Genomic DNA, 72,089 nt, shown 5'->3' with positions numbered 1-72,089 from the left:
GTGCCTGGACAGCCCATGCATTTTCGCATCTACAAATTATTCCTCACATCCGTGAGCTCGCACCTGCGGCCGTTTTTCGCGCAGGTGCAATCACACCAGCAGCCCAGCTACTTCAGCTCCTTCTCCAAATTCAAATTCGATCCGTTAAACATCCGAAACTCATCCGAGGCCCTCGGGACCCCATCTGAACATACCAACAAGTTCCATAACATAACACGGACCTACTCGAGGTCTCAAATCATATCAAACAATATCAAAACGATAAATTGCACCTCAAATCAAAATCTATGAACATTGAACTTTCAAATTCTATATCTTGTGCCGAAACATATCAAATCAATCCGGAATGACTTCAAATTTTGCACACAAGTCATAAATGACATAACGAAGCTATTCAAATTTTCAGAATAAGATTTCTACCCCGATAGCAAAAAGTCAATCCCCCGGTCAAACTTCCCAAAATTTAATTTTTTCGCCATTTCAAGCTTACTTCCACTACGGACCTCCAAATAATTTTCCAGACACACTCCTAAGTCCAAAATCACCATACGGAGCTATTGACATTATCAAAATTCCATTCTGGAGTCATTTACTCAAAAGTCAACTCTCCAGTCAACTCTTTCCATTTAACCTTCTAAATAAGGATTGTTCTTTTAATTTAATTCCGAATCTTTAGTAAATCAAACTCGACCACACCCACGGGTCATAATACATATTGCAAAGCTGCTCGAGACCTTAAGTCACTGAACGGGGCGTAGATTCTTAAAACGACAAGTCGGGTCGTTACAAATACAATTTATCCAAACATTGTATACATCAAAACGATACAATACTATACGATACATTATGAAACTATACATAACAGCCATCTAAACAAGCTGTTATGTTTGTTAGTTATGAAATATCGCCTTTTTAATCAATCTTTTTTTCTCTACTTGTAATTCTTTTAAATTTCTTTTCTCCTAACTAAGGTGTATTTGCAATATTTTCTAAAGCTTCTAAACCTAAAAATGTGGTTTTTATGTATTACGTATGGTTTTTATGTATCACGTGTTATTACTTTTTTTTGTTGCAAATATGGTATACTATATAATTAAAATAAGAAAAAACTTCAATATAGAAAACTTAGTTGATATAGAAGTCCTAAATATTTGGAAATTATTAAAGTCCTAAATATTAGGAAAATTATTAATTGACTATATCATAAATATTAGAAAAATAATCAAATGACTATTTTGTCTAGTACGAAATCTATTTTAAAAGGGTAAAAAAGACGAACGACCTTTTGCTAAGGGCCTTCATGCTTTTAATATAGTATAGATATAGATTTCTAACTATGGGACAGTAAGACTAGTATAGTATAGATAGATAGATAGATATAGATAGATATAAGATACACAATTATACTTTAACTAGTATCTGAACGTGCGTTGCACGTTAATAATGACATGTGATGGTTTAAATATTTATTTATATAAACGAACAACAAAATTTAATTAATGAGAGAAAATTGATGTATAATAATATAATAATTATCTAAATACCGAAAAATATTAACATAATACGTGAATTCAAAATGAGAGAACATCATCAGAACTTACACAAATGATTATTTTAGTCATGTTAGTAAGATAATTATGTATTACAGTTTAAAAGTATTTAATGTGATGGTATCTTACCGAACAATTCTTTGTAGACGATGTTTTTTTGTGTGTATGTATCCTTCTGATGCTTTGGTTGATTTTCCATAACCAAAACTCTTGTTGTCGATATTGATATCCCTCTTGAAAGTGCAACATATAGTTGTTCGTGCAAAAAAAACTTATTGCGGTAAATATAGTTGTAACGACCCGGCCGGTCGTTTCGAGAGTTGTAGTCCCGTTCCCCTTTTATACTCATTTGTGTGCTTCACTGTTATTTTATGACTTATCGGGTTGGTTGGTTCGGGGGCCCGAAGAGATTTCAGAGTGAATTGAGACACTTAGTCTCATAATTGAAATCTTAAGCTGGAAAAGTCGACCGGATGTCGACTTATGTGTAAACGACCTCGGATTGGAATTTTGATAGATCCGTTGGGTGATTTTGGACTTGGGAGCATGTCTGGATTGTGATTTGGAGGTCGGGAGTAGAATTAGGCTTGAAATGGCGAAAGTCGAATTTTTGGGAAGTTTGATCGGGGGGTTGACTTTTTGATATCGGGGTCGGATTCTGATTCCGGAAGTTGCAGTAGGTTTGTGGGGTCATTTGTGACTTGTGTGCAAAATTTGAGGTCAATCGGACGTGATTTGATAGGTTTCGGTGTCGTTTGTAGAATTTGGAAATTTCGAAGTTCATTAGGTTTGAATCCGTGTGTAATTCGTGTTTTTGATATTGTTTGAGGTGAATTGAGGATTCGACTAAGTTCGTATCGTGATTTAGGACTTGTTGGTATGTTTGATTGAGGTCCCGAGGGCCTCGGATTGATTTCGGGTGGTCAATGGACTTGGTTTCGAGTTGGTGAAGCAGCTGAAGTATTGCCGCTACTGATGTAACCGCACCTGTGGAGTGGGCACCGCAGGTGCGAGCCCGTAGAAGCGGGAAGAGAGACGCAGAGGCGGGCTAGGTAGAGAAGGCAGTGGTCACAGGGGCGATGTTCCTTCCGCACCTGCGAGGACGCAGATGCGGCGAGAAGGGCGCAGGTGCGAAGTTTGAAGGTTTGGTTGTTTCCGCATAAGCGGACAAAGGGCCGCAAAAGCACCTCCGCAGGTGCGAAACCTGGATCATAGGTGCAATCCTAGTGACTTACGTGGTTTCCGCAGAAGCGGAGTAATAACCGCAGAAGCAGTCCCACAGGTGCGGATAAGTGGCCGCAGGTGCGAAAAGCCTGGGCAGAATGTTTAAAAACAAGGGTTCGCGACTTTAGTTTCATTTCAACATTTTGAACTCGGACATCAGCGATTTTGGAGAGGATTTTTGAGGGGATTTTTTTAGGTAAGCTTCTTGTACTCATTTTTGATCAATAATCTTGTTCCCCATTGTTGTTCCCACTTAGATTGTGTGGTGTTGAGGTGAAATTTGGGGGTTTGAGGCTAGGGATTTGGAGAGTTAATTTTGGGGAATTGAATGGCCATTTGGTGTCGGATTTTGATAAATTTGGTATGGTTAGACTCGTGAGTGAATGGGCTTTTGGGTTTTGTGACTTTTGCCGAATTTCGAGATGTGGGCTTAGGGACGGACTTTGGCCAATTTTGGATTTTGGCTTATAATTTCGTATTTTTCTTGTGGAGTTGATTCCTTTAGTCCGTATTGATTGTATTGTACTGCTTGTGGCTAGATTCGAGACGTTTGGAGGCTGATTCGCGAGGCAAAGGCATATTGGAATAGAGCTTTGCTCGGATTGAGGAAAGTAACAATTTTAAATCTGGTCCTAAGGGTATGAAATCCCGGATTTTAATGTTATATGATTGTTTTGGAGGTGACGCACATGCTAGGTGACGGGCGTGTGGGCGCACACCATAGGAATTGTAACTTGGTCCATTCCATGAAACTGAGAAGTTGAATAAACTTGTTGTTAACTATATGCTCTTCATTTGTTATAGAAATTTGACTGTAAATCATGTTAGAGACCATAATTAGGCTATGTGTTGGTACTGTTGGGACCCACAGAGGCTGTGTTACATGCTGAATTACCTTCTAAATGCTATTTGTACTCAGTCTCAGTTTTATTCGCATATCATATCTCAGTCTCTATTGTTCTTGTTGATACATCATATTATTGCTTTTGCGCTGATTTTCCTGATTTCTGAGAGCACGAGAAACTGGAGATATTGCTAACTGAGTGAGGTCGAGGGCCTAATTGTGAGGATTTTTATGGGATCGGGCTGCACGCCGCAGCATGTTTTCATTGATTTATACCATGATTTGGCTTGATATAGTGCTTGGGCAGAAGGAGCCCCTCCGGAGTCTGTACACACCCCCCAGTGAGCGTAGGTACCTACTGAGTGCGAGTGCCGAGTGCTGAGTGACTATGAGGAATGAGTGATTGAGAGGTTGGAGTGAATGAGAGGACTGAGTGATTGTTGCTCTGAGAGGTTGTATATGATTTCATTGTTGTTGCACATAGTTGCCATATATCACTGATTTTGGAAAACTTCTAAAGGATACTTTTATCTGGTTTTTACTTGAATTTGGCACGAATAAACTGATTTGACTTAATTTGCTGGATTTGAAAGCATGTCTACTTTTCTTGTTGAGACTACTGAAAATGAATTATAACTGTGTAGCTCCTCACTATCTTTCAGTTCTTTATTTATTATTGTTATTTACTGAGTTGGTTGTACTCACGCTATACCATGCACTTCGTGTGCAGATCCAGGAGTTTTTGGACGCGGTGAGTGTTGATATTTCGCGTAGCTGACCGTTGAAGATATCGAGGTAGCTGCCTGGCACTCGCAATCCTTGTTTCTCCTTCCTTATCCTTTCTATCGTTATATTTGGATCCAAACTGTTACAGTCGTTTCATTTCTAGACTAATTATGTATAGATGCTCATGGCTTAGTGACACCCCGATATTGGGAGCTATTTCCTCACTTGTGATTTGGGTTTTACCCCCTTGTTTATGAAAATTTTACCTATTTCAAATGTCTTGAATTGTTTTTCTGTTAAATATTTGGAGTATTTGGAAATGACGGCTTGCCTAGTAGTATCAATAGGCGCCATCACGACAAGTTAGGATTTGGGTTGTGACAAGTTGGTATTAGAGCCTATGTTACATAGGTCTCACGAGTCATGAGCAGGTTTAGTAGAGTATTACGGATCGGTACGGAGATGTCTGTACTTATCTTCGAGAGGCTGCCGAACCCTTAGGAAACTTCACCATTCTTGAATTCTTGTCGTGCGAATCTTTTGATTCTTGTAACTAAATTTCTATTGTTCTAATTCTCTCACAGATGGTGAGGACGCATACTACGGGGCAGGATTGGCAGCCACCAGTACCACCAGTCGGGGCCGCGAGAGACCGAAGTCGCGGTAGGGGCAGAGGTGCAGCTCGCACATCAGCTAGGGCAACACCTGCAGTTACACCAGTTGCCCCAGTTCAGGAGCATGCTCCAGTTGTGGATGAGCCTGTGGGACCAGCTCAGGCACCACCCGTGCCCATTGTGATTCCAGGCCTTCAGGAGGCCTTAGCTCAGATTCTGACCGCGTGCACCAGTCTTGCTCAGGCAGTCTCTGTTCCGGCCGCAGCAGCCACTTCTCAGGACGGGGGAGGTGCTCAGACTCCCGTCACCCGCACACCAGAGCAGGTGGTACAGGGACTCCAGACACCGGGGGTACCACCGGCCCAGCCTGTTGCAGCCGCTCAGGACTATGTGGTTCCTGTCATGATTGATGATGAACAGCGTAGATTGGAGAGGTTTGAGAGACTTTATGCTCCATCTTTCAGTGGTACAGAGGGAGAGGATGCACAGGGCTTCTTGGATAAGTGCAGAGGATACTCCGTACAGCAGGTATTCTAAAGACCAGTGGGGTCTCGTTCACTACTTTTTAGTTCTCTGGGGCTACCTTCAGTTGGTGGGAGGCTTACGAGAGGCGTAGGCCGGTCGGCGCAGCACCCCTTACATGGCAGCAGTTCTCCGTTCTTTTCCTGGAGAAATTCGTGCCTCAGTCCCGCAGAGAGGAGCTGCGTAGGCAGTTCGAGCAGCTTCGGTAAGGGGATATGTCCGTGGCACAGTATGAGATGAGATTTTTTGAGTCGGCCCGTCATGCTGTCTGGTTGGTTCCCACAGACAGGGAGAGGATCAGGAGGTTCATAGATGGCCTCACTTTTCAGCTGCGATTGCTTATGACTAGAGAGAGAAAGAGAGTGCCCGGTGCTACTTTTGATGAGGTTGTCAACATTGCTAGTCAGATTGAGATGGTTCGCAGCCAGGAGCGGGGTGAGAAGGAGGCCAATAGGCCTCGTGGGCAGGGTGGATTCAGCGGTGTTCCTTCTGCGGGTCAGTTCTACCACGGCAGGGGTCATCCTTACAGGCATGCTCAGACGGCTCGCCCAGTTCACCGTAGTGTATCATCTGGCCATGGTTCACACAGTTATCAGTAGGGTCACTCATCTCTTAGTGCCCTTCCAGCTCAGAGTTCATCCCGTGCTCCATTGGGTCAGGGTTCGTCTATGCCAGGTTCTTTTACCAGTTATCCTGGTGCTCGGGGCTCCCTTCAGTCCCCATCACCCGCACCAAGGAGTTGTTTTGAGTGCGAGGACTTTGGGCATGTGTGGAGGCAGTGTTCTAATCGTCAGGGAGGTCCAGCACAGCAGAGGAGTCAAGCTGCGTCTTCTACACCAGTTGCTACACCACTCGCTCAACCAGCTCGGGGGGAGGCCGATCAGGTGGCGGTTAGGCCTGATTTTATGCTCTTCCCGCCATACCAGATGCCATTGCTTACGATACAGTGATCACAAGTATTGTCTCAGTCTTCCACAGGGATGCCTCTGTATTATTTGACCCAGGTTCTACTTATTCATATGTATCATCGTATTTTGCTCATTATCTGGATATGCCATGTGAGTCTCTAGTTTCATCTATTCATGTATCTATGTCGGTGGGCGATATTATTATTATGGACCAGATATACCGGTCGTGTGTAGTGACTATTGGGGGATTGGAGACTAGAGTTGACCTCTTGTTACTTATTATGGTTGATTTCGATGTGATCTTGAGTATGGACTGGATGTCTCCATGTTATGCTATTCTGGATTGTCACGCTAAGACCGTGACAATGGCGATGCCGGGGTTGCCGAGGGTTGAGTGGAGTGGCTCTATATACTATGTTCCCAGTAGAGTGATTTCATACTTGAAGGCTCAGCGGATGGTTGAGAAGGGTTGTTTATCTTATCTGGCCTTTGTGAGGGATGTTAGTGCAGAGACCCCTGCTATTAATATTGTTCCGGTGGTGCGAGATTTTTCGGATGTGTTTCCTGCAGACCTACCGAGCATGCCGCATGACAGGGATATTGACTTTGGTATTGATTTGGTGCCGCGCACTCAGCCCATTTCTATTCCACCGTATCGTATGGCACCGGCGGAGTTGAAGGAATTGAAGGAGAAGCTTCAGGAACTCCTTGATAAGGGGTTTATTCGGCCTAGCGTGTCACCTTGGGGTGCACCAGTTCTATTTGTGAAGAAGAAGGATGAACATGCATTGATTACAGGCAGTTGAACAAGGTCACAATCAAGAACAAGTATCCTTTGCCACGTATTGATGATCTATTTGACCAGCTTCAGGGGGCGAGGGTGTTCTCCAAGATTGATTTGCGGTCAGGATATCACCAGTTGAAGATTCAGGGCTCAGATATTCTTAAGACAGCTTTCAGGACCCGATATGGCCATTATGAGTTCCTTGTGATGTCTTTTGGGCTGACCAACACCCCAGTAGCGTTCAAGCATCTGATAAACAGTGTGTTTCAGCCTTATCTTGACTCGTTCTTAAGATGTATATATAGTATATAAATCGAATATATCTTATATATATTAAGATGTATATATAGTTTATATATCTTAAGTTGTATATATAGTATATATATACTATACTATACTATACTATACTATATATACATAGTATATAAGCCATATTCGATAGTATACATCTTAAGATATACTATATATACATCTTAAGATATATATATATAGGTGACAATTCTATAATATAATTTACAAATTGCCTTAGATATTTTTATTATCATTTTTTTCTCTAATTTTATAATATAATTTACAAATTGCCTTAGATATTTTTATTACCATTTTTTTTCTCTAACTTGTATAAATAAAATTTAAAAAATAGAAAGTATCTGTTGGGCCCACTTAGGCCCGGGACCTGCCCACTTAACCCGGGACCGTTAGATCGTGGTCCCGGTCCCGGGCCGGTTCTAACAAGAAGCCCGCGAAGCCCGAGTTCGCTTAGGACCGGCCCACTTAGGACTGGGCCCGCAAAGCCCACTTAGGACCGGGCTCGGCCACATGCCACCCTTAAGTGAGGGTATTCAGGTAGACCCAAAGAAGATAGAGGCGGTTCGGAGTTGGCCCAGACCATCCTCAGCCATGGAGATTCGGAGTTTTCTTGGTTTGGCTAGTTATTACCGTCGTTTTGTAGAGGGTTTCTCATCTATCGCATCGCTCTTGACCAAATTGACCCAAAAGGGTGCTCCTTTCAGGTGGTCGTATGAGTGCGAGGAGAGCTTTCAGAAGCTCAAGACTGCTTTGACCACGACTCCAATTCTAGTTCTACCATCAACTTTTGGTTCTTACACAGTGTATTGTGATGCTTCTCGGATCAGTATTGGGTGTGTTCAGATGCAGGAAGGTAGAGTGATTGCTTATGCTTCGCGCCAGTTAAAGCCCCATGAAAAGAACTATCCTATCCACAACCTTGAGTTAGCAGCTATTGTTCATGCCTTGAAGATTTGGTGGCACTATTTGTACGGTGTCCATTGTGAGATTTACATTGATCACCGGAGTTTGCAGCATCTGTTCAAACAGAAGGATCTTAACTTGCGTCAGCGGAGGTGGTTGGAGATTCTTAAGGACTGTGATATCACCATTTTGTACCATCCCGGGAAGGCTAATATGGTGGCCGATGCCTTGAGTCGCCGGGCGGAGAGTTTGGGGAGCTTAGCATATCTTCTAGCAGCAGAGAGGCCATTGGCATTGGATGTTCAGGCCTTAGCCAGCCAGTTTGTTAGATTGGATGCTTCTGAGATGAGTTGAGTATTGGCTTGTGTGGTCTCTCAGTCTTCTCTTTATGATAGTATCAGGGAGCGTTAGTATGATGACCCCCATCTGCTTGTCCTTAAGGACACGGTTGCCGCACCCCTCTTTCTCGTGAAATCGGGTTTCAACAGGTGATAACTCTTTTAAAGGAAGGTGTTAAAAGAGAGAGTCGCCACCTAACGGGTTTGAGGTGCGTTAGGGAACCTATTTGCAAATAACTCTGTTTTAACCAGTTTGCGTCACCAAAGATCGGGTAAGGGCTCAAATTACCTCGAAGAAAAGGTGTTAGGCACTCTTCGAGGTCCACAATTATGGGTTCCGGCTGAACTTGAATTATATGAATTAGTCAAATAGTCAGAGAGAAAAACAAGAAGTTTGAAAAAAATTAATTATTAGAAAGTCCTTGAGTAAACACAGATAATTGGTTTAAAGACAAGATGGGGGGGTCCTAAGTTTTTTAGCCTAAAGGATCACCCCGTGCAACATAAATAATACTTCGTAACTCCCTCGAGGTGGGGTGTTACTCGTATTATTCAGCAGGTACAGACTATCATCTCCTGCTACCCGATTACTATCTTTAAGTTTTTACCTAAAGCGCACTAGTTGATTCTAAATCGTGCCCTATGCGTGCACTACCCGTTCCATGCCTATGGCCCAGGAGGAGTTTGGACCTCTATTTTGGATGGTTTCTAGACTTAGCTTAGGCTGCTCAGAAATGATAAAACTAGGCGACATACAAAATAAGTTGGACTTCATGTAAAAGCAATTAAGGGCTCAAGTTAGCCTCCACACTTAGACAATAAATGCACGCGAACAAATTTTCACATTAAACGTTAGACAATTTCAGGATTGAGGCAAAATTAAAGCCATTAGGCCCTATAGACATGGTTTCTATGTGACCTTGGGATTCGAACATGCAGGCAGTTTCAGATGCAAGATGCTACCTTTATAGACGTGATTTCTGAACAAGTACACATTTTAGGAAATCTGGTATTGCGAGTTGATTGTTGAAATTACAGATTACAAGGTTAAACCTATAGATATGATTTCTAGGTGATTTGCGTAGTAGTTCGCAGTGATAACTATTGAAAATACTCAGAATTACCTAGTTTGATCCTATAGATATGCTTTCTAATAGCGGCAGAGTTAAGAAATGAAACAGTGTTCGAAAGTTCAATATTAACACATTAAGGCGAGTGGTATTACCATATAGGCAGAATTTCTAACGATACATAGGAGCAGAATATGTTTGAGAAAATTAACACCTATAGGCAGGATATCTAACAACACATGGTAGCAGAACATGTTTGAGCAAATTAAACACCTATAGGCAGGATTTCTACTCGTTTCAAGCAAACATTATAATATACCCATTTTCCCAATTTTACTAACACCCCAATTGTTATTACAACATTATTACAGGCCCAATGAATGAAATAAATTATAAAGTTACAAAATACCTATAGTGGGCCTAAGACAGGCCCAAAGTATACCCAGCCCAGCCAGGCCTTCAATTACATATCTAACAGGCTTCACCACAGCCCAGAAGTCATAGCCAATCAAACCCAGAAAAACTATCTTCATTTACACAAAATAGCCAAAACCCAGTAGCCAGAGCTGATCAACAGTCATTTACACAAGCCAATTGGTTTATTCAGTAGGTGAAAAAGAGGGGCAGATTTGAACAATTAGGACAAAGTGGCCCAAAGAACCTTTAGACCCAAGTGTGTCAGAGTTCACAAGGATCTCAAAATGGACCCCGAGTAGTGCTCACACTAGGGAGGTTGATAGAGAAGATTTAGGGGAGAGGGGCCTTGGCTTTCAGCCGGCCCAGAATTAGACTCATAACAAGAAACAATCAATGAAAAATAGTAATAGGTTTGGAAAAGCATTTGCAAACACTAGAAGATAATCATATAATGAACTCAAGAAGCAAACTAACACATTGGGCAGGGTGTCATATGATAAGAAACAAAGAGCCTGGGATTGCAAAGTCAATAGGCAAGGGCATTAGAATAGTAAAACCAAGTAATGCAACTAGTGTAGAACTTAAAGGATTAGATTATACCAAACTCAGGATTACACAGTATAATACAAACAAGATTAGATATCATAGAGGGTATCAGTCTAGGAGGATTAGTTTAAAGGATAACAGGTTGTTAGAGGTGCAGAATTGGACATGGCAAGAACACATAAAGTGGCAACCATAGTCATAGGAGCATACTACACTTAGAGTAAAGGTCTTAAACAAGTTAAGGCATGCTAATAACATCAATTAATCACTAGAAGTTCAGAATTAGGCCGAGAACATGGATTAAACCATATAATCAAGGCAGAACATTCGAATTATCAACAATACCAAACTAAACATGCTTCATTCTGTCTAAATTAACTAAGTTAGGTGCAAAGACATTATTAGGCTAGCAATTATAGGCAGAATCACACATAAAGAGAGTCAAGGGAATACATTAAGTCGTGCAGTTTCAAAGAACATGCTAACATAAGAGAATAAATATTGCGAGGTTTTAGAAACTAACCGGTGATTATTTAATAAACAAGAAAAGAACAATAGTAAGGACCTAGAGTCTCAAATGTGTCAAGTTTCCAAGGGTTTCAAGAACCCAGGGCAGTGCTCACACCCAAGAAATGGTCAGAAAAGTAGAAATCTAGTGGCCTTGGCTTTCAGTCGGCCAAGAGCCAAACAAAACAGAATAGTAAGCAAAATACAGAGTAGAAACCTCAATTTTTAGTGAGAGTTTTAGTGACTTTTTTGTCTCTCCAAAAAGGGGAAAGGGAATGGGTTTATATAGTGGTAAAAATTAGCACATAAGTAAGGAAATACAAACAATCAGACCTTAAAAGGAAAGAAGAACACATAAATCAATTTAAAATGAAATTAGGAGAATAAGCCGGTAAACCCTAATATTTTTAGAAAAAATAAATATCAACAGAATATACACAGAAACGGTAGCATAGGACTAATATAGACACAAATAATACTCAAAATTAGAGAATCGAACCAATTTGAAGAGATCTGTAAACCCTAGTTTTTTTAGAAAAAATAAGAATCAACAAAAATGCACAAATATTCGTACTCACAATAGAACAAAGGATGAACATAGACAGAATAGCAGAAAGATCAGTGATTTGAACCTATTTTGGTTCGATCTTGTGGAGATCTGCTTGCCATGTTTAGGCAAGCAGTATAGGAGAGTAACCAATACCCAAAGGAGGTCATATATGGCAAGTAGTAGCCATAGAATCCCATATTAGACGGGATTATAAGAGGATTTAGGGGGGCTAGGGTTCTTAGGAGGGAGAAGGGAGGTGAGGGATATTAGGGCAGCGGACGGGGGAGAATGGAATTAGGGTTGGGGTTTGGGTTAGTTTATAGGGGAGGGTTTGATATGGGCCGTTGATCTCAGAGATCAACGACCACGATTAAAGGGTAGTTGGGTCGGGTTATTAGAAACGGGTCGCGACCGGGTTAGGGGTTGGGTTAATTTGGTTTGGGCTTGGGGTTTTTTGGTCTAGGGTATTAGATTTTGGGCCAGTAATTGGTCCGAAAATAGGTAGGATTTTAGGTTAGTTTTTAAATACCCAATATTTAATAAAATAAATAATTTATAAAAGTAATTAATACATAACAAAATATTATTTGTGCACTAAAATGATTAAAAATAATAACTTAAATTATAAAAATATAAAAAGTTATTTTTTGCATAAATAATATAATTATACATGAATATGGGCTATTATTGCAAAAATGTGTAATTAGCCTAAAAATGCAAATATAATTATAAAAAATGCAGTAAAATATTTAAAAACATACATGTTGGTGTAAATAATAAGTTTGGATGATTAAATCATCATAATAATAATTTGAAGGATAATTATTGGATATTTATACAATAAAATACAGAAAAAAATTGATTTAAAGCCTTTAAAAATTATGGAAAATTATGAAAAAAAAGAGCTTGTATAGGTTTATCAACTAAATGATAATGCAAATATACTATTTTGAAAGTATATATATATTTTAAAAATATGAGGAAAGAATTGGGTATCAACAGCTGCCCCTCTTTACTCGGGAATTATGAAAGAGTTGTCGGGTAAAGAAATGATGACCGATTTTGACCAAATGGGGTGATTTGAAAAATGGAGGCCGAACTCCGATTTTTGAGTTGCCTACATATCCCTGGTTTTACAGGAATCAGGCCGTGTGTAGTTCTGGATCCAGCGGTGAACTGAGTCGATGGAGTTGTTGTAGGAATAGACAGGTTCTTCTAGATAGGACGACATCGGAGTTGTGAATGAATGTACCTTGGAATGGTTATGGGTATTTGAACGGTCAACAAGTGGAAATGGGTAATGGATGGTGGTTGGCTGTATTTGAGGTAGTTACAGGGTGTGAATATTGAACGGAAACTGGAGCGAAGATTGCTCCCGTTGGGAGAACGGTTACCTCCTGGATTACCTGCAAAACTTAAATACAATGCATGCAGGTGTATATTGCGATAATTTAAACATGATGCAAATTCCCTTTGGACCATGAAAGATGTCTTTGGACGATGGGGATGATGTCCTTAGACCATAATGTCCTGGGCCATGAATTGTGTGATAAGGGATTCGCAGGCCATGAAATGATGTTCTCGGGCCATGAAAATGGTGCCTCTGAACTATGACGCCTTTGAATAATAATGTGCAATATTGAGAGATCCTCAGGCCATGGCATGGTGTCTTCTGGCTATGAGGATGATGCCTTCGGACTATGATGCCTTTGGATAGAATGGCATTGTTTCAGCCTATGAGATGCAAAGACATGATGTTTGGTCATATGCAAAGCGAAACAAGACAGAGCTTAGTCTTGTGTAAGATCAGGGGCAGATCTTAGCCCCGAGAAAAATAGAAAATAATGCTAGATTTCAAGTAGCATAGCATTTGGTGTTATGAAAAGAAAGGCAGAGCTTAGCCTTATGCAATTAGGGAGGCAATGCTTAGCCTCATGCGAAATGGGAGACAATGCTTAGTCTCATGCAAGGAGGAAGCAGGGCTTAGCCTTATGCAAGATGGGATACAATGCTTAGTCTCATGCAAGAGGAGGCAGGGCTTAGCCTCATGAAAGTGGGAGACAATGCTTAGTCTCGTGCAGGGGAAGCAATGCTTAGCCTTATGCAATTAAGGAGGCATTACTTAGTTTCATGCAATGGAAGGCAATGCTTAGCCTTATGCAATTGAGGAGGCAGGGCTTAGCCTCATGCAAAGGTGGAGACAATGCTTAGTCTCATGCAGGGGAAGGCAGTGCTTAGCCTTATGAAATTAAGGAGACAGGGCTTAGCCTCATGCAAGATGGAGACAATGCTTAGTCTCATGTAGGGGAAGGCAGTGCTTAGCCTTATGCAATTGAGGAGGCAGGGCTTAACCTCTTGCAAAGGTGGAGACAATGCTTAGTCTCATGCAGGGGAAGGCAGTGCTTAGCCTCATGCAAGCGGGAGATAATACTTAGTCTCATGCAATGAACAGATAATAAGTAGTAGCAGAGTATTTCTTAGCTGGAAATGTGTTTGCACTTAGCAGCTTTGTCGTTATGAAGACAGTGATTCTGAGGTGTGCCCGAATTTGAGAATATTTCTTGTTCTTGCATCCAAAGGACAATCGTGAGTTTTATGGGGGAAGGTTGGTTCGCGCCTTCACCTTCCTACTTTGCTTTGCTCTGTATCGAAGTCCTACTTAAGTTACCACGGGTAGCATCTGGCTGTTTCATAAAAATAAAGTTTTTGAAAATGTACGTGCATATGATGAATGTAGTTATTTAAAATACATTAGTATGCAATATCGGATAAATTAGATGAACCAATTACTGTGACACTTTAGAGACATTGCGACTTCCTTAGAATTTTGAGGGTCCTCCTCAAAATTCTGCCCCAGTTTACTTAGGCGACTCTCTGAATGTTCTGCATATGATGACGTTGGCTGGACTTGCTCCGGAATTTTGAGGGTCCTCCTCAAAATTCTGCCCCAGTTTCTGGTTATGGGGAAAACGAAAATTTTATTGAATTGTGAACGAACCCACAGGGCTGCATACGTATCCCCTCTTAAACAGGAATCAGATCAAGCGTGGTTCAATTATATCAGATGAAGAAATGCAAACATTCTAAGCATAATATCTTTTGACTGCATCTGAGTTGATAGGCTTTGGCCAAATATCTCCATCCATTTCTGCGAGTATGAGTGCTCCATCTGTTAGTACTCGGTGAACCATGTAGGGCCCTTGCTAATTGGGCGAAAATTTCCCTTTGGCTTCATCTTGATGCGGGAAGATCCGCTTCAGTACCAGCTGCCCCGGTGCGAACTGTCTAGGTTTGACCCTTTTGTTGAAAGCTCTGGACATCCTATTCTGATAGAGTTGACCATGACACACTGCATTCATTCTTTTCCCGTCAATGAGAGCTAATTATTCATAGCGGCTTCTTATCCATTCTGCATCACTGAGTTCAGCTTCTTGTATAATTCTTAAAGAAGAAATTTCAACCTCGGCAGGAATGACAGCTTCGGTACCATAGACCAGCAAATAGGGAGTTGCCCCGGTTGATGTGCGAACTGTGGTACGGTACCCCAATAAGGCAAATGGTAACTTCTCATGCCATTGCTTGTGGTTGTCTACCATCTTCCTTAGTATTTTCTTGATATTCTTGTTTGCGGCCTCCATGGCTCCATTCATTTGAGGCCTGTATGCTGTGGAATTCTTGTGTTTGATTTTGAAGGTCTTGCACATAGCTTTCATTAGGTCACTGTTGAGATTGGCGGCGTTGTCTGTGATGATGGACTCTGGAACCCCGAATCGGCAAACAATACGATCTTTGACAAAATCTGCGACGACTTTCTTAGTTACAGCTTTGTAGGATGCAGCTTTGACCCATTTTGTGAAGTAGTCTATGGCCAATAAAATGAACCTGTGCCCGTTTAAAGCGGCGGGCTCGATTGGTCCAATGACGTCCATTCCCCAAGCGGCAAAAGGCCAAGGTGCACTCGTTGCATTGAGTTCATTTGGCGGCACCCATATCATATCTCCGTGTATTTGGCACTGATGACATTTCTGGACATAGCTGATGTAGTCTATTTCTATAGTCATCCAAAAATAACATGACCTCAGTATCTTCTTGGCTAAAACAAAACCATTCATGTGTGGTCCGCAAGTTCAAGAGTGTATCTCTTCGAGCAGTTTGGAAGCTTCTTTGGCGTTAACACACCGTAATAACCCTAGGTCTGGAGTCCTTCTGTACATAATTCCTCCACTTTGGAAGAAATAGTTGGATAATCTTTGGAGCGTGCATTTTTTAATATGATTTGCATGCTCCGGGTACTCTCATTTTGCCAAGTACTCCTTGATATCATGGAACCATGGATTCTCATCTGCTTCTACTTCAACATGAGTGCAGTAAGTTAGCTGATTTTGAATCCTTACTGGAATGGGGTCGATGAAATTCTTGTCCGGATACTGTATCATGGAGGACAAAGTGGCCAATGCGTCTGCGAACTCATTTTGGATTCTCGGGACATATCTAAACTCTACCTTCATGAACCTCTTCATCATCTCTTGCACATGATATAGATATGGTAATATCTTGGTATTCTTTGCAGCCCATTCTCCCTGCACCTGATGTACCAGAAGATCTGAATCACCAATTACTAGTAATTCCTAGATATTCATGTCAACGGCCAAATTGGGCCTCAATATGCAAGCCTCATATTCTGCCATATTATTGGTGCACGGAAATTTGAGTTTCACGGATACCGGATAATGTTGACCTATTTCTGACACCAAAACAGCTCCAATACCCACTCCTTTGAAGTTTGCGGCTCCATCGAAAAACATTCTCCATCCATCATAGGCTTCGGCGATATCTTCTCCTACGAATGATACTTCTTCATCAGGAAAATACGTTTTTAGTGGTTCGTATTCTCCTCCTACAGGATTTTCTGCAAGATGATCCGCTAATGCTTGTCCCTTAACCGTCTTCTGAGTCACATAGACGATGTCAAATTCACTCAACAATATCTGCCATTTTGCCAGCTTCCCTGTAGGCATGGGTTTCTGGAAGATGTACTTCAGAGGATCCATCCGTGATATGAGATATGTGGTATAGGCACAGAAGTAGTGCCTCAGTTTCTGGGCTATCCAGGTCAAAGTGCAGCAGGTGCGTTCCATCAAAGAATACCGTGCTTCATAGGGTGTGAAATTCTTACTCAGATAGTATATGTCATTTTCTTTCCTTCCCGTCTCATCATGTTGTCCCAAGACACAACCGAAAGCCTCATCTAATACGGAGAGATAGAGCAGCAGTGGTCTACCAGGTTCTGGTGGGACCAGGACTGGCGGTGTGGACAAATATACTTTGATTCTGTCAAAAGCTTTCTGGCAGTCTTCAGTCCAACTGGTTGCGGCATCCTTCTTTAACATTTTGAAAATCGGCTCACAGATCATGGTTAATTGTGTTATTAAGCGGCTGATGTAATTAAGACGTCCCAAGAAGCTCATCATGTCTTTCTTGTTCTTTGGAGGTGGCAAATCCTGGATAGCCTTGACCTTTGATGGGTCTAACTCAATTCCTCAGCGGCTGACGATGAATCCTAACAACTTTCCTGCGGGGACCCCGAAGGCACATTTTGCTGGATTCAATTTCAAATTGTACCTCTGAAGCCGATCAAAGAATTTCCTCAAGTCTGATATGTGATATGTACTCTTCTTGGATTTGATGATGACATCATCCACATATACCTCTATCTCCTTGTGTATCATGTCATGGAAAATAGTTGTCATGTCCCTCATATAAGTGGCCCCAGCATTCTTCAGACCAAATGGCATCATTTTATAGCAGTACACCCCCCACGACATGGTCTGATAAAAGCTGTCTTTCGGCATCCTCTTCATCCATCCAGATCTGATGATATCCCGCGAAATAATCCACAAAGGATTGGAGTTCATGCTTGGCGCAGTTGTCGATCAGTATGTGTATGTTGGGTAACGGGAAATCATCCTTGGGACTTGCTCTGTTTAGGTCCCGATAATCGACGCATACTCTGACTTTCCCATCCTTCTTCAGAACTGGCACGATGTTAGCCAACCAAGCTGGATATTCAACCACTCTGAGAACCTGAGCTTTGATCTGCTTAGTAACTTCTTCTTTGATTTTAAGACTCATATCTGGCTTGAACTTTCTGAGCTTCTGCTTTACTGGCGGACACATTGGGTTGGTGGGTAGTTTATAAGCCATTATAGACGTGCTCAAACCAGTCATATCATCATAAGACCATGCGAAAATGTCTTCATGTTCTTTTAGGAAATGGGTGTATTCTTCTTTCTCTGATGGTGACAACTTATGCGAGTTTCTTTGACTGTTTCGGAATCTCCCAAGTTGACTATCTCAGTTTCGTCCAGGTTGGACTTAGGCTTGTTCTCAAAATCTTCAACTTCTCTAACAATTTCCTCAGGTATTATATCCTCTTCTTCTATTTCTTTCGAGTCACTATCCTTATGTTGCGTTGTCTTATTACATATCACTGTTGTTGGTTCATCACGATAAGAAATAGTAATGTTGTAGAGAGAAAAATATAGAGAATAGTAATAAATAATAAAATAGCAAACCATTGATAATTATCAAGATGTCAAACAAAAGCGATTTTTAATGATTCAAACAAATGTTTCAAAACAAAATACTGAAAATGTTTTAAAAATGCTCATAAGAATTGTTTTCAAAATAAATGACACTAGCAGCCAGGCTACCCCGGAACTCGGCGGGCCCTTGATGGTGTGGCAGTCCAGTTCCTAAGAACAGCTCCCTTCTCCACTATCTGGATGACGAGGCCTTCTTCCTCCTCCTCCTCCTCAACTATTACACTGCAGTCCATGTCTTCATCTTCCAAGAATAGATTCCTCAAACCAGCTAGCGCTTCATCTTCTTCGGATCCCCACATCATATCAGCCTGATGGAAGGATTGGCTCAAATGTGGTATCGCCATGGTGGTGACCAATTCTGATACTCGTGCCAGGTGTATTGATATCCCAGTCCAAAGGACGTGCCATGATGTTTTAACTGTATTAATTTGGTGATCCCTTGGAGATTCTTTCCAAGACCCTTGCCGGGTTCATACCCTGTCCATGCCAATATGCTTTCTATTTTGCTACTCCACCATTTGTCCTTCTTGATCACGTTAACACGCTCAATACGATGGTAAGTCTCTCCCCCTAACTTCCTTCTATTCTCCACAACCGGGACAGACTGGTTGGTGTAAATAGGGTTACTCCCGTCTCTATGAATGATTACCTCCTGATGATTCCATTCGAACTTCACAGCCTGATGCAGAGTAGACGCTACAGCCCCAGCGATGTGTATCCAAGGTCATCCCAATAATAGATTGTATGAGGCGGATATGTCAAGCACTTGGAATTCAACATCAAACCAAGTTGGACCCATTTGTAAGCAGAGGTTGGTTTCTCCGATTGTGGCCCTTTGAGACCCATCGAACGCTTTTATGTTCATAGTTCCTGCTCATATCTCATGCAAACCTTTACCTAACCTCTTCAAAGTATTCAACGGGTAGATGTTGAGACTTGAACCCCTATCTATCAAGACCCTGGCAATGAATTTGTCTTCGCACTGTACTATGATATGCAACGCCCTGTTATGGCTCAACCCTTCTGGTGGCAATTCATCTTCGTGAAAAGTGATCTTATGGCTTTCCAATACTTGTCCTACCATGTTATCCATCTCTCCACTGGTAATATTGTTGGGTACATAAGCCTCATTCAACACTTTCATCAACGCGTTCCTATGTGCCTCAGAATTCTGCAGTAGTGATAGAATGGATATCTGAGCAGGGGTTTTGTTCAAATGATCAACCATAGAATACTCCCTTGCTTTCACCTTTCTCCAAAGATCATCCGAGCCGGTTTCAATGATAGGCTATCTAGAAGCGGCTTCTTTATTTGTTTCCCCCAAATGCTCGGGCGTATAAACCCTACCAGTTCTGGTCATACCTTGTGTTGCACCAGTTTCTTCCATTTCCCCCTTTACTTTCCTTCTCGCTTTTGCAGTATAGTCCTAGGGCACAACATTGGAATTAAAGGATGGTGTGGGTGCTACCGTTACGGTGAATGGTGTGGTCACTTCTACTTCGAACGGAGTTGGCGTGGCTGAGGGCGTTGTTACTTCAACCTCGAACGAAGTCGGTGCGGCTACATCAACTTCAATCAGTGACTGTATCTGTACCACAATAGGCATGAGAGTGACTGGCATTTTGGGATCATCCTCTTCTCGAATGAGCCAAATTGATCCCTCCGGGTCCCATTCTTCATCAGTTTCTATCACATTTACCCCCTCGCCCCTGTGATCCAGGAGGGGATTGTTGCGGATGTTAGGTGCAGTCTCCTTTGCCTGTATAACTTTGGTATCAATCAGCGTCTGGATCTAATCCTTCAGAGTGCGGCATTCATCAATAGTGTGACCCTTCATGCCCGAATGGTAGGCACATATAGTATTCGGATTGACCCATTGAGAGGAATTTTCCATGGCGACAACGGGAATGGGAGTGACATAACCGGCAGCTTTCAATCTCTCATACAACTGGTCAATAGGTTTGGCAATAGGAGTGTATTGTCTGGACGGCCTATGGTCAAAATTTGGCCTGGGTTTTTGGTAGTTTTGGCGGGCTGGTGGTGAGTGGTAATATGCTGGCTGAAAGTTGTAAGTGTGGTAGGCGGTAGCGGGTTATTGATATCTAGGAAGTGAAGGTTGATATATGGGTGGAGGTGTTTGGTATGTGAGAGGAGACTTCAGTCCTTGGGCTACCATCACAGTCCCTACTTCCTTCTTTTTAGATATACCCCCCGACTGCAAGGCTTTGTTCGTAGCCTGGAGTGCCTCAAAATTTATTACCATCCCGCTTTTGATTCTCTCTTCTATTCTTTCTCTCAATTTGATGATGTCGGAGAATTTATGATTTTCAATAACTATCAACCTCTCATAATATTGCGGATCCTGGGCCCGGACAAAGAATCTGTTCATTTGTTCTTCTTCCAATGCTGGCCTTACTTTTGTAGTCTCTGATCTCCACCGTGTAGCATACTCGCGGAAAGTTTCTGTTGGATTCTTCTTAAGATTTTGGATATAGAAGACGTCTGGTGCATTCTCTGTGTTGAATCTGAACCGATCCACAAAAGCTGACGCCATGCTTACCCAATTAATCCACTTCTTTGGATTTTGACTGATGTACTAGGATAGGGCGTCTCCAGTGAGGCTCCTCATGAACAGCTTCATGCAGATTCTTTCATCTTTGCCAACCCTTACGAGTTTGTCGCAATACGTCCTTAGATGTACCTTTGGATCACCTGTCCCGTCGAACATTTTGAACTTAGGAGGTTTGTAATCCTCTGGAACTTCTACGTCCGGTTGAATACATAAATCCTCATAGTTCAAACCTTCGATGCCTTTACCACCTTCAACACCTTGGACTCGACTTGTAAGCTTCTTAAGTTCTTCCGCTATGTTCTTGATAAGCAGGTCCTTCTCAGCGGATTCTGGTATATACGGGGTTTGTTGTGAAGTATGGGGTAAGGTTTCCATGTATATTGGGTTACTTTGGTGGACTCTAGGGATTTGGGTGTAGTGGTGACCATTGGTTGAGTTTTGGGGATCAGGAGTAGGTTGTGGTGCATTTTGAGGAGTGTGGTAGGTGGTAATTTGTGAGTACTGGGTCGGATGATGATGATGTTATGGAGGAGTTGGTACTGGTGGAGGATTAGGATTTTGGGGAGGCATGGCGTATTGATGAGGTGCGCGAGGATTTTGCGGGTGCTGGTTTTGTGTGTTTTGAGGAGGTGTTAGGTTTTGGGCATTTTGTTGGTTGATGTCGGGAACATTCAGGGTAAGGGAAAGGTTTGCCAAGTTACGGACATGCTCAAGTTCCCCTTGTAACTCCAGTATCTTTTGCTCTAACCGTAAAACCATGTCATTCTGCGTCGAAGTACTTCGACCATCTGAAGTTTCGACATTCTCAGCGTGCGCAGCGTTGTCTTTCCTGATACCACTCATATCGTCCATCAAACCTTGCTCCAAATACTCCAATCTTTCTGTTGATTTAGTAGCGATTCCCCTCCATTCATTGATTGCTTCCATGTCCACTTTATGTTATTCCAAATGCCTGGCCTTGGATTCAAAGACCATTTTGCGCAACCTCATGTATTTGACTTGTGCTTCAGCAGCGTCGTCTAAGACCCTATTTCTCAAATCAACCCCTGGCTTGACCTCTCCTGCTATGTCATCGACCAACCATGATGGGTAGAAGTACACATGGCCAGCATGATACATGTCTGGCTCGATGGTATCTTTCTCCACAATAATCTTTTGATGCCACATATGATGTGCCTCGAACTTGAATGGAATGGCATTCCCTTGGAAGTCTGCTTTGTAATGAACCATTTTGGAAACTCGTGGTATAACCTGTTTTCTCCCAGCTTGCCTCATGACTCTGATAGGAGCATAAGGATAGATTCTCCTTAATCCGATTAGCACTAGATGAGGAACATCTCTCACCCTGATGATGAATTCACTACTAGGGAACCACTCGAACATCCAATGTACCTTGTCGTCAGTCAAATTGCTAAAGAAATGTACCTAGCTCACAGCGTTTCTCGGTTGTGCAAACCTATCTGGGATAAAAGTCATTCTCTTCGAATGGTGATAAGCTATGTGGTCATTCCAAGGTCGTCGCGAAAATTCTTGATGGTATTGTGCTCTCTGAAGGTGTTCCAACAACCATATTTGCAGCAACAGATTGCAACTCTCGAAATGCATATATCCTTTTTTTCAACGGTCTAAGGCTCGGTACATCTCAGCCACAACCATTGGGACAATAGTGTAAGTTTGCCCCTCAATTCCTTCCATTAGGGTCTTAGTGACCATAGTTAGGCGAGTGTGGATCCTTTTCTCCTTATATCGGGAATATCAGCATCTCCAAAAAACAAATAATGAATACAAAAACCCGGCGGTGAGTCCAACCCAAAAAAGTGATGGAAAATTCATCATGGTAAAGACGATATGACTTGTTGCGACCATAACGCTCGTAAAGGAAGTCGAATGGTATGTAAGATTTCTTCAGACAGACTAACTCATCATTTTTCCTGAAACCCATCATTTTTAGCAAACCTTGAGAAGTACGGTTTTCCGATACCAACAAGCCAGGGCTATCCCATTAGAGCCTAGCGAAGCCTCCTATTTCCTCTAGAAGGGGAGTCATTTCTATATCACCAAAACGGAAGACGACCCTCTTCTCATCCCAGAACATGGTGGCAGCCTCAATTAACACATTGTTCGGCTGAATATCTAACAAAGAAGGTAAATTCCCGAGAACTCTTTTCACATGGTTTTTGTCACTTGGCGAGAGATTTTCCCACCAATCTAGCAACAAAGGTGGGATACTTCGAACCATGCCGAACCTGGGGACTTCGTGCCTCATTTACGCAAAACAAATAAAGTTAGCCCTTTCCCCCTCCGGATTCGACTATTTACATATTAATGATTAGCATATCGACATGTTTTCTCCAAATAATGCACATATCATGATTGTACCCATTGGGATTTAAGGAAATCCCGGTGGGCTTTGGACAAGGCTTGCCTTAGAGAGTTATTACGTGGACAACATTCTAACCCATACTAGGTTTAGACATGATGCATGCACAGTTAATATTAGAGTGAGGGTTTCTAGAAGAGTCTAGACCGGTACCCTCAAGTGGACAACTTGAGAGGGAAAGGCACGGAACCGTCGATTGCACCGTTGATCGGCTAGTTTTACCGCAAATAAGTCTTTTTAAATTTAAAAGGGTGATTTAGGAAGAGCGCGGACACTCATCAAACGCCGCTATAGTATTAATTACGCATGAGTGGAATATGATGTGGAGCATGCTTTATGTAAAGATAAAGCAACATGTTGTCAAGTATTTTTCATGATGAAGACAATAAACGCAGTATTAAATGGAGCGTAAAGACATAAAAAGAAAGGAAAATAAGGAAGAAGTTAGTTCGCGCAATGTGAAAGAATTACAATAAAGCAAACAAAAGGGTGGGGATGGGGAAAGACATGATATAGCAAATTTTTTTAAAAATGATTCGGAGCAAGTGAACATAACTGGAAAATAAAGGGAAAACGCATATTGTAACCAAATTAGGCAAAGATTTTCATATTAATATGAATTCATATAAAGAAAAAATGGGGAAAAGGATGTGCATGTAGCAATAAAAGGGAAACGGGAGCGGGATATTCGTGTAACAACAAAATAACAAGGACACACTTATCAGAGAAGACTAATTCATATAGACCAAGTTCGCTATGGTAAGAGCCTAAAAAACCTCCCCAGCAGAGTCGCCATGCTGTCCCGCCCCACGTTCTCAGGAAATCGGGTTTCAACACGTGAAAACTCTTTTAAAGGAAGGCGTTAAAAGAGAGAGTCGCCACCTAACGGGTTTGAGGTGCGTTAGGGCACCTATTTGCAAATAACTCTGGTTTAACTAGTTTGTGTCACCAAAGATCGGGTAAGGGCTCAAATTACCTCGAAGAGAAGGTGTTAGGCACTTTTCGAGGTCTACAACTGTGGGTCCCAGCCGAACTTGAATTATATGAATTAGTCAAATAGTCAGAGAGAAAAACAAGAAGTTTGAAAAAAAATCATTATTAGAAAGTGCTTGAGTAAACACAGATAATTGGTTTAAAGACAAGATGAGGGGTCCTAAATTTTTTAGCCTAAGGGATCATCCCGTGCAACATAAATAATATTTCGTAACTCCCTCGAGGTGGGGTGTTACTCGTATTATTCAGCGGGTACAGACTATCATCTCCTGCTACCCGATTACAATCTTTAAGTTTTTACCTAAAGCGCACTAGTTGATTCTAAATCATGCCCTATGCGTGCACTACCCGTCCCATGCCTATGGCCCAGAGGCTTTTGGACCTCTATTTTGGATGGTTTCTAGACTTAGCTTAGGCTGCTCAGAAATGATAAAACTAGGCGACATACAAAACAAGTTGGACTTCATGTAAAAGCAATTAAGGGCTCAAGTTAGCCTCCACACTTAAACAACAAATGCACGCGAAGAAATTTTCACATTAAACGTTAGACAATTTTAGGATTGAGGCAAAATTAAAGCCATTAGGCCCTATAGACATGGTTTCTATGTGACCTTGGGATTCGAACATGCAGGCAGTTTCAGATGCAAGATGCTACCTTTATAGACGTGATTTCTGAACAACTATACATTTTAGGGAATCTGGTATTGCGAGCTGATTGTTGAAATTACAGATTACAAGTGGTTAAACCTATAGATATGATTTCTAGGTGATTTGCGTAGTAGTTCGCAGTGATAACTATTGAAAATACTCAGAATTACCTAGTTTGATCCTATAGGCATGCTTTCTAATAGCGGCAGAGTTAAGAAATGAAACAGTGTTTGAAAGTTCAATATTAACACATTAAGGCGAGTGGTATTACCATATAGGCAGGATTTCTAACGATACATAGGAGCAGAATATGTTTGAGCAAATTAACACCTATAGGCAGGATATCTAACAACACATGGTAGTAGAACATGTTTGAGCGAATTAAACACCTATAAGCAGGATTTCTACTCGTTTTAAGCAAACATTATAATAGACCCATTTTTCCAATTTTACTAACACCCCAATTGTTATTATAGCATTATTACAAGCCCAATGAATGAAATAAATTACAAAGTTACAAAATAACTATAGTGGGCCTAAGATATGCCCAAAGTATACCCAGCCCAGCCAGGCCTTCAATTATATATCCAACAGGCTTCACCATAACCCAGAAGTCATAGCCAATCAAACCCAGAAAAACAATCTTCATTTACACAAAATAGCCAAAACCCAGTAGCCAGAGCTGATCAACAGCCATTTACACAAACCAATTGGTTTATTCAGTAGGTGAAAAACAAGGGGCAGAGTTTAACAATTAGGACAAAGTGGCCCAAAGAACCTTTAGACCCTAGTGTGTCAGAGTTCACAAGGGTCTCAAAATGGACCAAGAGTAGTGCTCACACTAGGGAGGTTGATAGAGAAGATTTAGGGGAAGGGGGCCTTGGCTTTCAGCCGGCCCAGAATTAGACTCATAACAAGAAACAATCAATAAAAAAATAGTAATAGGTTTGGAAAAGCATTTGCAAACACTATAAGATAATCACATAATAAACTCAAGAAACAAACTAACACATTGGGCAGGGTGTCATATGATAAGAAACAAAGAGCCTGGTATTGCAAAGTCAACAGGCAAGGGCATTAGTAATGCAACTAGTGTAGAACTTAATGGATCAGATTATACCAAACTAGGATTACACAGTATAACACAAACATGATTAGATATCATAGAGGGTATCAGTCTAGGAGGATTAGTTTAAAGGATAACAGGTTGTTAGAGGTGCAGAATTGGACATGGCAAGAGCACATAGAGTGGAAACCATAGTCATAGGAGCATACTACACTTAGAGTAAAGGTCTTAAATAAGTTAAGGCATGCTAATAACATCAATTAATCACTAGAAGTTCATAATTAGGCCGAGAACATGGACTAAACCATATAATCAAGGCAGAACATTCGAATTATCAACAATACCAAACTAAACATGCTTCATTCTGTCTAAATTAACTAAGTTAGGTGCAAAGACATTATTAGGCTAGCAATTATAGGCAGAATCACACATAAAGAGAGTCAAGGGAATATATTAAGTCGTGCAGTTTCAAAAAACATGCTAACATAAGAGAATAAACATTGCGAGGTTTTAGAAACTAACCGGTGATTATTTAATAAACAAGAAAAGAACAACAGTAAGGACCTAGAGTCTCAAATGTGTCAAGTTTCCAAGGGTTTCAAGAACCCAGGGTAGTGCTCACACCCAAGAGATGGTCAGAAAAGTAGAAATCTGGTGGCCTTGGCTTTCAGCCGGCCAAGAGCCAAACAGAACAGAATAGTAAACAAATACAGAGTAGAAACCTCAATTTTTAGTGAGAGTTTTAGTGACTTTTTTGTCTCTCCAAAAAGGGGAAAGGGAATGGGTTTATATAGTGGTAAAAATCAGCACATAAGTAAGGAAATACAAACAATCAGACCATAAAAGTAAAGAAGAACACATAAATCAATTTAAAATAAAATTAGGAGAATAAGCCGGTAAACCCTAATATTTTTAGGAAATATAAATATCAACGGAATATACACAGAATCGGTAACATAGGACGAATATAGACACAAATAATACTCAAAATTAGAGAATCGAACCAATTTTGGTTCGATTTGAAGAGATCTGTAAACCCTAGTTTTTTTAGAAAAAATAAGAATCAACAAAAATGCACAAATATTCGTACTCACAATAGAACAAAGGATGAACATAGGCAGAATAGCAGAAAGATCAGTGATTTGAACCTATTTTGGTTCGATCTTGTGGAGATCTGCTTGTCATGTTTAGGCAAGCAATGTAGGAGAGTAACCAATACCCGGAGGAGGTCATATATGGCAATTAGTAGCCATAGAATCCCATATTAGACGGGATTATGAGGGATTTAGGGGGCAGCGGCTAGGGTTCTTAGGAGGGAGAAGGGAGGTGAGGGATATTAGGGCGGCGGACGAGGGAGAATGGTATTAGGGTTGGGGTTTGGGTTAGTTTAAAGGGGAGGGTTTGATATGGTCCGTTGAACTCAAAGATCAACGGCCATGATTAAAGGGTAGTTGGGTCGGGTTATTAGAAACGGGTTGCGACCGGGTTAGGGGTTGGGTTAATTTGGTTTGGGCTGGGGGTTGTTTGGGCTAGGGTATTAGATTTTGGGCCAATAATTGGTCCGAAAATAGGTAGGATTTTAGGCTAGTTTTAAAATACCGAATATTTAATAAATAAAAATAATTTATAAAAATAATTAATAAATAACAAAATATTATTTGTGCACTAAAATAATTAAAAATAATAACTTACATTATAAAAATATAAAAAGTTATTATTTGCATAAATAATGTAATTATACATGAATATGGGCTATTATTGCAAAAATATGCAATTAGCCTAAAAATGCAAATATAATTATAAAAAATGCAGTAAAATATTAAAAAACATACATGTTGGTGTAAATGATAAGTTTGGATGATTAAATCATCATACAAATAATTTGAAGGATAATTATTGGATATTTATACAATAAAATGCAGAAAGAAATTGATTTAAAGTCTTTAAAAATTTATGAAAAATTATGAAAAAAGCTTGTATAGGTTTATAAACTAAATGATAATGCAAATATACTATTTTGAAAGTATATTAGTTTTTAAAAATATGAGAAAAAAATTGGGTATCAACAACGGTCCAGCACGGTGATGCTAAGGAGGTCACTACTGGGGATGATGGTGCATTGAGGATGCAGGGAAGGCTATGTGTACCCAATTTAGATGGTTTGCGAGAATTGATTCTTCAGGAGGCTCATAGCTCGCGGTATTCCATTCATCCGGGTACCGCGAAGATGTATCAGGACTTGAGGCAGCATTACTGGTGGAGGAGAATGAAGAATGACATAGTGAATTATGTAGCTCGGTGTCTAAATTACCAGCAAGTGAAGTATGAGCATCAGTGGACAGGTGGGTTGCTTCAGAAATTAGAGATTCCAGAGTGGAAATGGGAGTGGATCACTATGGATTTCATCGTTGGGCTTCCACGGACTCAGCGGAAGTTTGATGCAGTTTGGGTAACTGTGGACAGGTTGACCAAGTCAGCTCATTTCATTCCTGTGATGATTACCTATTCTTCCGAGCAGCTGGCTCGAGTGTATATCCGCGAGATCGCCAGGCTTCATGGCGTGCCGGTATCTATCATCTCTGACTAGAGTACGTAGTTTATATCACGGTTCTGGAGGGCCATACAGCATGAGTTGGGTACTCAAGTGGAACTGAGCACAGTATTTCACCCTCAGACGGATGGACAGTCCGAGCGCACTATTCAGATATTAGAGGATATGCTTCGTGCGTGTGTGATAGAATTTGGAGGTTCTTGGGATCAGTTCTTGCCACTAGCAGAGTTTGCCTACAACAACAGTTATCAGTCGAGCATCCAGATGGCACCGTATGAGGCTCTGTATGGTAGGCGGTGTAGGTCTCCAATGGGTTGGTTTGAGCTGGACGAGGCTAGATTATTGGGTACAGACTTGGTTCAGGATGCTCTGGAGAAGGTTAAGGTGATTCAGGATAGACTGCTCACAGCCCAGTCCAAACAGAAGAGTTATGCGGATCGGAAGGTTTACGATGTTGCATTCATGATTGGAGAGCAGGTCCTGCTCCGGGTGTCACCCATGAAGGGTGTTATGAGGTTCGGAAAGAAGGGCAAGCTGAGCCCAAGGTTTATCGGCCCATTTGAGGTATTGCGACGTATTAGGGAGGTTGCCTATGATCTTGCCTTGCCTCCCAGTGTAGCAAGAGTTCATCCAGTATTCCATGTTTCTATGCTCCAGAAGTATCACATTGATCCATCTCACGTGTTGGATTTCAGCTCAGTCCAGTTGGACAAGGATTTATCTTATATTGAGGAGCCGATGGCGATCTTGGATAGGCAGGTTCGAAAGCTGAGGTCGAAGAATATTGCTTCTGTGAAGGTTCAGTGAAGGGGTCAGCCGGTCGAGGAGGCGACTTGGGAGACCGAGCAAGATATGGCGGCAGTTATCCTCATCTTTTCACCACTTCAAGTATGTCTCTATACTCGTTTGAGGACGAATGTTTGTTTAAGAGGGGGAGGATGTAACGATTAGGCCGGTCGTTTGGAGAGTTGTAGCCTCGTTCCCCTTTTCTGCTCATTTTTGTGCTTCACTGTTATTTTATGACTTATTGAGTTGGTTGGTTCGGGCCCGAAGAGATTTCAGAGTGAATTGAGACACTTAGTCTCATAATTGAAATCTTAAGCTAGAAAAGTCGACCGGATATCGATTTATGTGTAAATGACCTCGGATTGGAATTTTGATGGTTCTGTTAGCTCCATTGGGTGATTCTGGACTTAGGAGCGTGTCCGGATTGTGATTTGGAGGTCAGGAGTAGAATTAGGCTTGAAATGGCGAAAATCGAATTTTTGAAAAGTTTGACCGGGAGTTGACTTTTTGATATCGGGGTCGGATTCTAATTCCGAAAGTTGCAGTAGGTTTGTGGGGTCATTTGTGACTTATGCACAAAATTTGAGGTCAATCGGACGTGATTTGATAGGTTTCGGCTTTGTTTGTAGAATTTGGAAATTTCGAAGTTCATTAGGTTTGAATCCGTGTGTAATTCATGTTTTTGATGTTGTTTGAGGTGAATTGAGGATTCAACTAAGTTCGTATCGTGATTTAGGACTTGTTGGTATGTTTGGTTGAGGTTCCGAGGGCCTCAGGTTGATTTCGGGTGGTCAATGGACTTGGTTTCGAGTTGGTGAAGCAGCTGAAGTATTGTTGCTATTGGTGTAACCGCACCTGCGGAGTGGGCACCGCAGGTGCGAGCCCGCATAAGCGGGAAGAGAGACGCAAAAGCGGGCTATGTGGAGAAGGCAGTGGTCGTAGGTGTGATATTCCTTCCGCACATGCGAGGAAGCAGATGCGGCGAGAAGGGCGCAAGTGCGAATTTTGAAGGTTTGGATGTTTCCGAAGAAGCGGACAAAGGGCCGCAGAAGCGCCTCCGCAAGTGTGAAACCTGGAGCGCAGGTGCAAGCTCAGTGACTTAAGTGGTTTCCGCAGAAGCGGAGTAATAACCGCAGAAGCGGTCCCGCAGGTGCGGATAAGTGGTCGCAGGTGCGAAAAGCATGGGCAGAATGTTTAAAAACAAGGGTTCGCGATTTTAGTCTCATTTCAACATTTTGAACTCGGACTTGAGCGATTTTGGAGAGGATTTTGGAGGGGATTTTTTGAGGTAAGTTTCTTGTACTCGTTTTTGATCAATAATCTTGTTCCCCATTGTTGTTTCAACTTAGATTGTGTGGTGTTGAGGTGAAATTTGGGGGTTTGAGGCTAGGGATTTGGAGAGTTAATTTTGGGGAATTGAATGGCCATTTGATGTCGAATTTTGATAAATTTGGTATGGTTAGGCTCGTGAGTGAATGGGCTTTCGGGTTTTGCGACTTTTGTCGGATTTCGAGACGTGGGCCGACTTTTGACCAATTTCGGATTTTGGCTTATAATTTCATTTTTTTCTTGTGGAGTTGATTCCTTTAGTCCGTATTGATTATATTGTACTGCTTGTGGCTAGATTCGAGATGTTTAGAGGCCGATTCGCGAGGAAAAGGCATGTTGGAGTAGAGTTTTGCTCGGATTGAGGAAGTAACAGTTTTAAATCTGGTCCTGATGGTATGAAACCCCGGATTTTGGTGTTATATGATTGTTTTAGAGGTGACGCACATGCTAGGTGACAGGCGTGTGGGCGTGCACCATGGGAATTGTGACTTGGTCCATTCCGTGAAACTGAGAAGTTGAATAAACTTGTTGTTAACTTTATGCTCTTCATGTGTTATAGAAATTTGACTGTGAATCATGTTAGAGACCATAATTAGGCTATGTGTTTGTACTGTTGGGACCCACATAGGTCGTGTTACATGTTGAATTACCTGTTAAATGCTATTTGTACTCAGTCTCAGTTTTATTCGTATATCATATCTCACTCTCTATTATTCTTGTTGATACATCATATTATTGTTGTTTGGGCTGATTTTCCTGATTTCTGAGAGCCCAAAAGACTGGAGAGATTGTTGACTGAGTGAGGCCGAGGGCCTAATTGTGAGGATATTTATGGGATCGAGCTGCACGCCACAACATGTTTTCATTGATTTATGCCATAATTTGGCTTGATATAGCGCTTGGGCTGAAGGAGCCCCTCCGGAGTCTGTAAACACCCCTAGTGAGCGCAGGTACCTACTGAGTGCGAGTGCCGAGTGCTGAGTGACTGTGAAGAATGAGTGATTGTGATGTTGGAATGAATGGGAGGACTGAGTGATTGTTGCCCTGAGAGGTTGTATATGATTTCATTGTTGTTGCATATAGTTGCCAAATATCACTGATTTTGGAAAACTTCTGAAGGATACTTTTATTTGGTTTTTATTTGAATTTGGCACGAATAAACTGATTTAACTTAATTTGCCGGATTTGAAAGCATGTCTACTTTTCTTATTGAGACTACTGAAAATGAATTATAACTGTGTAGCACGTCACTATCTTTCAGTTCCTTATTTATTATTGTTACTTACTGAGTTGGTTGTACTCACACTACACCCTGCACTTCATGTGCAGATCCAGGAGTTTTTGGACGCGGTGGTGTTGATATTTCGCGTAGATGACCGTTGGAGATATCGAGGTAGCTGCCTGGCATTCGCAGTCTTTGTTTCTCCTTCCTTGTCCTTTCTTTCGTTGTATTTGGATCCAAACTGTTACAATCGTTTCATTTCTTGTCTGATTATGTATAGATGCTCATGACTTAGTGACACCCCGATATTGGGAGCTATTTTCGTACTTGTGTTTTGGGTTTTACCCCCTTGTTTATGAAAATTTTACCTATTTCAAATGTCTTGAATTATTTTTCTGTTAAATATTTGGAGTATTTGGAAATGACGGCTTGCCTAGTACCATCGATAGGCGCCATCATGACAGGTTAGGATTTGGGTCGTGACAAGATAGTATTAGAGCCTAGGTTACATAGGTCTCACGAGTCATGAGCAGGTTTAGTAGAGTCTTATGGATCGGTACGGAGACGTCTGTACTTATCTTCGAGAGGCTGCCGAACCCTTGGGAAACTTCACATTCTTGAATTCTTGCCGTGCGAATCTTTTGATTCTGGTAACTAAATTTCTGTTGTTCTAATTCTCTCACAGATGGTGAGGACGCGTGAATTTAGGGATAAAAATATACCTAGAAGTACATTGACCAGTATCATAATTTTTGCATGTATGATGTTATTGTCAAAACTTTTATATACTATATGCTTTTGATTACTTTAGCTATTCGGTGGATATAAGTTTTTCAGTAGGATGACGGGCATATTGTTTTTCAATATTAACCTATATACAATAGAATATCAATTTAACTTAGTCTATTATATATACAGTGAACGTAAGTAATAATAAACTTGACAACAAACTTGTATGGTAGAAGGTCATTTGGTATTAAAGTATTTAAGTATTCTTTTTGGTAGTAATTATTGGTATCATCTTCGGATGAGTCAAAAACTAAAAAATATGTTGTTTATACCATAAAATTTGTTATCAACCTTTTATTTAGTTGATCAACATATTCATTTCTGCTAGCGAAGATAGCTTTTTAGTTTCTATCATACAATTTGCAAATTGTATTTTAATCTAATGATGGAAATATTTCCTTTATAAAAGGTACTACTATTTCCGTTGGGGTTGGTAACCAAATATTCTAGAAGAATCAAATTATCTTTATTGGATACTCTTTTTCGTTTCCGACACGAATAAAGAAGTCACTGAATACTGGATATGTTCTTACTTTATATTTCTTATCAGTTGAATCTTTTTTAATTTGAAGCCATAATTATAATTTTGGCAAGCTAGATTTTACAATCTCTACTTTCGTCGTTTTTGGAACTACTGGTAGTACTTGACAAAAATCATCTCCCAAACCATTAATTTTCCACCAAACGGTTCATTGAAATCTAATATATCTCTAGAACTCTAGGAAATTATTTCGATCGTTTGACACTAAGCCACAACGCTTCATCCCATATTATCAATTTTGATTTTCTTATAAATTTAGCATTATTGCTCTACTTTGATATATTTATGATGGTTATTTCTGTTGTTTGAAGATGTATATCAAATCTAAAGTGAGTGGCCTCATAATAAAATTATTGCTGGTACACCACTTGTTATTATTGCTAATAATATCATGCTTTTTGATCTCACATTTGCAAGTCATGTATGATAAAAATATTATTTCGATTCCGCCGGAGGCATCTACAAAGAATAATCTTGCTATACCAGAGTCGACTCTTTATAATATAATCTTGAAAGCTTGTTCTTGTTCAAAATTTAGCTTTGATCATGCTTCCTCAAACACTTGTATAGCATTTTGATTCTTAATACTATACTAGCTTTTTTTACTTTGTGTTCTAACTTTTTTTAATATCTATCGCTCCTTTTATGGAATAAATTTATGTACCCTAAGATTTTTCTTAGCTTGAAAATTAATAATTTTACTCATTTGATGCTAAAAAATAATTGAATTGGATTCTCTTGTAAAACAATTAATTGAAAATTTAATTATTTGGTTTTAACATAAAAAATAATTTATTTTATGTTGATTCAGATCTTAATATTAGTTCATCACTTGTTTTGAATATTTAATCTTAATTATAATTTTATCCACCGTAGATTTTATTTTCAAAGAATAAAAAGATCGATATGACATTTCAATTTTAGATCCTTATGTTCGCAGAATTATTACTGGTATTGACTCTTACCAGCATATTTCTTTCTCTTTCTCACATATTTTCATTTTCTTAGTTTTTGTTTAATAATTGGGTATATTTTCAATATCACACGAAAAATTGATAAATGTTTTTTTATTTGAGTAGAAAAATAATTCAAATATAGATATAAAAATATATTATCGTGGGGATATTTTTTGTCACGATCCGAAATTCTCATCTTCGGGACCGTGATGGCGCCTAACATTTCACTTGCTAGGCAAGCCAACGTTAGAATAATCTTAGTCATTTTTAAAAAAATTAAATTAAACGAAAGTCAATTACTAAAATAAAGTGCGGAAGACCGTAACTACCGAATCATCAAAATACATCCCCGAATCTGGTGTCACAAGTGCACGAGCTACTAGAATAATACAAATAAAGGTCTGAATAAAATTCAAGTTATTTGAAAGATAATACACAGCTAAGATAAGATAGAAGGGGACTTCAGAACTGCGGACATTGTGCTGTTATACCTCAAGTCTCCTCTGGATAGCTGAATCCGAACAAGTCTATGGTACGCTGCTGGGACCAACTCCAAAATCTGCACAAGAAGTGCAGAGTGTAGTATGAGTACAACTGACCTCATGTACTCCGTAAGTGTCGAGCCTAACCTCGACGAAGTAGTGACGAGGCTATGACAAGACACGTACGTAAACAGCCTGTACAAGCATATACAAATACGAAGCAACAATAACACAATAATTAACAATTATAAATTTGGGAGGGAACATGCGAAGGGGGATGATATAATAATTTCAGCAGGAGAAGTATCACGTAGCAACCAATTAATTCATTAACAATAAAATAAGCAGCTGATAATATGAAAATGGCACGGCACTACCCTTCGTGCTTTTACTCTCATTCTACCCATAAATTGATAAATAAATAATAATAATTGGCACGGCATCACCCTTCGTGCTTTAACTCTCTTCTGGCACGGCTCACCCTTCGTGCTTTAACTCTCTTTGAAAATAGCACGGCATCACCCTTCGTGCTTTTACACTCTTCCTTACCATGAAAATAATAATATAAATTCGGAAGAGTATTTAAAGGCAGGGATATATACTTATCAATCAATTCAATACCATAATACCGACCTCACCTTTCAAAATATTCAACAATAATTAAACTAACAATAATCTCATGAAAAATGATCAAATAAACAATAATAACTTAAGCAGGAATATCTTAATTAAATAGGTAATTATTCACAATAAACAAATTCCACCCGCATGCTTCGACTCAACTACAACGCATAAGTACTCGTCACCTCACATATATGTTGTACCCGCATATTAAATCACGTAGCAAATAGACAAATAAGTCCTACTCCCTCAAGTCAAGGTTAACCATGACACTAACCATGATTTGCAACCAACTCAAGATTCCAATAAACCTTTGCCTCGCGAATTCGTGTCCGAAAGCTTCAAATCTAGTTACAAATAATTCAATATACTCAACACGAATCGTAGGAATTAATTCCATATGAAATTACTAATTTTCCGGATTAAAATCCGAAATGCATCTAAAAAATTCACAGTGGGGCCCATGTCTCGAATCTAAAAAAAAACTCACGAAATCCGAACACCCGTTCCAAGACGAGTCCAATCATACAAAAATTATCAAATTCCGATGTCAAATGGACCTTCAAATCCTAAATTTTCGTTTTTTGGGAAGTTTTACAAAAATTTCAATTTCTTCCATCTAAATCCGAAATAAATGAGGAATATTGACATGGATTTATGAAATATAATCAATTCCGGATATAGAATACATACCCAAGTTGAAATCGTGATAAACCCTTTTGGAATCGCCCAAATCCGTGCTTGAAATGTCCAAAAATGAGAAAAATTTTGGAACCCCTCTGTTTTAACATTGTTAGTGTTTTCGCATTTGCGGCCTCACAGATGCGAGGTGGAGGTCGCTTCTACGAACAATAGTCCGCTTCTGCGAAGAGGCGTCCACTTCTGCGATCCAAGGCCCCCTTAGCTCAGGCCGCATCTGCGACCATTGCGTCGCTTCTGCGATTGCACTTATGCGACGCGCCTTCCGCTTCTGTGGACCTTCTGTTTCTGCGAGGCCTGGATCGCTTCTGCGAGCTCGCACCTGCAGTCAAAAATCTGCAGGTGCGATTACACCAAAAGACCAAAATTTTAGATTTTTCTTTAAGTCCAAATTTTGATCCGTTAACTATCCGGAATCCACCCGAGGCCTCCGGGACCTCAACCAAATACACCAACAAGTCCTAAAATATCATACAAACTTAGTCGAAACCTCAAATCACATCAAACAACGCTAAAATCACGAATCATACCCCAATTCTAGCTTAAGGAACTTAAGAATTTTCAACTTCTACATTCGATGCCGAAACCTATCAAATCAAGTCCGATTGACCTCACATTTTGCACACAAGTCATAAATGACATAACAGACCTATAAAAATTTTCAGAACTGGATTCCAACCCCGATATCAATAGAAGTAAATTTGTGGTCAAACTTTGAAATCTTTAAGCCTTTAAGCTTTTAGTTTTTGTCAAATGGCGATATTTCAAGATAGGGACTTCCGAATTTGATTTCGGTCATACGCCCAAGTCCCAAATCATGATACGGACCCACCAAGACCGTCAAAACACCGATCCGGGTCCATTTACTAAAAATGTTGATCGAAGTCAACTCAGTTGAGTTTTAAAGCACAAATTCATATTTTTATCAATTTTTCACATAAAAGCTTCCCAAAATATTATACAAACTGTGCATGCAAGTTGAGGAAAGCTGAATGGTGATATTTGAGGTCTCAGAACACAGAAATGAATATAAATTTAAAGATGACCTTTCTGGTCATCAAGTTCTCCATCTCTAAAACAAACGTTCATCCTCGAATGGAATTAGAATAAGTACATGGGCTGGTGAAAAGGTGTGGATATCTACCCCGCATGTCCGACTCGAACTCCCACGTAAATTCTTCAACTGGCTGACCTCTCCATTGTACTCGAGCTGATAGATAACTCTTAGACCTCAACTGTCGGACCTGCCGAGCTAGAATAGCTACCGGCTCCTCCTCATAAGTCAAATCATTGTCCAACTGGACTGAGCTGAAATCTAACACATGGGACGGATCATCATGATATTTTCGGAGTATAGATACATGGAACACCGGGTGAACTGCTGATAAACTAGGTGGTAGTGCAAGCCTGTAGGCTACATCACCCACCCTTTCAAGAATTTCAAAGGGTTCGATATACCTAGGGCTCAACTTGCCCTTCTTTTCGAACCTTATTACACCCTTCATAGGTGAAACCGGAGCAATACTCTTTCTCCAACCATGAATGCAACATCACGAACTTTATGGTCGACATAACTTTTTTGCCTAGACTGAGCTGTGCTAAGTCAATCTTGAATAACCTTGAACTTATCCAAGGCATCCTATACCAAATCGGTACCCAATAACCGAGCCTCACCCGATTCAAACCAGCCAACAGGCGAACGACATCGCCTCCCATATAATGCTTCATATGGAGCCATCTGAATGCTCGACTGATAGCTGTTATTATAGGCAAACTCTGCAAGTGGCAAAAACTGATCCTAAGTACCTCCAAAGTCTATAACACAAGCGCGAAGCATATCTTCCAATATCTTAATAGCGCGCTTGGGCTGTCCGTCTATCTGTGGATGAAATATTGTATTCAACTTAACCCGCGTGCCTAACTCACGCTGTACAACCCTCTAAAAGTGCGAGGTGAACTGCGTATCTCGATCAAAAATGATAGACACAGGCATACCGTGAAGGCGTACAATCTCGCGGATGTAAATCTCCGCTAACCGCTCTGATACCAACTTGTCATGACCCGAAATTCCCACCTTCGGGACCGTGATGGCGCATAACATTTCACTTGCTAGGCAAGTCAACGTTAGAATAATCTTAGTCACTTTTAAACAAATTAAATTAAATGAAAGTCAATTACTGAAATAAAGTGCGGAAGACCGTAACTACCGAATCATAAAAATACATCCCCGAATCTGGTGTCACAAGTGCACGAGCTACTAGAATAATACAAATAAAGGTTTGAATAAAATTCAAGCTGTTGAAAGATAATACACAGCTAAGATAAGATAGAAGAGGACTTCAGAACTGCAGACGCTATCAGTTATACCTCAAGTCTTCTCTAGATAGCTGAATCCAAGCAAGTCTATGGTACGCCGCTGGGACCAACTCCAAAATCTACACAAGAAGTGCAGAGTGTAGTATGAGTACAACCGATCTCATGTACTCTGTAAGTATCGAGCCTAACCTCGACGAAGTAGTGACAAGGCTATGACAAGACACGTACGTAAACAACTTGTACAAGCATATACAAATCCGAAGCAATAATAACACAATAATCAACAATTACTCCCTCCGTTTCAATTTATGTAAACCCATTTGACTGGGCACGGAGTTTAAGAAAAGAGAGAAGACTTTTGAACTTGTGGTGTAAAATGAGGCACATATATTTTGTGTGGCTATAAATCATTGAATAAAGGTAAAATGTTTCCAAATAAGGAAAGAGGTCATTCTTTTTGGCACGGACTAAAAAGAAAATAGGTTCACATAAATTGAAACGGAGGGAGTATAAATTTGGGAGGGAACATGCAAAGGGGGATGATATAATAATTTCAGCAGGAGAAGTATCACGTAGCAACCAATTAATTCATCAACAATAAAATGAGCAGCTGATAATATGATAATGGCACGGCATCACCCTTCATGCTTTTACTCTCATTCTTCCCATAAATTGATAAATAAATAATAATAATTGACACGACATCACCCTTCGTGCTTTAATTCTCTTCTGGCACGACACCACCCTTCGTGCTTTAACTCTCTTTGAAAATGGCATGACATCACCCTTCGTGCTTTTACACTATTTCTCACCATGGCAAGGATAATATAAATAATATAAATGGTACGATATCACCCTTCGTGCTTTTACACTCTTTCTTACCATGAAAATAATAATATAAATTCTAAAGAGTATTTAAAGACGGGGATATATACTTATCAATCAATTCAATACCAGAATACCGACCTCACCTTCCAAAATATTCAACAATAATTAAACTAACAATAATCTCATGAAAAATGATCATATAAACAATAATAACTTAAGCAGGAATATCTTAATTAAATAGGTAATTATTCACAATAAAAAAATTCCACCCGCATGCTTTAACTCAACCACAACGCATAAGTACTCATCACCTCACATATACGTTGTACCCACATATTAAATCACGTAGCAAATAGACAAATAAGTCTTACTCCCTCAAGTCAAGGTAAACCACGATACTTACCTTGATTTGCAACCAACTCAGGATTTCAATAAACCTTTGCCTCGTGAATTCATGTCCGAAAGCTTCAAATCTAGTCACAAACAATTTAATATACTCAACACGAATCGTAGAAATTAATTCCATATGAAATTACTAATTTTCCGGATTAAAATCCGAAATTCATCTCAAAAATTCACAGTGGGGCCCACGTCTTGAATCTTAGAAAAACTCATGAAATCCGAACACCCGTTCCAAGACGAGTCCAATCATATAAAAATTATCAAATTCCGATGTCAAATGGACCTTCAAATCCTAAATTTTTATTTTTTGGAAAGTTTTACAAAAATTCCAATTTCTTCCATCTAAATCCGAAATAAATGAGGAATATTGACATGGATTTATGAAATATAATCACTTTCGGATATAGAATACTTACCCAAGTTGAAATCGTGAAAAACCCCTTTGGAATCGCCCAAATCCGTGCTTGAAATGTCCAAAAATGAGAAAAATCTCGGAATCCCTCTGTTTTTTAACACTGTCAGTGTTTTCGCATCTGCGGTCTCGCAGATGCGAGGGTGGAGGTTACTTCTGCGGACTCGCTTCTGCGAAGAGGCGTCCGCTTCTGCGGTCTAAGGCCCCCTTAACTCAGGCCGTATCTGCGACCATTGCGTCGCTTCTGCAGTTGCGCTTATGCGACGCGCCTTCCGCTTATGCGGACCTTCCGTTTCTGCGAGGCCTGGATCACTTCTGCGAGCTCGCACTTGCGGTCAAAAATCCGCAGGTGCGATTACACTAGAAGGCCAAAATTTCAGACTTTCCTTAAGTCCAAATTTTGATCCGTTAACCATCCGGAATCCACCTGAGGCCCCGGGGACCTCAACCAAATATACCAACAAGTTCTAAAATATCATACGAACTTAGTTGAAACCTCAAATCACATCAAACAATGCTAAAATCATGAATCATACCCCAATTCTAGCTTAAGGAACTTAGGAATTTTCAACTTCTACATTCGATGCCGAAACCTATCAAATCAAGTCCGATTGACCTCAAATTTTGCACACAAGCCATAAATGATATAATGGACCTATGAAAATTTTCAGAACTGGATTCCAACCCCGATATCAATAGAAGTCAATTTGTGGTCAAACTTTGAAATCTTTAAGCCTTTAAGCTTCTAGTTTTCGTCAAATGGCGATATTTCAAGCTAGGGACTTCCGAATTTGATTCCGATCATACGCCCAAGTCCCAAATTACGATACGGGCCCACCTGGACCATCAAGATACCGATCCGGGGTCGTTTGCTAAAAATATTGATCGAAGTCAACTCAGTTGAGTTTTAAAGCACAAATTCATATTTTTATCAATTTTTCACATAAAAGCTTCCCGAAAAAATATACGGACTGCACATGCAAGTCGAGGAAAGCTGAATGGTGCTATTTGAGGTCTCAGAATACATAAATAAATATTAAATTTAAAGATGACCTTTCGGGTCATCACATTTTCTCTCTCAATTTCAACACTTTATGAATTCCATTTAACATTACTTTTATTTTTTCTTGGTATTGGACATTATGGAGTGGTAATGTATTGCCACTACAGAGGATTCTTATAAAATTAATTTTATTAAATCTTCCTACATATTTTTAATAAGAATTTAGTAGACAAAATTTTATTAATGTTAAAATCTTAAATATTAAAAATATGAACATAGAAGGTATTGTAGTCCAAAAAATAGGTTATTACAGTTATGGCATTTCCTTATGAGTTCTTATGTTTAATGTTTTAGAGCTATTTCGGATGTATTAATATTGTATTTATGATTTTATAATAATATAGGCTCTCATTTTTTCTAAATGGATTTGGACAATATAATACATTCTCAAATTAAATTAGTAATAGGATATTATAATACATTTTCAAATTAAATTAGTAATAAATTTTTTTAAAAAGTATATCCTAAAAGTAATAGGATTACATGACTAAAAATATGTCTCTATCCCGAAAGTGATTATACTAAAAGAAAACCTAACGTGTTCCTAAAGGTATTATGTTAGCATGCTAACATATAATATTATATATCTATGCCCGAAAGTAATTATACTAATAGGACTCGTAAAGATAATCACGTAGGATTCCTAACGTGTGGTATATGTCCTAAAACTAATAGGATTATAAGGCTAATATCTAGAATTCCGGTTATGTCCTTTTATTGTGAGTTATTATGCTTAATATTATAAGGTTATTTTTGTAAACCTACATTGTATTCATACTTTTATAATAATACTAGTCTCTATAGACGTGTGTTGCCACATCGTCTATAGAATTATTGTCATTTAGTGGAAACTTTATGTAAGAAATAGTAATATTGTTAACTGCATTAATATTCAGAACATATTTAGTTGAACTATGACATAAAAATTGAAGTAGTAGAAATCTAACTGCATAAATTTTAATTTGCTTTCATTCATGAAATTAATGCCAGAAGGCATGTGCTTGCTCCCTTACTTGGTATAGTTCGTTATTTTTGTATCCTTTTTATCTTTGTTCTCGGCCGAATATGACTGATTTTTAGAAAGACTAGTAAAGATAGAAGTATGTCTCTTTAGTTATTTTTACTATAAATTCCGGAAAGACTTACATATAATAAGTCTCTTGTACATAAAAAACTCATCTATTACTTATTCGAGGGGATAATTTATTTTTTAAAAAGATATAAAACTCCATAACTCTACTGCATGTAAGGACCTTCGAATTCTAAATAATTGGTTCTATGTAAGCTTTTAGGCTGAAGATGAATAATCTAATTATGATTAGTCAAAGCTTTACGTTTTTTGTTTAACTTTTTTCCTTCTTATTTCAGCATATAATGGCTCAATTTTTGTCGGACAACAACAAAATGACAAAAACATTAGATGTTCATTTAATCTCTATAACAATAATGCACAAAAGTTTAATCATATATCTATTCAGAAAGAGACTCTCGTGAGCAACATATAATCCCAAATAGCCATATTATCAAAATAGCGTAAAAATACAAAAAAAATAAAATTGCATTTTGCTGCACATGCTATTTAGTAAGAGAGGTTCCCCTTTTCTTTTTCTTTTTCTTTTTCTTGTCCCCTTCAATCTCAAAATGTTTGCACTTCTTGATTGGATATTGTGATTTGCAATCCTGGTGTTGAAATTTGAATATTTTGGCAAGTGAAGGTTGAGATAAGTTGGCAGATAAGTTTAATAATTTAGACCGAAGTTGAGTTCAATTGCCATTAAACGATAATATTTATTGATAGAAAATAAGAATTAGAGATCGATAGTAAAATATATTTGGCATTGTTCCTACAGAAGGAATCGAAAAATCTTTTCTTGGTTAGCCTCTGGGAAAAAAGAAACAACGATATTGTTTATTATTGGTTTAGCATCATTGCTAATTAAATATGTTGTGTGATGCAAATAATCAAATATAGTTATGCTTATCTTGCACTGTGTGTTAGATAGGGAGAGAAATTAAAAAAAATAACTAAAATTATTGTTCTTCAAGCAAAGACAGAAATTTTTCAATAGCTAGATAATCTCCAACAATAAATAAAAATTAAGAACTTTTGCCAAATCAATCAAATATTACAAGGATAAAAATGAAATAAATCACGAAATACAAAAAGAGGTTAAAACTCCATCCATGCTACTTGATTATATGCATATGTAGCATCTTACGTAAATAAAAAAGAGAGAAAATTATGGACGTGCCTTTCTAATTCAAGTAGGATCAAATTTGTAGGGCCAACATATGTATAGTTTAAATTGAAAAAGAATTTCATCATTAAGTAATTTACAATTAGATTCTTAAATTATATAAATATTTAAGGGCATAAAGGTTAATCAATATTTCGAGTATATTTTAGTCGTTCAATATTTAACATAAATTATTCGTGCTTTTATAATAATATAGATATAGATATCCATAATAGACAATAGATATAGATTTTTATTTGCTTAATTTGAAAGGAAAAATTAGTGGAGAGTTGAGCAAACGTGCGGTGTGTGGGAGAAGCGCGAGTTTGGTGGGACAGTAGGGCAGAAGAGAAGAAATTAGAAAATGTCTTACTCACCAACAGTCTCAAAATCCTCTGAGCCTCTGCAGGCAGCCGCTCTCTTCGGAACTCAACGTCTCTTTGTTTTTCTCACTTTCTTCCTCACACATACACACACTTTCTCAGAGTTTTTTCTTCTCGTTTTATCCGTAGCTACCAACTCTATATCTTTCTCTCTCTCTCTCTCTCTCTCTTTCTTCTATTCTTCATCTTCTACTTCTTCTGTTACTTCTTCTATGGCGACAATGAATCTACCTACAGGACTACACGCCACGGCTAAACCAGCGTCATTGGATCGCCTTTCCTCGGCCAAGAACGTCGGTGATTTGTTCTTCTCCGATTCTCGTCACAGGAAACGAGTGAATACTTGGAATCAAATCATGGCCGTTCAATCACCTGAGCATATTCATGGCGTTAATAACAATGTTTATGCCAATTATGTTAATTTCAATGTACCATCTGTAAGTTTCTTCAGCTCTTTATTGACGAATGATTAATGACCTGGACTTTTGTTTATTCCTTATTCTTTCTATTTTACATGTGAAGCACTATAGTTCTCCCCTTTGCCGTTTGTTAAAGTTGCCCCCTTGCATGAAATACTTCCCGGCTAGTGCAGGACAGGGGAGGGCGGCGTATATCTTATGGAGCATTTATCTTGCATTTGAACCAGGAGGCTGTTTCCGTGCCTCCTACTCTTTCCTACAGTTCACCAAAGAAGCAACGTCAACGCTAGTGGTGGAGCCTAAAATTCTAACAAGCGGATTCAGAAACCATTACACTAAAAAGTTTTCTTTATATAAAGGGGATATATATAAAACTATTTTTTAAACCTATATATGCAGTACAACCAGCGAAGGGGATTCAGTTGAACCCCCTTCACCATACATAGCTCCGCCACTGGTCAAGGCTGACCCTCTAAACCAAGTGCAATAGAATAGATGCGGAAGTATGTGAATTTTAATTGGCAGGAATGAAAGTCATTCTTGAGAAAATGCATCCCCTTAATTTTACTCTAGCTAAACTTTTAAGTAAATGGAGGGATGTGAATTCCTCTAGATTATCTAGCAATTGGTGCTAGTCTAGTGTACTCTGTTAGCTTATTTATTACACTTGACTTTCATTCATGAACTGGTCCTATGCTTGTGATTTATCTGAAAGCAAATATAAAGATCCTCCAAATGCAGAGTGGTCTCCATGAGTTTGCTTTACATTGTGATTCATTGCATGTATTCCGTCGTAGTAGTATCTCCAAAAGCAGGATTACGTCATTGAGCCATTAATAATAATTTCTGAAGGTCTTGAGAATCTGACGGAATCTTGTTAAAGTATCACTAGACTCCCATATGAACTGTTGATGCTGAATTTAATTGGAAGAATTGCAAACCATGTTGCCTCATGGTGCATTTTTTTCTAGATATCTCAGAGAAGGGCAAAAAGAGGAACATATGAAAAGAGAGCAAAGAAATTCAAACCATTTCCTTCTAGTGAAGAGCTTAGTGCCTCTGACACTTTGTGCATGCCTTTTCGAATGTTTTCAAGTTTAATAGATGTTTTTTAATTTGAGCAAAATGAGCACCATTTGTTTCCTGTAACAGTAAATATATACTTTGAACATTCTAATGTGTTATTTGTCCTTAAAAGCAAGTTATGATAATTTTGTCCCTTCTGTGGTTCAGTCCAGTGGTTACAGTCTGGGGCAAGAAAGTGTGTATCTGAACTCTCCAAGAAAAACCAAGATAGTTTGCACCATTGGTCCCTCCACAAGCTCACGGGAGATGATATGGAAATTGGCAGAGGCTGGAATGAACGTGGCCCGTCTGAATATGTCACATGGAGACCACGCATCGCATCAGAGAACGATTGACCTTGTTAAAGAATACAATGCTCAATTTGAGGACAAGGTTATAGCAATAATGTTGGACACTAAGGTAATGCTTATTATTAGCTTTATAGCTGCAATTAATAGTTTCTGTTTAAAATGTATGTTTGAGACAGTAATAGCATTGGTCGAAGCACCCGAGGATGTGACCTAGTGATCAATAAAGTGGGTGCAAACCTTGGAGATCAGGTTCAAATCTTGGTAGAGACAAACATCACTAGGTGATTTCTTCCTATAAGCTCAGCTTTATTGGGCAGAATTACCCAGTAGTTGTGTTGGTGGATGATAACAAGTACTCGGAAGCTGGCCCAGTGACTACCGTTGTAAAAAGGAAAGAATATTAATATGATAGGTCTAATATTTTGCCGGTTGGAGTGGTCTACTTGTGTCCAGCACTTTTTGGGTATTCAATTGACCTTCCTTTTTCTATTGTTTGGAGTGTCAATATCATAAGAAAATATGTGTAGCTTCATTGGCTTTTGACCCATTGAGATGACCAAAAAATTTCACCATTTCGATTTTGCTAATCCTTGGGAACACTGTGAGAAGGGTATTGGGGGGGGGGGATGGTGGTGGTGGTGGTGGTAGAGTAATGAAGGTGAAGGGACAAAACATCCTTTTCATATATCAAACAAAAACTTGGGCTCCTTTCCTTTATAAACTAAGTCTGGGATGATTAGATGGTAAAACTGTTTTTCAGGTGATCTATTCTGTGTATGCTGAGGCCTGCCGGACATGTTCCTTAATATTATTTTTCTTATTCTATCAAAGAGAACAGATTGGACACTGGACAATCCTGTCCATTTCTAGTCATTGTAGCTACCACTTATCACTAGCATCACCAGAAAATAGACTTCAAACTTTTGGGTGCATGTGGAACTTGTATGCTGCTGTTCTGTTCGTTTGGTTTTGGGATTCACAATTTTGTAAATGGGTGTGGCAATTTAATTATTTTCAACTGATATGAGAGTCGTTGAACTGAGCTTTTGCTTTATGGCTTTGGGTACTTTTTATAGACCAACAACAACAACAACAAACCTAGTAGTTTCCCACAAGTGGGGTCTTCTGTTGAGATCCATCTTCTGTTGCTTGTTATTTTCATCTTCAATTGTAAAAAATGCCTAATGTTTCTTGTTGTTCTATGAACAAGTTACTGCATCGTGGATAACAATTATCAGTCGCCATTTACAATGTGCATAACCATGTTGTACCATGTGTTTTTTCTCATGCTTGACCTTTGTTTTACTATGAAGATGAAACCTGTCATTCGATGTTGAAAATAAATTGTTTATTTACTGTAAGATGAGATATAAGTTCTAGTATAAACAGGCACTATGCTAACAAGCTCCTTCCATTATATTCTTTGGTTGCCTGTGATATATCTTGTAGGGACCTGAGGTGAGAAGTGGAGATGTGCCCAAACCAATTCTCCTTAAGGAGGGTCAAGAATTCAACTTTACCATTAAAAGAGGAGTCAGCACAGAAGACACCGTTAGTGTAAATTATGATGATTTCATAAATGATGTGGAGGCCGGAGACATACTACTCGTTGATGGTAATTGAATTTCTTTTAATTCATTTTGCTTAGCTAAAACAAAGCTATAGCACAAACAATGTTCTAAAAAGGCAAAACTGGGACTTGCTTCAGGATGAGAAACTTTAAAAAACGCCTTTGGGTGAACGGGGAAGGCACTTGTCTCACCGTGAGCAGTTCGCCTTGTAGGCCCCCCTCCCAAATTCCTTAGTTAGCCCTTGTCTCCTCAATAGCTCTATTTTTTTTTTTCAAAATCTCTATTCATTGATCACGAATCAGAAGTTTAGAACATTGCAACTTGAATGGAGTCTTAATATCTCATATTCTTTGACTGAGAACACCATGAGGAGAGTTTCAAATGGAACCTTTCATATGAAAGTTTTCATGTCTTAACTTTTCTTAGTCTTCACTAGTCAGTTCTCCATATTTTTCTCTTCAAATCTTGCTTTTCTACTCTATGGTTGATAACAATATTGTCATTTTTGTGTTCATGAGATATGGTACTTATTTATTTTATAGTAAGTGTTAATGAGTAACAACCTACAACTAATTATATTCAAAATATTACTTTTCTGTAATGAGTAATGATTTATACTATTTTACTACAGTGAGTTGTTTCTTAGTTTATTAACTAGTTGGAGCACACTATTGGAATTTGATTATGTAATTGTGAATAATTCTTCCAAGACTAAATATCATTTTCTGATTATTTTCATCTCAAACGTAAATTCAATAATGAGAAGAGTAGTCTTTGGATCCAGATTTGCTATCAATTTTTTCTGTCTCTTGGAAAAAAACTTTTAGACCCATAAAATATCAAATACGTGCTCTGCTTCATCCAGGTGGGATGATGTCATTAGCTGTGAAATCGAAAGCCAGCGATATAGTGAAATGTGAAGTTATTGATGGAGGAGAACTGAAATCGAGACGGCATCTAAATGTAAGAGGAAAAAGTGCCACCCTGCCTTCAATAACAGGTTATTCAATTTCTGGACCCCTACCTCCCTACAATATTTTGCTTACTCAGTTGTTCTTCTAAGATCACGTGTTAGCTTGATTTTTTTTGTAACTTATACAGAGAAAGACTGGGATGATATTAAGTTTGGTGTGGACAATCAAGTCGACTTCTACGCCGTTTCTTTTGTGAAGGATGCTAAGGTGGTCCATGAATTGAAAGATTACCTGAAAAGTAAAGTGTCTGCTACCCATTATGTTTTTTTTTTGTTTGGGATAAGATCTTCTGCCTATTATGTTTATAGGGATGCAACCTTGTCATAGCTTTTCATGGTTAATGTCTGTTTGTTTAAGTTGGAAGAGCTATTCTGCAGGCTGTAATGTAGATATTCATGTTATTGTAAAGATTGAAAGTGCAGACTCTATTCCAAATCTCCACTCGATCATTTCCGCTTCTGATGGGGTTAGTTCAATCTTTTGAAAATGTTGTCTAATTAATTTACTTCAGTAATCACTCATGCTATTTTTGCTATGTTAGTGTGTGTGTGTGTGTATGCGTGTGTGTAGGGTAAGGCTCCGTAAAGAAAAAAATAGCAGTATCAATGGTGTCTTGCTTTTATTTATCGAGTAAAGGATGATGCAGTGAAGATGTTGGTGAAAATTAAAATGAATTCTCAAGATATGGTGAGCCCTTTTACAGAAATGTGAGGAGCAAAGAACACATACAATAGGGTGCATCAGTAGTCACTCTATGATAATCAACTTGCTAGAATTATGTAAACCCGAAAAAAAGTGAAGTTAAACATTCGACAGACTTGCGCACTAAAAATTCTGAGCGTTTTAATCTTTTTCTTCCTTAGACATCCACATCCCATCAGAACAGTAAACCATGTACAATGAGAAAAGGATTGCTTCATGCTATGATGAACAGTATATGAAAGGTTCATGTGGAACTGTTGAGCTTCATTTGGATGGAAGGAAGCAGAAGAAAAGGAGAAGAAACAAGTGACAGTACTAGCTTTCAAAAGCTTCGGCATTCCTTATTTTAACTAGTTTGGCTGTTGAAGGCTGCGAGAAGCCTTAGATTGTCATCAATCCTTCTCCATAGTATTTTATACATCTAGGCAATATCTTGGCTGTAAGGTTTTCGATGGATGCCTATCAGGAATCTTTCCTGGAAACTTTGTAGGACTTTTTAATAGCAACACTTGACTTCTGATTTGCTTTCTTGTAATACGCGTGTTTTGGAAGTTTTTGGCTGCAGTAGAAATTATTAATAGGAGACGTAGGAAAGCTGTAAAAATATAGTTGTAGTCTTATGAAGAAGGGATGGTCAATCTTCTTGTGTAGTTCTTGTTGCTTCCCCAGAACGCTCTTCGTACTAATGGGTGGTGTCTCAAAGCTTATTGACAATTCTACTGGTGAAGCAGTTGTTTAATTTAGCAATATCAAGCTGCCCGTCTAAGCCAAAGTACTCCTATTACAGAAATTTGATCTTTTAACTGATAATAGCAATTACTTTAACATCTTCTTGGATATTTTTCTTATGTTATGCAACTGTTGATAGGCAATGGTGGCCCGTGGTGATCTTGGGGCTGAGCTTCCAATTGAGGAAGTCCCATTGCTTCAGGTAATTTCAATGCTGATGCATAGAGCTTCTTTCATGATCCTTTTAATAGCTTACTACCTCTGTTATTAAGAACGGAGAGGGTGGGATCTTTAGAATACCATCTCTTGCTAGAAAAAGCTTATACGTTCCAATTTTCATCACTAACCACACCATCTTGGTTAATTTGGGTTGCCAAATTTATGTGATAAAACTAATCTATAGAAGAGATGCGGGTAATGGGTGAATATATTTGTTTAGTATTAATGTTGAATTTCACAATTTTTGTGTTACTATATTCCCATGGCAGGTTAACCAGCATGTTCAAAAGATATATTCCCCTGGCAACTGAACTAGACTGTTTTAATATGTTGCACAATTGCATAGGTTTGCGATCAAAACTCCTAGTAATTCAAGTGGAGAAACACTGCACTGCCGCTTATGAAATATATTCATGTTAGTTGACTAACTGAGTTGTGGAGTTTCCAGTTACGTTTGAACTATTTCTGCGCATCACTTTTGTCTACCTTTTTCTCCGATACAGCTGTAATGCCCATCGAAACAACCCTGTCATGTTTTATACAGCCTGTTAACAACCCCACCGGGATGCGTCTGCAGCAACCAAACCCCATCGCAAATATAGCAGAACAATTGTTCAACAAGACTCTTTTTTCATTCTTTCAGTCAGACCACAGTTTACTTTCCAAATACCTTTTATGCCTCTTTTCCTAACTTGGGTGTTGTGTGGTGTTATCATACTCTTGTCAAAGGTTAGTGACTTATCGTCAATTTTGGTCGCAAGGGAATGATTATTCTATTTCTGATGTAATTGGAAGAAACCAACAGAAAAATGTTTGCAAGTTTAGGAAGTCATTGTTTCTATTTCTTAACATAATCAATTTTATTTTTCTTTGTTAAAATCAATTTTAAGTGGTAGAATTACTGAAACAGGATTTACAGACCACTGAACTGCATTCCTTATAGCCACAGTCAATGATCTTTTCTATTGGAGATATTCCTACCTCTCCAAACCTTTACTATCTTTCCAAAGCCCCTTTCTTGCTGCAAGTATAATGATTAGACGAAGAAGAGGCCGTCAGACCAGAAAGAAAGCTACCCTTTGAAGCTAGATTGAGATTTAGGTAATGGGCCCTCGTATCTTACTTTAGGAACTTAGTGAGAACTAAAATTGCTATTGCATGTATCTACAGGAAGACATTATTAGAAGGTGTCGGAGCATGCAAAAAGCTGTAATAGTAGCGACGAACATGCTCGAAAGCATGATTGATCACCCAACCCCAACAAGGGCAGAAGTCTCAGACATTTCCATTGCAGTACGTGAAGGCGCTGATGCTGTAATGCTTTCAGGCGAAACCGCCCATGGGAAGTTAGTGTTGTTCTAGACACAGACTATTCCACATGCCTTCCCTATTTTCCGCTATCTGTCTTGGTTTCTATGACTGCTTTTCTACTATTTGCTTAAATTGATATCAGGTTTCTCTGCATGCATATTTGTTTTTATATCTCTGCATTGACTATTTTTCTATTATGGATGGCCAGATCCTCATGGTTATGTTCTTTTCTAGTATTCCCTTTCTTATGCCACTCCGTTTTCTTTTTCCTCCTTGGCTAATTCTGGAGTTATCAAATTGTCATGATGTATTCTCACTTGAGTTTGCAATGAGAATTTTTTTCTTTACTTTGCGTTTCCATTTGTCATACTATGTGTTATTCATTTTGTAAATATTGTACCATCTATTTCCATAAATGCATTAGGTATCCACTGAAGGCAGTTAAGGTGATGCATATTGTGGCATTAAGGACTGAGTCTAGCCTACAGAAAAGCACTAGTTCTCCTAGTCAATCTGCCGCCTATAAGGTACATATGCGGTGTATGTATAATATGTAATATTGGATCTTTATCTATTTTTGTGCTATGAAGTCAATTCTTTTCAGCTAGCCAGATTTTTTATTTCCCATATTGTCCAACCAGAAAACCACATTGATCTTTAATTGTTAAGTAAAATGCTTAATCTATTCACTATATTTTGCAGAGCCATATGGGTGAAATGTTTGCCTTCCACTCTTCTTCAATGGCTAATACCCTTAGCACTCCCATCATTGTCTTCACAAGAACTGGGTCCATGGCAATAATTTTAAGTCATAATCGGCCTTCATCAACAGTTTTTGCCTTCACAAACAAGTAAGTCCCCTTAAAGAAGTGCTATTACCTTTATTAATATTGTATCTTGATATATTTCAATGAGATCACTAATATTATTGTATCTCAAGGTGATTCGAATCATTTCACACTGTTTAAATGTTGAAGGAAGTTTTCAGTACTTAAATTTTGAGACTTGTCTTTGTGGAAGTTAGTTGGTTTTTAATTATTTTCTTGACAATCTTAGGATCTTATTGATTAATTTACCTTAAGTAAACTTGTGTTTATTTACTTCCCCATTCTGAAATAGTTCCAAAGCTTTTGACTGTGCCTATAATCAGGCTGTTCTCTGCCATGTCCCCTGTTTTATTTTGGAGTTTGCAACTCTGTTTGACATGTTGAGAAGACGATCTCTGAAGAAAAAGTTCATAATTGGAACAAAATATTTGGAGGGGTCAGTATTTTCAACATGGGAGGTGAAGAAATCTTGATGCAGATTCTTAATTTTGTCCTACCATGTGTATTTCTCATCTCTCTCTCTCTCTCTCTCTCATATACTCATCTGTGTGTATTGTTTTATGTACATTTATATATGTATGTGTTGACACGGGGCGTGCATTTATCTTTTTGTGCCAGTGAAAGGGTGAAGCAGCGTCTGGCTCTGTATCATGGTGTCGTGCCTATATATATGAAGTTTTCAAGTGACGCAGAGGAGACCTTTTCTCGAGCTATCAAGCTTTTGTTGGTTAGTGATCATTCCTTTTCTTTTTAATGCTGTATTTCCCTCAGCATTTCTTGTTCGGGGGTGCTCCATGTACACAAGGGTAATCTTTTTGTTTCCTGCATCCTGTAGAGCAAAAGCTTAGTGAAGGATGGGCAATATGTCACTCTTGTCCAAAGTGGAGCACAACCAATCTGGCGAAGACATTCTACTCACCATATACAAGTCCGTAAGGTCCAAAGTTGATACGTGTAGCAACCATTTATTTTTGTGTAATCACGTCGAGTGGTAAACATCTAGGATACAGTTTTTCAAAGTTTCTTGTATACAGTTGCCTTTTTTCCCCCCCTTCTTAAGTTGTTCCTTATTTGATGAAACTGGAGAAGTCTTCTTAAAACTTCAATTCTAGACACAGATGTTTCTGTAATTGGCATTGTTGTACTATATGAACTTTCTGGCAGATGGAAGCTTAAGTTTTGTTAACTGCGTGTAGCATCATTGGAAATTTATTTATCTGCTTTAGCCATGTGTGCAGTTGTCTTTATCACAGCTCCCTTTTGGATATGTCCTGGTGCATCAGAACTCAAAAACAATTCATCAGGATCACAGGCAAAGCAAAACAGAACTATTTAAAGGTTTTATATTGACACGGTTCCTCTGTACGTTGGTTAATTTTTATTCCAAAAGCTGAATTCTTGACTGTTCCTCAGAACTCGTTGGCTATTGAAATTTTTCTTGATGTAAAAACTGGTTAATGTTACACTTGTCCATATCAATGCAATTTGTGCTTTTAAGATGGATACTGGTTGTTCTGACCCTGACTTATCGAATTGGGGGATGGAGAATGTCACAACAACCTGCGAAATATTGGAAATTCAACTCATTTTGCTATTGAACTCCCAAATGCTTGTACAACTAATATGACGGAACCAACAAAATGTTAGTTAATTCTACAACTAATATGACAGAGCCAACAAAGTTACTAGCACTAAAACCAATCCATAACTCTCCATCTGTAGAAAGAGTTGAGGAGGCGAAGTTCTTCCTCTTATTTATTTAGTTCTGGCAACATACGCCTAAAAGTATGACAATTATTAGACTTTACATTTGTCCTCTTCCTTAAGTTGTTGAATCATTTCACCATGCTTTATAGCCTTGTACCACTTAGCACAGGCTATGTAAGCAACTAAATCTAAGATTGTCAAGGCAGCTAAGAGAAAGTAAAACCTGTCCAGATGACCCTTATTAAGATTTGCTGGGATCCATCCAGACATGTTGTCAGTTGTAGAAATTTTCATCACTACGCTCACGAGTAAGCTGCTGACGTAGTTTCCTAGTGATATCGATGTCATGCACAGTGCACTTCCGAAGCTTTTGAGTCCATCCGGTGCTTGTTCATTGAAAAACTCCAATTGGCCTACGTACATGAACACTTCTGAAGCTCCTATCAGAGAGTATTGAGGAATTTGCCATAAGATACTTAGAGAGCTTGAGCCTTGGTCTTTACTAGCATACTTGAGCCTGTAGCACTCCACAATTCCTGCTGATAGCATTGCCATCACAGCTATGACAAGTCCAATACCCATCCGTTGACGTTGAGTTATCCCTACAGCCTCGCCCTTGTGCTTCTTTATCTTTTTCACAAAAGGATCAAGGACTCGGCGGTAGAGGAATATTACAACTGCTACACTCACGATGTCAAAGCTAGACATACTTGCTGCTGGTATCCTGAATTTCCCGATTGTACTTTTCATTGCGTCACCTTGTTCGACGAAGATTGAGGCCATTTGTGTGAAAACTACAGAATAAATTATAGTACATAGCCAAATTGGCAGCAGCCTCAAGATACATTTCACCTCTTCAACTTGTGAAATCGGGCAGAGGCGCCATGGGTTGCGATTGCTCTGCTTCTCATTGGATGTGATCAAAGCTGCTTTATCCAAAAACCTATGTTTAATAAGATCAATTAGAGTATCTCAAATTAATACACGGCCACAAATTAGTAGTTTTAACTCACTTGAAACCTTGGGTGTGGAGCATTTTTCTAGCAGCAGTTGTGGAGCTCTCGTCATATAATGCTGCATCTTCATTCTCTGGAATCTCTACTCCCCACTTGTTGGATGCAGCGATTATAACTTGGGAAAACCTGGTTATAGGGTTGCCACTAGACCTAAATTGCCTATACTTGAGGGTGCCTCCAAGAAAGAGCAACAACGCAGCAAAAGCAGACGCAGCAGATGCCCAAAAACCAAGAGCCCACATCCCGTCATCCTCAAAGTAGTCTAAAATGGTGTTAGAAAAAAGTGAACCAAGGTTCAGGGCCAAGTAGAAGTAGCTGAAGAAGGCCTGTTTGGATTGTTTCTCTCTTGGATCATGCTCATCGAACTGATCAGCTCCAAAGGTAGCAATGTTAGGTTGGTAGCCTCCATATCCTAGACCAATCATGTACACAGAGATGTAGAATAGACTAATCTCCACCGTTGAATGCGCTCCACATAGAGTTGTTCGATCCCCACAACCTTTCGGTTTGAGCAAATAAAGTTGAGACGCCAGTGATAATAGTACTAATCCCTGTTAACAAGTGCATCATTAAGAGCAAGACTGACAAGTATGAACATAAAACTTAGGATAGATATTATCACATAGATGGATACTTACAATCACATAGATGACCTGAAAAATGGCACAACTTTTGAATCTTCCCCAGTAAGAGTCACTAAGAAAAGCACCAACAAGAGAGAAGATGTACACAGTGCCAGTCCATTTGCTCACACTATTAGCAGCCTCAGCATTGTTTTCTTGCATCACTCTTGTCAGGAACAACACCAAATTCACCCCAACACCAAAAAAGGCAAGAGTAGCTAAACCTTGATTTACTGAATAAAATCACAGGGAAAACAAAATCAGATATAGAAATTTAGGTGATCCATTTTATTGCTCAATGATAGGACATTCGTTTATAAGATAGTTGAATCAATCAATCTGTTTACATTCTCCTATTCTCCTACATACATAGTGCGATTATGTAGCTAACTAGGTAAATCAATCAATGATCAAGACCAAGGCTCAACTTTAGCCTCTCAAGTAAAGTAAGATAAAAGAGCATCAGTCTATGAGATAGTTGAATCAAGTAATTTTAGTTATATGGATGTTAAATTATTGGGATTTAGCATGGCTAACTCGGTAAATCGATCAATCTATAACAAGACACACTTGCAGAATGTAGACAACTTTCAACTTTCAACTTTAGCCTCTCCATAAGATAATTAATAGAGCGTCCGTATATGAGATAGTTGAATCAATCAATTTGGTTATATGGATGTTACATGAAGTCTCCTAAATATGTATAGTGGGGTTTAGTGACTAAATCGGTAAATCAATCAATCAATCAATGTCAAGACACAGTTGTGAAAATGTGGAGAACTTTCAACTTTAGCCTCTCAAGTAAGATGGAAAGACCACCACAAGTTGTGGCAAAGTATTTCTACTAGGTTTGATAATTTGGTCACTTCAATAGACCTATCATTTCTTTCCTTTCCAATCAATTCTTGTCAAAGTGATATTCACAATGCGTTTTACTGTTTTAGATTTATAGTTGCAATTAGTGACAATTGTGCACCTACAAAGGTAGTTAACACTTACAAAGGTAGTTAACCATGACATACGGATATTCCTATAGCATTCAGGGGTCGTTTGGTGGGGTGTATAAGAATAGTACTGAATATGGTGTATTAGTAATTTGGGATTAGTAATGCTGTGATTAGTTATGCTGAGATTATTTCTTATCGATTGTTTGATTTGGTGTATTAATGGTTTTGAAAGCGCAATTTTGTCTTTATACATGCTTATCTATGTATTAAAAATTATGGTATTGCTAATGCCATGAAACACTATGTATAAGAATAGTACTGAATATGGTGTATAACTAATACAAATATTAGTTATCATAAGTTGAAAAATATTACTCCCTCCGGTCCACTTTAAGTGATTTTTTGACTTTTTTTTTGTGGTCCACAATATTTGATTTTTTCAAATATCTAGAAAGAATTAACTTCTTTTTTTCAAAGTTGCCCATGGAATAAAGAGCATAGGAGTATTTGTTGTATTTCCAATGAACAAATTAAGGTTAATATGGTCAATTACATTGTTAATTAAAGCTAAAAGATGAATTTTTTAAAATGTGTGAAAACAACCAAAAAATTAGTTAAAGTGGACCAGAGGGAGTACCACACAAGAGATTAATAATAACAAAGCTAATACACGTATTATTTTCCCTAATATATCCTACCAAACGACCCCTTAGACCGCTCAATAGTGGAAGGTGATCTTTTTCTATGCCATGTTGTGGAAAGAAATAAAATAATTTTGCTTCCTCTTTAAACCAAGCCACTACCTAAGCAAGCACTCAAATGTCAAAACTTGCCAACACTATGTCCTAATGTCAAAACTTACCAATACACTATGCCCTAATGTCAAAACTTGCCAACACTATGCCCTTTTTGCCAATTTTGTGCATGAGAAGAACTCCAATCATTAATTATTTTGCCTTGATAGATCTTATGTAACCTATTTGTCATCTTATTTTTTCTAACAAAATAAAGCACCCTTATAATTAAGGCATGCATAATGACTTTAATTTTGTTGTTGTTGTTGTTATTATTGTTTATATGCAATAAATCTTTCCATGCTCCATTCGACATGTTTTCCTTCTTCTTCTCCTAATAGTAGAATGACCAATCAAGGCATGCAAAAATCCTCCCTTCCGGACTTGTCACTACATTCTCAATTAACGAAGGTATGACCAATCAAGAAATGTGATAAGAACACTGATATGCCTTTCTACCTTTAATACGTCATTCTTGTACGTACTACGCCAATGACCAATCATAAAACGTGATAAGAACACTTACATTTGCCGATACACCTTTCAGACTTTTAATACGTCATCCTTCTATGTACTAGGCCAATGACCAATCATAAAACAGAACACTGATATTCATACACGCGCCTTTCAATTTATAATATGTCATCCTTCTATTAGGCCAATTAATGCATAAGATCGAATAGAATCCGAATTCTATATCCACGCATACCATGTGTTTTTCTCCTGCAGCTTACATAGTTGTAGTAAGTTGACACCAAACTTAATTTATACCGCATCTTGTTATATATAAATATATATATATATATGCATTTCCATTTTGGTTTCCTTCAACTTTTGTGAAATTCATAAAACTTATCATCCTACATCCCTCGACACATCCATCCTCAATATCTCATAGCAAACAAACTTACAATCATGATCTCTGAATACAATCATCTGATCAAATAATTATTTTGGAAAAAATGAAAACACACACAAAAACAAAAATTAGGATAAGCAAATCCTGGTCAATAATATGGGGGGGCACCAAGAACAAAATTTTGTCATTATATGACGTGGCACCTAGAATCGCATGAATATATTTACGTGTCAGAAAAGTCTTTTCTATTACTGCATGCATGCTTTTGTCACACCCCCTCATTTTTTCTCTCTCTCTTCTTCCACAGAGTTTTTGCTATTACTGCCAAATTCATATCACAAAAGTACAGAGAAACTGGAAGTTTTTTCTCTGATCTCTCTCAACCCCCTCCCCCAACCAAACCCAAGCCCATAATACGTACAAGTTTATATACGTATATATCTAGCTGTCAAAATGAGAGAACCCTCTTGTGACACGTGTCGACTTTGCACTTTTGAACTTTTGTCATATTCCAGTTTCCTTGCATATGATAGCTGGCTTCATTTATTAACTCACAATTTCCCAGAGTTATCAACCTTTATTTAAAACTTTTATTTGTTTACACTAAAATAGAAAAGAAAAATAAATCTTGAAGAAGTTGGCAACTCTAAGAAGACCACCTTTTCCACACGCCAAGTAATAAACAAAGGGAAAAATTAAAAATAAGTCAGTGAAGTCAGAGAAATTAATACTATATACAAAGTGTGACATAATCTTAAAATTTTATAAGGTGGGAAACGCTATATATATAAAATATAAAAGAAAGATAAGCAGAGTGTAATATCAGTTTTTCTTCCTTCTTTTTCCATATATTACTCAAGATAAAACTGTTGTTTTTGTGTAAAAGAAGAAAAAGCTTACAGAGAAGTATAATTCCAGCCTTCCATGTCCCAGTTTTTCCTCTGATTGCAGGCATTCCATGAAAATCAACAGTTCCATCATTAGTGCACTCTTCTTCTTCTCCTTTCAGCTTCACCTGATGATTAGTGAAATACGCTAGGTGATCATTCTCTTTCACTTTCTTGAAAAAATATACTATAATAGAAAAGGAAAATGTGTTCTCTTTGCATGAGAAGATTATAAAGATAGAAATCTAATGCTTTTTAATTCTTGTTACTTTACTTTGTGTCTTATAGAGAATTAAAAAGATAGGTGAATGGTTGGCACTAGGAATAAGGAAGAGAGCTAATTAACGTTAATTCTTGATTTTATAACTAATTAATACTCTTGATCAAGAGAAAGAAAGTAAGTAGATGATGAGTAAAAAATTACCTCTTTGGAGAGTTCCAAGCAAGCCATTGATGATGACTTCAAATTTATGGGAAAGGGGACAAGTGAGTGTTTTGATGGTGGAAATGAAGAAAGCAAACAAGGAGGTTGAGTGTAAATGAAAGTGAGTAATTTGTATTTATAGAGGTTTGAGAGACTTAATTAGTAACTGGACGGTGGAGATCATTGGAGGAAAAAGCCAAATGAGAGAGATCTAATGGTAGTAATATGACCCAATTTTCATAAGGATTTAAATTGTATATACTAATAATTATAAAGATTCTTTTATACTGTCAAAAAAAAATTTAAATTGTGATAGCAAATAAGAAAGAATTACTCAAGTAATAAGCATCATCCACTTCAAACTCTAAAGTTGCGGGTTCAAATCACCAAGAGAACAAAGTAAAGAGTTCTTGGGGATGAATTAAAAAAAAAAAAATTTTGTGATATTATTTATTATTTTATCAATTACACAAAATATTTAATAATAAATTTACCCGTAATTATTAAATAAGTGAAATAAGTGACTTGAATATGTAAATATTATTAACACATAGGAGTGAGCTTAATTTGTTTTTTGGGAGTGAGCTTAATTTTGATGGTGATATAAGTACCATACATGAAACCTAATATTGAGGGTCCCTTACTATGTCCGTCTTGTCTCTCAAATTGCTTTGATTTTGACACATGAAACATTCATTTTAATGCTTTGTTGAAAGACTTGACAACCTAAGTTTAAAAGTGGAACTTACCTTTAAAATTGGATGCTTTAAATAATTAAGCATCATGCATAATTAAGAGCCCGTTTGGACATATTAAATTTTTTTTTTTTTTTCAATAAATTTTATTTATTTTCGAAATCAACGTTTGTTTATAAAATTTCTAATTTTCACTTGAAGATGCATTTTGAAAATTTTCAAAAATTTGAAAAACTCCAAAAAGCTGTTTTTTAAAATTTTCACTCAAATCACTCGCAAAACTTCAAAAACAATCCAAAATTATATTCATGTCCAAACACAACTCTAAATTTCAAATACCATTTTCACTTAAAAAATATTTTCTCCTATTTTGGAATTTTACAATTCTTATGTCCAAACGCCCACTTAGTCTTTTCTTTCCTTTTACTTCCGCTTTGAAGTATTGTGGATATTTAAACCTAAGATCTTACAACTTAATTACTAATTGTGTGGTGGGAATACTGAAATAATATCCCATCTGTTCTTCAATTGCTATTTCTCGAAGACTTGCCTGGTAATCCTAGGAATTAGAGTGATTATAACTGAAGTACATGTAATTTGGAAGAAAATAACAAGGAAGATCAAAGGGAAAATATGTAGAAAGTTTACTTTGGCAATTTTGGCAGCATTGGTATATAGAATATCGAAAGCCAGAAATGAAGCTTTGTGGAATCAGAGAATACCATGCCCTGCTACAGTGTGTGAGCAGATAAACCAAGAATGCAAGATTCGAGTAAGTGCACAACATACCAGAAGAGAGAGTAAGAAAGGTAGAGAATAGATAGAAAATTTGTATAGAACATTTGATAAGTTAATTATGTGTCTTTTATTTTGATGATTTAACAAACGTCATAAGAGAACCAGATAGGGAACCTGATACAATTGGTTCATCTACGTTCAGAGCAACAAGTCAAATGTCTTGTACAAGTCTCAATGAAATCAGATAAGGGAATAACAGAGGGAACATATAGAGATCAGTTCCTCCGATTACAGTACAAGTCAACTCTAACAACTGTTAAAGTTGTTGCACTCCACACGCAACAGTACATCAACACTGTTGAAGCATGCTATGTACCGGACACTCCCTTACATTATCTTTGATGACCTCACTTATATATTACCAACATGAGGCAAGAGATTCAACACATTTGCAAAACCTAAATATTAATTACTCTCAAGTGTGTAACTGCCTTCATTCTCCCAAAGACAATGAAGAACAAAACAGCAACATAACAAAGGACCAGATCCCATCATCGATTACATCGTGTGTCCTTTAGTATTATTGTGTCTTTGTTCATGTTATTCACTTGTAATTCCTACTCAGCTTTTTAGAAGCATTTCGTAGGACATCTTGTAAACCATAAACCGTGTGGTTATTTTGACTAGAGTTAATCAAGTGGTTAGCTTTGTAATAGAGTTATTACAAAGAGGCTTTCAATATAGTTATTGTGAGTAGGTGAGGATATAGGCTTGCAAGGAGGGTATAGATATCGAACCGACAGCGGATCTACCCACTTCGCCTGGGGGCGCAGATGCTTCTCTTCCTCCGGGTTCCGGAGATGTAGCAGCTTAGCTTTTAATTTCTTTTCCCAACTTCTGTAGTTGTGTCGTTTTGTCATATTTATTGTAAATAAAAATACCTTTTGCTCAAGAATTGCATGAGTTTTTCTGCGTTCTTTTGTTTGAACATTTATGCAAGTTTTATTCTTTGCGTTCTTTCCTGCTTAAGTGTTTTGCGCAAGTTTTACTGTTTGCGTCTGATTATGCAAGGATTTTGTCACGCCCCAAACTCGGGGAGCGCGACCGGCGCTCAACCGAGTAAACCCGGCTGAGAAAGCCTGTTAGATTTTATTCTACCCAAACTCATTCATGAAATAATAGGAGATGTACTCCATTAATCAAACACTAAAAAGATTTCATTAACAACTTCCTTTTTCATTCCCATTAGCAGCTTCCTTCATAATTTCCAAAATATTAAGACTTTATAGAATTAATGAAAAATATTATTTCCAAATACCAACATATCTAGTTCAGTTTCCAACATCAACCACAACCCACAACCTGTCTACGGAGTCTCTAAGTACAATAGAAGAGTAATATGGAAATGCCGGCAACAAGTCCCTAGCTATACCTCAAAACACAGTATATGAGAAACAAATACATGACCCCGAAATAAAGTGGGGCTCACCAAATCAGCTGAAAAGAGTGTACTGCTATCACTGATCAATGACACCTGCTGTAGAACCACCTGCATCTATTAAAGATGCAGCACCCCCGGCAAAAGGGACGTTAGTACTGTCGAATAGCACTAGTATGTATAGCTAAAAATTCTCTTTCAAAATATATTGCCCATATAAGAAAAGGCAACACATAGAAACAGCAAGTCAAAATCCACAATATCCAAATGTCCCGTTAAAACATAATAATTTTTAAAATATGGACTTCATATACAATTTTTGGTTGGGAGATCATTAGCACCGATATACCATTGTTCACAATACCAATATTCACAATACCAATGTTCACAATAATAGTGTTCACAATACCAATGTTCACAATACTAGTGTTCACAATACCAATGCTACCGTACTTTTAGCACAGAGTCCGATCACGACCCGATCGGCTAGTCTATCTCATTAGAGAATCAACCACAATTACTATCAATTTCAATACCACCGTAAATTTAGTACGGAGTCCGATCACGATCCGATCGGCTAGGCTATCTTATTAGAGAATCAACCACAATTACTGTCAATATCAATACCACCGTAAATTTAGTACGGAGTCCGATCACGACCCGATCGGCTAGGATATCTCATTAGAGAATCAACCACAATAACTGTCAATATCAATACCACCGTAAATTTAATACGGAGTCCGATCACGACCCGATCGGCTAGGCTATCTCATTAGAGAATCAACCATAATTATTGTTAATATCAATACTACCGTAAATTTAGTACGGAGTCCGATCACGACCCGACCGGCTAGGACATCTCATTAGAGACATCAACCCCAATTACTATCATTACCAATACCACCGTAAGTTTAGCACGGAGTCCGATCACGACCCGATCGGCTAGGCTGTCTTATTTGAAGACATCAACCAAAATCTCAATTTCAATTAAGAGGAATAATTTTATCATATCAATCTCATCCTAAATAAGAAGAATAATTCACAAAAATAACATAGGTGTAAATATATTTACCTCATCATCTTTCACATTGTATAGATCTCCACTAGTATTTTTAGTCATTCACAACGACAATATTTCCTTGACTCTTTTGGCCATTCACAAGATTCTTTATTCAAGGCACGATGGCCATATTTGATATTCCACACTTTCATTTCTTCCCTCCCATGTATCATCATCATAAATATCAACATACATATAGTATTCCGGAAATCACAACTTTAAGTTCATTAGAAATGAACAATTTAAGCACAATAGATTTCTTTCCGAGAAATGGAGTAATATAATTGGCAATTGATGTGCAAGTTAAAATCATCAACAAGTATCACACCATTTATTCTTGAAATACTTTTTCCCGAAAAGGATAATACACAATTTTCACTCACGAATATGTAAGAACGCAAAACACATTGGAAATACTCACAAAGCTTAGTATTTGTTAAAATATCCACTTATGGAATGACTTGAGTACGAAATCTTTTAGGAAATTCTATTTTCGAAGTTATTTTAAAACATTTGAGTCGAGGCTCATTTCATAACCTTTCTCACATCATTTCATTTTATTGGCACCATTGGCCATAAGTATAACTTTCACTCTTGCACATTGGCCACACTTTATATCCCAATTCACTTATTTCATTTTCAACCACCTTTATAGGTTATCAAAAATAATACATTTCCAATCCAGACTTTAGGCACACATATGAGCAATTTCAAGTCTTAAGAATATTGAAATTTTCTCACACAATTAGTATACTAGTTCTCATCTAAAACACGACTCAAAGCCACAATATTTTAATATGCAAACCATACTTTGAACATCTATCTTTCGATATAAGGCTCATTCGAAATAAAAAAGTTTATAAGGAATAACCCGGAATATAGAAGTTAGGAATCTTGAGCCAATCATATTTGATCTTACGAAAACATTATGGATATCTATTCTAAGAGAAAAAGTTTAGCCAACATACCTTGCTTTGAGCTTTCCTTAACTTACTACAACGTTCCGAAAATTCTAGCAGTCCCAATCTATTTTGAGACATGCCAAAAATTGAACCATTATTAGGAAGATATTCATGATCTCAACTCATTTGAGCATTTTATCAAACAATAGATGTGCAAATCTAACTACAAGGTTCTTCTACAAGATTTTCTTCACTCCACAACCCAATCTTTACTTATTTGAGATCAACAATCTTCCCACAAACCTTATTAGTACCAGCATGTATAAATAATGCTCTTATACCCAAGAATCATACTCCAAATCAACCATCTTTAACCCAAATTCAAAATTGAAAACTAGGGTATGGAACCTTACCTCTTAGATGAAGATCTTGTGATTAGCTTCCTTGATTCTTGAAGATTGGTGCAAGATTGGATGATTATAATATTAGGTTCCCTCATTCTCTCTCTAAAATGCTCTTACCTCTCTCTAAAACCCTCAGAAAACACCCCAAAATAAGCCCCAAAGCCTATTTATCAAAATGGGCCCGGGTTATGAAAAGAGAAAAATTAACCCTCCGAACTCAGCTATACGGTCGCACAATGGACCGCACAATTGATGTGTGGGTCGCACAATGGTCGCAAAAATCGGTGCCCAGAACTGGGCTGTTCTGGTCCATTCTGCATCCAGTTTGCGGTCGCATAACCATTTTGCGATCGCATAATGGTCGTATAATGGTCGCAGAATCGCATTCTATCAACCTTTGGTAATTCGGTCATAACCTCATGTAGGAATGTCCAAATGACAAACGGTTTAAAGCGTTGGAAACTAGACTCAAAGAGATTTAATTTGATAGGTAATACACCATATAACTCTTCATATCAAGAGAGGTATGCTCGTTTGAAGGTAGGTCTTGTGCGAACTCACTTGAAACTTTATTCTATCATGAAATTTTCAACTTGCCTTAGCCTTGGGGCTCTTCTTAGACCATAAACCATTCTTAGTGCACTTCATACATATATTATCAAGATCAATGGATATCAGTCCCTTTTCTACACACAAAATAATATAATTAACGCACATCAACTTTCTTAATATCGCTTAAGTACTTCGAAATCTTTCCGGGGTGTTACATTCTCCCCCACTTAAGAACATTCGTCCTCGAATGTTTTACAAGTCCCTTCTAAGAATATAGTTACCATCATTTTTCCTCCAACCATTTTACATAAGCACTTATGACCACATCGGTCTTATACATCCTTTCCAAAATTTCAACTTAATTATGGACCTTAAGATTTGGCTATCTTTACAAATTCTTAAAAATTTCGACAGAGTTTCCCCTGTAACTGGGCCTATCCAACTGTCAGAGAATCCCTGAAATCAATCCTAACAATATATCCATTACTCAACAACGCATCACAGTATATATCAACAACACCTATCTCAACATTAGGGCATTACATTAACCAAAGTGGTATCTTTACAGGAAATGTACACATTTAAACCATAATGCATAGAAGGTACGTTTTTGAACCACAACCAATTGGCTCTACAAACAAGTGAGAATATTTCCTTTCCTTAACACTTTCGACCTACGAGGTGATCTCCTGGACTCACACACTTAGCCATTGCACTTGACGGAGACAATCTTAACTTCCGGACTTATCTAACACGGATAGCAAATAGTTGCTACTCATAATCCAATTATCCATTAACATCACCTTCTTAGACATAGACACATGAAATACTGGGTACACGGAGAACAATAATAGGGAAACATCATACTCATAGTTTAGCCTATTTCCTTCAAGATTTCATAAGGCCTATTGTGATTACACATACTTTACCTTTATTAGCAATTCACATAACATATTCATAGAGAAAATCTTTAGAATAACCCGTTCATTTTCTTCAATTCTAAATCTCTACACCAAACACCTAAACTAAAACTTTTGCGACCCCCAACAATTACTCTAAGATGTGCTAGCATGAATATGACCATAAAATTTTATATCCAATATATTTGATCATGGGATGATGTTTCTTCTTTGACATGCTTGAACCTTTAACCTCCCATAGGTTTACTATAATAGGAACAACGAGGTTCGAGATTGGGCTGGAATTATTCAAGAATCCATCAATGTGCCGAGCACGGCATTTCAGGAGGTTATATCCTCAGAGACATGAAGGTTACTACCAATAGCGCTGACATAGTTAATCATTGTGATGACATCATTGATTCGACAAATGGGACTTAGAGTTGCCTAGTAGGCATTGATAACGTCGGGAAAATGTTCATGATTCTGAGATTTAAAAGAAATGAGTCATGAAAAGGACATCAACAATTGTTTCATTCCATTCATGCCTTATTTGGCAATGGTAGGCCTCAAAGAGAGATAACACTTATGTGACACCAGTCGCCTCTTGGAATGTAGTGAAAATCAGTTTAACTCGAAATTAGAATATTCTAGCACCCTGAATGTGATATGGGTTTCAAGATACACAAAGTTGCATTACGCTCTTAATTGTATTTGACACAAGAAATTTATGCCACAAACCCATGAGAATGAAAAAGAAGTTGATCATTTGTGAGATTATTATAATTCTGACAACTTAACCTTTACCAATAGTTGATCCTATATGAGAGGACTAGAGATACCACAAATTTTTGTCTTTCAAATCAATATGCTCATCATAAGGTTGTTTAACTTTCAACCACATACAAGTGAAATCATGTAGACATGACATCTTAATGTTTGGATGAAATCATGTATTGGTTAGAGAGAATGTACACTTTGCTATGAGCTAGACATGTTCCTCCCATAATAATTCTCCAGCTACAATACCAGGCCACTTCATGGGTAAGTACAATTCTAGGAGCAAAGTGAGTTACACACTGGGACATGATCTAGGTGGATATGAAAGTCATACTGAGATGGGTGAACAAAAAGATCTTCTTGTGATAAATTCACTAAAACCTCAAATTCCCGAGAAACTTTATACAAATAAGTGACCATTTTAATTGACACACACACATATAATAGGTGCTGAGATATGCCCTCATGTTACTTGACAATGAAAAGGATTCATGATATTATTCATAAAGGAGTAAAGTAAATGTTCCAACCATAGGAGCCACATACATCGGAGAGAAAAAGAGTGGCTCAAGAAGGACCTCAACACTAGGCCACTATGCATTGGATTTGATACCACATAGGTGAACTTTATGACTGTGCATGCATAAGCACAAGTGAGCAGGTGTTATCCATTTTGAATCAAAAGTTTTTGTTAGAAATTCATCAGATACATTCCCTTGTTGAGAAGTTAGGAAATCAAGTGGGAAGTATTAATCCTAGAGTTATAACTCAATTTAAAGACATAATTATAGAGTTCAATTCCACAAGAGGTTGTAAATAAGAGAATTTGTGATATAGTGGATTCACGAATAACACATCTCGTTTCAAAGAGTAGGTACATGCAATGTTTTGTGATTCAACGTTTTGGTTAAGACTGTAACACCCCGAAAAATTTCAAAGTACCTAAGTGTAAGGCCTGGTAAAATTTGCAAAGAAAATAATATTTCATGGTGCTGGACTAGGCTTACGTGTTTGAGGATTATAGGCTCGGACTTTTTGGGTTGAACAATGCACAGAAAAGTAAAGAAAATTTTTTGCCGGAAAAGTGCATTTATGCGGTCCATTATGCGATCGCATAATCACTCTGCGGGCTGCATAATGGACGCAGAAGTGAGCAGGTGAGGGCTATTCTGGAAGCAGCTATGCGGTCGACTATGCGACCGCATAACTGTTATACGGTGCATTATGCAACCGCATAACAGTTATGCGGACTGCATAGTGACCGCATACAAAGACAGTTCTTTTGGATATTTTGTAACCAATTATGCGACCGATATGCGGTCCGCATAACCATTATGTGATCGCATATGCGACCGCAGAACCTGTTCCGTAGCTCCATTTTTGGGTTTTTAAAACCCGACCCTATTTCATTAAATACACTTTTTGGGTCATTTTTGAGCTATTATCTGACATTTTAGAGTGAGAGAGGGTTCCCTAAAGTGTGAAGGTGTTCTCTAAAAAATTGTTCTTCAATTCTTGCCTAAGTTTTGGAAGATTGAGAAGGGAAACTCACTAGGTCTTCATCCTAGAGGTAAGATTCTACACCCTAACCCTCAATTTCAAATTTTGTGTAGTAATGGATAATAAGCAAGATAATTTCTGTGTAAGAGGGTTGGTTATTTTACATGCATGTGTTATCAAAGGGTGTAGAAAGATTGTTGAGCTAAAAATGGTAAAGATTGGGTTGTGGGATGATGGAATCCTCCATAAAAGGGATCTTGAAACCTTAATGCACATCTAGTGTTTGATAAAATGCTCAAATGAGCTAGAACCATGGTCATCTTCCTAATTTTGGTTCAATTTATTATATTCCTAAAATAGATTGAAGTTGCTAAGAATTCCGGAATATTTAGAGTGTAAGGAAGCTAAAGTGAGGTATGTTGGCTAAACTTTTCTCTTAGAATTGAATCCCATGGTATTCATGTAAATTATGTAAGTTCCGAGTGATTCATTATGAAATTGGCTATTTCGAGTAAGATTTGGGTTGAAAGATATATGTTCAACAAGCATCACAAATGCTCTATTCATGTTATGTTGCCAATTGAGGATGTGTTAAAATATGGGCTGTGCATTAATAATGTTTCGACTTTAAGTCAAGTTCAAATGAAGGCTATTATGCCAAATATTTGTGAAATATCTCTATATGCATTAGATTCTAAATTGCTCACCTGTGTACTACACACTTTGATTTGAATTGTGTTTGTTGTTGATGATGAGGATGATATTTGAAATTTATAATGTGAGCATGAAATACTGAATATGGCCAACGTGCTAAGAATGATCTTATAATTATGGCCACTAGTGCCAATGAAATGAAAAGATGTGAAAGTATTATGAAATGCGATGATTGATATAAAAAGGTTGATGTCTCAAATAAGACGGCCTAGCCGATCGGGTCATGATCGGACACCATGCCGCACACATGGTGGTGATTGTGCTGGAAATTGGTAATAATAGTAATTGTGGTTGATGTCTCTAACGAGATGGCCTAGCCGATCGGGTCGTGATCGGACTCCGTGTTAAAAATGGTGGTATTGATATTGAGAGTAATTATGGTTGATGTCCCTAATGGATGGCCTAGCCGATCGGGTCGTGATCGGACTCCGTACTAAATTTACGGTGGTATTGGTATTTTTGGTAATTGTGGTTGATTCTCTAATGAGATAGCCTAGCCGATCGGGTCGTGATCGGACTCCATGCTAAAAGTATGGTGGCATTGGTATTGTGAACACTGGTATTACGGACAATGGTATATCGATACTAAAAATCTCCCAATGTGAGATATGAAATTAATTTGAACACTGTCTTGATCCTAAATTGAGGTTTGATGTTGATTAAGACTTTCATTGATATTATGATAATCTTGTTTGTATTAATTGTCATTCTATTGAGAGGGTGTTTAGTTATACATACTAGTACTATTCGATGACACTAACGTCCCTTTTGCCGGGGGCGCTACATCTTTCAATGGATGCAGGTGGTTCCACAGCAGGAGATATTGATCAGTGATAGCAATGCACCTTTTTCCCAGCTGACTTGGTGAGCCCCACTTTATTCCAGGGTCATGAATCTTTTGTACTTGTGTATCCTGTTTGAGGTATAGCCGGGGCCTTGTTGCCAGCATTATCATTGTACTCTTCTTTATCTATAAAGGATCCGTAGACATAGTGTGGGTTGTGTATCGGTGCTGGGGAAAGACAAACTATGTTATGTTGTGGATGTGTTACTTGTCCATTTGAGACTTTAAAAATGATGAAACTATTGGAAATGAATTGGCATTGTATACATGAACACATTTTCATCTAATTAATGATAATATGTATTATCTCTATTCATGGATGAATTTGGGTAGAAAGAAATCTAACAGGCTTGCTCGGTCGGGTTCACTCGGTTGAGCGCCGGTCACGCTCCTCGGTTTTGGGGCGTGACAAGGATCATATTTATGTAGGCCTCTTCAATATGGATGTACATATACAACAAGAAAAATAATGTGTTGTTCATAATGATATACTAAGGAGTGACTTACTTGATGACTTTAGATTGACAGGGTAGTACCTTAATTGATGCCCCTCTACTCCACATCCAAAACATACATTAGTACCATAGTGACATACCCCCGAATAACATCTCATACACTTCACACAATAAGGATGGGGTCCGCTAAACTGATTTGCCCCACTTACCTGATATTTACCCTTTTTGCATACATCATAAGCATTCCCCCAAGTCTTCCTCCAAGCCTTCATGGCGAGAGTAACAATCTCTGCAACAACTCGTTGTATGGAATTTTGGAATTGCCCAAATCCACCTCCTCTAACACGCTTCTGAGTATACTCACAACATGACGCAAAATATTTTCGCCCGCATATCGGGAAGGCCTGGATAGGTGTATCCAACCTAAGGGAATTTATTCTTTTTGTGCCCCCTCTTTACACAACCATAATATGTTTCAAGAATCATCTAACATAAACTCGAGTGGCTATTATTTCATATGAAACATTCCGGCTTATTGGTACAAACAATCCTCTTTCGTTTCTTACGTTCTCTCACCACATGATCTAGTGGCGTGGTGACATTAATAGGAACAAGGACATTTTCCTTAGCAACTGGTTCTTTCATTTCCTTCTCGCTGCCTTGAACCTGTAGGTTACTCATATGAAAAATGAGACATGACGAGGAAATTAGCTTCCTATCTTGAGTTCTATCACACGATCTGGAGTATCAAAGAAGTATAAATTTCCTAAATGTCCAAGTAGCCTCCTCATTATAGATGTGGTCGATAACATACCGATAATAAGGACTCTACTAGACATGGATCCGAGACAATCTAGGACACTTTAAAACCTTAGGCTCTAATACAAAGTTTGTCACGCCCCAAACTCGCGGAGAGCGACCGACGCTCAACCGAGTAAACCCGGCTGAGCAAGACTGTTAGATTTCATTCTACCCAAACTCATTCATGAAATAATAGGTGATGTACTCTATTAATCAAACACTGAAAAGATTTTATTAACACCTTCCTTTTTCATTCCTATTAGCAGTTTCCTTCATAATTTCCAAAATATTACGAGTTTATAGAATTAATGAAAAACATAATTTCCAAATACCAACATATCTAGTTCAGTTCCCAACATCAACCACAACCCACAACCTGCTTACGAAGCCTCTAAGTATAATAGAAGAGTAATATGGAAATGCCGGCAACAAGGCCCTGGCTATACCTCAAAACACAGTACATGAGAAATAAATACATGACCCCGAAATGAAGTGGGGCTATCCAAATCAGCTGAAAAGAGTGTCCCACGGCAAAAGGGACGTTAGTACTGTCTAATAGCACTAGTATGTATAGCTAAAAATCCTCTTTCAAAATAGAATGTGCATATAAGAAAAGGCAACACATATAAATAACAAGTCAAAATCCACAATATCCAAATGTCCAGTTAAAACATAATAATTTTCAAAATACGGACTTCATATACAATTTTTGGTTGGGAGATCATTAGCACCGATATACCATTGTTCACAATACCAATGTTCACAATACCAGTGTTCACAATACCAATGTTCACAATAACAATGTTCACAATACCAATGTTCACAATACCAGTGTTCACAATACCAATGCCACCGTATTTTTAGCACGGAGTCCGATCACGACCCAATCGGCTAGGCTATCTCATTAGAGAATCAACCACAATTACTATCAATACTAATACCACCGTAAATTTAGTACGATGTCCGATCACGACCCGATCGGCTAGGCTATCTCATTAGAGAATCAACCACAATTACTATCAATATCAATACCACCGTAAATGTAGTACGGAGTCCGATCACGACCCGATCGGCTAGGCTATCTCATTGGAGAATAAAACACAATTATTGTCAATAACAATACCACCATAAATTTAGTACGGAGTCCGAACACGACCCGATCGGCTAGGCTATCTCATTAGAGAATGAACCACAATTATTATCAATATCAATACCACCGTAAATTTAGT

The 72,089-nt window shown here is 38.4% G+C and overlaps 2 protein-coding genes across 2 annotated transcripts; one reads left to right on the top strand and one right to left on the bottom strand.

The window, feature by feature from the left end:
- Window positions 1-43,590: 43,590 nt before the first annotated feature.
- LOC107783505 (pyruvate kinase isozyme G, chloroplastic-like) lies at window positions 43,591-53,007 on the top strand. The gene is made up of 12 exons (XM_016604485.2): window positions 43,591-44,130; window positions 45,346-45,597; window positions 46,938-47,103; window positions 47,925-48,059; window positions 48,161-48,271; window positions 48,411-48,499; window positions 49,604-49,666; window positions 50,854-51,029; window positions 51,419-51,521; window positions 51,697-51,845; window positions 52,440-52,548; window positions 52,657-53,007. Exons 1-12 carry the CDS (start codon window positions 43,675-43,677, stop codon window positions 52,768-52,770), a joined length of 1,923 nt encoding a protein of 640 aa, XP_016459971.2. The 5' UTR covers window positions 43,591-43,674; the 3' UTR covers window positions 52,771-53,007.
- A 438-nt stretch (window positions 53,008-53,445) lies between these two features.
- Window positions 53,446-59,179, bottom strand: LOC107783506 (protein NRT1/ PTR FAMILY 7.3-like). Its single transcript, XM_016604486.2, has 5 exons — window positions 59,079-59,179; window positions 58,668-58,782; window positions 55,183-55,400; window positions 54,542-55,095; window positions 53,446-54,471 (listed from the first exon to the last, which is right to left on the bottom strand). Exons 1-5 carry the CDS (start codon window positions 59,103-59,105, stop codon window positions 53,619-53,621), a joined length of 1,767 nt encoding a protein of 588 aa, XP_016459972.2. The 5' UTR covers window positions 59,106-59,179; the 3' UTR covers window positions 53,446-53,618.
- Between the last annotated feature and the right edge of the window lie 12,910 nt (window positions 59,180-72,089).

This window comes from Nicotiana tabacum, chromosome 23 (assembly GCF_000715075.1).
Source record: "Nicotiana tabacum cultivar K326 chromosome 23, ASM71507v2, whole genome shotgun sequence".
Lineage (NCBI taxonomy): Eukaryota > Viridiplantae > Streptophyta > Magnoliopsida > Solanales > Solanaceae > Nicotiana > Nicotiana tabacum.
Note: the sequence above shows the minus strand (reverse complement) of the source record. Positions and strands in the feature narration are given on the sequence as shown.

Excerpts from the sequence above, each read along its gene's own strand:
- LOC107783505 (XM_016604485.2), top strand. The coding sequence starts at position 43,675 with ATGTCTTACTCACCAACAGTCTCAAAATCCTCTGAGCCTCTGCAGGCA. Across the intron at positions 45,598-46,937 it reads CAATAATGTTGGACACTAAG|GGACCTGAGGTGAGAAGTGG; the intron begins GTAATGCTTATT and ends TATATCTTGTAG. Across the intron at positions 51,522-51,696 it reads GTCAATCTGCCGCCTATAAG|AGCCATATGGGTGAAATGTT; the intron begins GTACATATGCGG and ends TATATTTTGCAG.
- LOC107783506 (XM_016604486.2), bottom strand. The coding sequence starts at position 59,105 with ATGGCTTGCTTGGAACTCTCCAAAGAG. Across the intron at positions 58,783-59,078 it reads GCTTGGAACTCTCCAAAGAG|GTGAAGCTGAAAGGAGAAGA; the intron begins GTAATTTTTTAC and ends ACTAATCATCAG. Across the intron at positions 54,472-54,541 it reads CTCCACACCCAAGGTTTCAA|GTTTTTGGATAAAGCAGCTT; the intron begins GTGAGTTAAAAC and ends TATTAAACATAG.